General features: G+C 36.1%; 2 protein-coding genes across 2 annotated transcripts; both read right to left on the reverse strand.

Annotated features, from left to right (window-relative positions):
- Positions 1–29,052: 29,052 nt before the first annotated feature.
- LOC114259452 (protein ULTRAPETALA 1) lies at positions 29,053–35,890 on the reverse strand. Its single transcript, XM_082879075.1, has 4 exons — positions 35,588–35,890; positions 35,149–35,426; positions 33,672–33,996; positions 29,053–29,495 (listed from the first exon to the last, which is right to left on the reverse strand). Exons 2-4 carry the CDS (start codon positions 35,366–35,368, stop codon positions 29,321–29,323), a joined length of 720 nt encoding a protein of 239 aa, XP_082735201.1. The 5' UTR covers positions 35,369–35,426; positions 35,588–35,890; the 3' UTR covers positions 29,053–29,320.
- A 25,541-nt stretch (positions 35,891–61,431) lies between these two features.
- LOC145796029 (uncharacterized) lies at positions 61,432–62,316 on the reverse strand. Its single transcript, XM_082881002.1, has one exon. It carries the CDS (start codon positions 62,314–62,316, stop codon positions 61,432–61,434), a length of 885 nt encoding a protein of 294 aa, XP_082737128.1.
- Positions 62,317–72,089: the final 9,773 nt, after the last annotated feature.

Genomic DNA, 72,089 nt, shown 5'->3' on the forward strand with positions numbered 1-72,089 from the left:
AATGTATGGATGGACACAAAACAGTTTCCCTAGATACGATAGTTAAGGCAATGATTCATAAGTCTACTTAGTCTAGATACAAATGTAGCCGATACAAAGAATGGGTTGAGTTCGAATCAATTAACGTCCCAAGCAAAGGTATAGACACATGTAAGTCCAAACATTTTCCATATTATAGTTAATCATAGTTTACTCCCGTGTCCAATCATTCTACCATAGTTCAAAAGGTCATACATAACAGTTCATATTATATTGTTGCAATACGGTATAAAGATCTAACCCAACAAATTCTGATTGTTCATAAGTCCCAACAATTTCCATGGCACGGGTGATTTGTCAAATTCATAAAATTTCAAGCACCTTACATATAATTTACATTAAGTAGTAAGTCTTTAGGACAGTCAATAACTAGAATTCATAATTCTAATAATTCAATTGGTTCAATCAACATGTCCACAATTTATATCAAGTTAAGGAGTGTATGATTCCCACACAAATTCCCACATAAACATTTGCACATAATTAAGGTAATACATGCGTCAGTCGTTTCAGTATTCCAAGCATTTTCTAGAGCTAGGGTATAAACCCTTCCTTGCCTAATCTTGCTTCCCTCAAGAGTAGAAGTTGCATTTGTTCTAGGTACAACAATAGAACTAGTCGTACTAGCATTAGGCCTATTGTTGTTCAGATGAGCTCGTGGGCAAGATTTACCCAAGTGTCCTCTCTTTCTGCATTTAAAACAGGCTCTAGATAGGTGGCGACAAATGCCCCAATGTTGTTTTCCACTTTCTTTAGTTGATGATGATGACTTTGATATTTTCAAGGCTGCTATGTTTGCTTCAGACATTAAGACTCTATCAAGAACATCTACATACTTTGACAATTTTAAAACACCAACTCGGTCAAACATGTCTAGGTCAATCCCACTTTCAAATTTTCTAGCCTTTTTGTAGTTAGTGTCTATCATGTGTGGTGCATATCGGGTTAGTTCAGTAAATTTTGCCTCATATTCAACCACAGTCATGCCACCCTGCTTAAGTTGTTCAAACTCGGATACTTTACTATCTCGGATGCATTAGGAAAAATATTTTTCAAAGAAAATTTCCTTAAATCTATCCCATGTCATACCGTTATTATCATTTCGTACTAATATCCACCATCTTCTAGCCTCTTCTTTAACTATGAATGTTGCCAACAAAACTTTATGTGTCTCAGTACATAGAAATACTTCAAATATTTTTCAGTTTCTAAAATCCAAGCCTCGGCTTTTAACGGTTCAATATCCCCCAAAAGTTCCGGTGGCTTTATCTTATTATAATTCTGCGTCAGAGTTATCATATAATTATTGACTAGTTCACGTTGTACTGGGGACGGAGAAGGAGGTACATGTATTTGCCTTTGTTGCTGTTGCCTCACAGATTCAGTTAAGACTTCAATCATTCTTTCTAGTCGATTAATTCTAATGTCAGAAGATTCAAATCCATCTACGTTTCTCATTTCTTCCATTTTTCTATATGTAAGCACAGACAATAGTAAACATAGGCAAATAGTTCTTGCAAATCACATAAGTTTCATATTCATGTTCATATAAGTTTCATGTTCAATATCGAAATTAACATGACATGTTATTTCATATAACTTCCTTGTTCTTACTCATAGTTTTTGTTTTCATTTTCTTATCAAACATGTACAGAAAAATTTACACATACTCACACATGATAATGCAACGTCCCTATTTCTTTTCTAGGACATCTTATAGCTCATATGGACTCGTGTGTGTGGTATAACTCGTGCTCTGATACCACTCTGTCATGACCTAAGCCCGCCTCTATAGGTTTAGCATCGTAACTGGCTAGTAATCCCGAGATTACCAAAGGCCTCTGAACAAATTAAACAAAATTAAGGGGCTAACGAAAGCAAATACATAAATATAATTATCCAATGAGCTGTGCTGACTTATATGAGACAGAAAACTTTAAACATTTACATTACATATATCATAACATCATCATTACGCCAACCAAATGCAGTTACAACAAAAAGGGGCTTAGCCCTGTATACAAAATAAACAAATGACATTAAGAGCTTAAAACTTGGTCAAAAAACATCTTGATCATATTGACTTTCAAGAACCTCCATGTGAGGCACGATGGTTGGTTTGAAAAAACAAAAGTCAGACAAAAGCCTTCAGGCCTGGTCCTGTACACGCTCACCCACATATATATGTATATACAAACAGTGAGCTAAAGCATAGTGAATAACATTAAGGTAAAGAGGTTAGTGAACGAATTTCGAACATTTAATAATCATAAAACAGATCATAACATAATCATTCTCATATCTGAACATAATAGTGGTACATCCAATAGAACATATCATATCGTTATCCGACTAGAGTAATCGGTTCCGGATACCGATTAAACAAATCACCACTTTGACAAGTGGCTAACGAAATCTCATAATCACATATATGTCATGGACTCGCATTAACATGCTGTCTCCCATGGCTTGGGCCGATCTATGCTTGCCATAATAGATTTCAAACATAGGACATTCATTCATGGAAACAAATATCACATTTCAGAAGTCATAATTTGTCATATAACATTTCAAACATAAATCATATGAACATATCTTTACAATAACGTTTGCAGCGGGCTTCTAGAAACGGTTGGCCAGTCTTCGAGTCTTGACCTACAAACACAAATGTACATAGCACAAAACATGTCTCATTATTACTCAATCATATGGCCATACATGGCTTAGCTTTCTTGCTTTAACTTCTTATTCATTCCATGTCACATAACTTGTTCATATTGAACCACATACTCGGATTCGACACATATTTTCTAATTCACTTACGTAAGATGTTTCTTAGCTTATTAATCCTTAATGGCTCATAAATCATGCCTAAGAATGCCCGAAAAGAGATGGGAGCGAAGATATGTACTTAAAACATCTTTTGAAAATATGCTGAAAATAAACTGTTGGCTAGAGCTAGCTTTTCGTCGCTAGAGCCAGCTGAAGGCAAAAACTAAGCTCGTTCGAGCCACCATTTAGTCGCTCGAGCCAGCTTTTGCAAAGTTCAAAATACTGGGAGCTCACAATGTTGGCTCTAGCCACCACTTGGTCGCTCGAGCCAACTGTGAATTTTCTGGGTTTTAAAATACAAAGTTTGGGCTCCAAAATTGTATTATAACTTGTAGAAGCTTGCATGGCCATTCCAAATTCATGAAAACACTTGGATAACACTTAGAAACTTCTTTAAAATCATGAATTAAAGGTCAATTTACTAAATCAAAAATCAAAACTTTCATGCATGTAAGATTTTCAACCTCTTTTTATCTCATACTCATCAAAACATGGATTTGAACTCCAAAACAATATAATTCATGAAGTAGAACTCTTGAAGTTGTTAGAAATCAATGATGCATGTGTAAATTAGCTTCCAAATCATCATGGATGATAGTATTCAAACTCAAGAATGGCAAAACATGGCAAAATCATGCATACATGTAGAGTTACTTCAAATTCATTTTTCAAAGCTCATAAAACATGAAATTCACTCCCAAAGCTTTGTGAATTATTCATGCATGTACAATTCATCTTCTAAATCCAACGTGAATGACATGAATCATGTTCAAAACGATGAAATTAAACAAAACTAAGCATGCATGTATGAATTGACTCTAAATTCATCATCTTTAGTTCAATTCTTGCACATAATCACAAATTCCTTTTGAATTGATCTAATTGATGGCTTAAACTCATAATTAAGTCTTTAATTCTCACCTCGAGTCTTGAATAAGCCAAATTCTTGTAAATCGTGGAGCTTCTCTTCTTTATCTTCAAGAATCAAGCCTTAATCTTCCAATTCTTTAGCTTTCTCTCTCTAAAAGTGAAGTCACTCTCTCTCTAGGATACAATCTCAAATTTTGCTCTAAAAAATGGTGAAGTTGAGCTCACAAATGAGTTCTAGACTCAAACAAACCACATTTATATAGATATAATTGCTTATTACAATAATTAAAACATTTGGCCAACCAAATACAACTTAATTAAGTAAACTGAATAAGTTTTTAATAAAATTTACCATATGATTCTAAAAATTTCAAATAACATATTAATGTAACTAGTTTCGATTTTGGAGGCCAATAAGGCTTTTAATTTTCAGGTCAAAACAGAATTCATGACAAATATTACTATGCGTAATAGATAGAAAGCCAAATAATATACAAAATACATAATAAACACATAATTTATTTTAACCACTTAATTAACATCCTTAATTATGGATTAGTAGTTAATTATAGATCGGGATTGTTACAGAGAGCCTTGAGGCACCCAAACTCCATAACCCATACCTTGGGGAGGAAGTTAAGTCTCTAGTATAAGCAAACAATCTAATGTCATTGGAGGTATTTTATTCTATCCAATCTAACTTAATCATACTCTAACTCAAAGAATACACGCTCTTTTCCTCTCCCTACTCTTAGAGAGAGAACTTCATCTTCTTCGATTACTAATTCTTATACCGGAGGGCTTTTCAGACCAATCCCTGCCGGGCAGCTCTTACGATTCTTTCCCTTTTGCAAATCATCAGTTCTTGGATAAACTAGTGCAGTCGCAGAGGCTCCGATCCACTTTATCTAGTACGGGAATTGGTACGCACAATTGGTGTAGTGAACATAGAGCACCATTCATTCTCTAGACTCTGCGATTGATTCTGACAATCGAAACTAAGGACACATCACTTTCTTGACTAGAAGGAAGGACTCCGCCGACAAAGAAGAGAAAGGACAAGGGACTAATGCTCTTGAAAGTGTTGGAAGAGCAAACCAAAAACAACGATTGGACACCAAATCTAGCTGAACCCTATCGTCGATGGTTTATCTCACCATTTCATGGTTAAGAAGAACTACAAGATTTGTGTCATTGAATTAATGGAGATCTTAGAACTCAAAGCGCAACTCAAGAAAATGACGTACCGACAGAGAGAAGGACTGGTTGGTGCAGAACCCTTTCATCTGCGCCAAAAGAATCCATCTTTGGAAGTACTAAAAAATGAAGGCCATGGAAATGGTTCTGAACAATGAGGTTAACTAACTCCAATGCAAAGAGAAGCAGCGGGAAGCCACACCCGTGGTTCACACCGAAAGAGAGCCAAACAACAAAAGACAAACAAGCCACCATTTAGAGGACCCCTTTCTTCATGACGAACAACATCAGGACCTTTGAACCTAATTGAACGGAAACAAAAAAAGGCAAGCAATGACGGAATTGAGAAGGCCATCATTCCAACCACCTATTTGCTAGAAAGAGCATCGAGCTCCAGACAAACTCATCTCTTCACCATTCTCACTAGACATTGAGGCCCTATAGCCTCCAACAAAGTTCTCTTCACCCTACAACGCCATTCCTGGATAACCCGGGACACATCAAATAGAGGTGATCCCTTTTACATATCATCAGCTCATCCACCTTCCGAAGAAATACGGAATAAAGAAGATCAGTAGAGGAAGGTAGCCCGAGAAATTTTTACTAGTACCTTGCTTAATGATGTCAAGCATCTCCAGTTGTCGAATCGCTGAGGGAAAGTACAGAAGCATTTTGGTCCGGTTACAGTACTCCTAGTCTAGATTCCAAATTCACTTGCTGCAAGCTCAATGTTCATCCTTAAGCTCGGCCGACGATTCAGAAGAACCACAGATCATCAAAATATTAGAAGACCTTAAAGATGTATCAGTAGAGGAAGGCAGTCCTGAGAGATACTTACGAATACCTCACTCAACACTGTTGAGCATCTCCAATTGTTGAATCACTAAGGCAAAGTGCAAAAGTATTTTCTTGGTTATCTAACAATACTCCTAGTCTATATTCAAAATTTCCTTACCACAAGCTTGACATTCATCCTCAAGCTCAATTGGTAATTCAGAGGAACCAAAGGAAGAGTTTTACTTGTATCTGGCAGCCTTAGACCACACAGCAAGTGCAGAACTGATTCCGAAAGGAAAGGAACAGAAACCAGACTATAATGGTCATACTATTAATGTCCTTGTCGAGTTCCCTCTCAAATCTATCTTTGACAGAACTGATTTCTTTGGTCAAACAGCAAAAGAAACAGTTAAGCTCGGAGGGTTTGACGTAAAGTATCAATTGAGAACAACAATCAAGGCTCAAATTTTGGTAGATTTGTTTGTAGAATTCACCCCAGTCCCAAGCACTGCACAACCGAACACCAGCTCGATACTAGTTCCACTCACTACCAAGCTTAGGGAGTAAAATGCTTCAGAAGCACGGAAGTTGTCTATTAGTGATGTATGGAAGCTCTACACTGAGGGTTCATCAAGTGATCAAAGCTCGGGGGCAGGAGTGGCCCTGATTCCTCCAAACGGGTTCATTTCAGAACAAGCATTGAAACTTGGTTGAGATCTCAATGGAGCATATTATGTGGAAAATCTGAAGTAGTCTACCATCCTAGACCATACCCAAGTGTAATGACATTCACTTCCTAGTAAATATCTTTTATTCTCCCCAGATTTTTGTTATCAGCATCCTTTGCTTTAAACCTCTTTAACTCGAGCGCTTGGTCTTAGGATTAAAACCGAATGCCAAGTGGAATGATTTGATGGAATCTAAGTTCAAGTGTTAGGGGCGTGATTCAAACTAAAGATTAATTGAACCAAGTAGAGTTACGAGTAAATCTCGAAATAAGCTTCATTGGGAATGAAAGAATTTTAGCAAAGTTAAGGATTAACTTTCAGAAATAGCTTTGGTACAATTTAATAGAAATTAGCAAGGTTACGGGTAAACTTTGGAAATTAGTTTCAGATCGACCAAACAGACTTCACAAAGTTAGCGAGTTAACTTTTGGAATTAGTTTTGGATTGCAACCAAATGGACTTAGCAAAGTTGTTGCAAAACATTTCGTGCCAAGTGGTATTGCTTGGTGAAAATTATGTTTAGCTAATAATTTTTTAAACATGGTCAATTTTTTCTTCTTCAAATAAGAAGGTATTAAAGTTGCAAATGACTTCTTTAAGTAAGCAAGTCAACCCTACTTCAAAGTGATACCCTAGTTCAGTTGAATACAACAAAGTTAGGATAAACTTGGACAATTCTTTCAATGGTGAGTTTTCAACATAAGACTTACTCAGCTCCAGGTGGGGGGCAAATAACTGTTTCTCAGTCAAAACCTGGACCTAAATAAGACATTCTTCTCTGACTCTATCACATTCAAGCATATTCATGCAACGTATCATATGATTAGATCGAGTAGATGTTTGGCCCAACAGTCTAAACAGGCTCGACTGGGGGAAAACACATTCATTATTGAGGATCTGACATCAAGACAAGTGAGACAAGTAAAACATTCTTTCTTGCCTCTTTCGAGTTCAAACACAATTGAAGTAGAGATCAAACCGAGCAGATGTTTGGCCCGACAGTCCAAACAGTGCTCAGCCAAGGGCAAATAGTATAAGCATATCAACATATGGAGCGAAGTACCAACTTTGATTGCAGAATTAAAGCAAACTATCATCCATCAAGGCAGTATGGCCTCACAAAAGGAACATTGCCTTAGATTAAAATGGCAACCCTTCACAATCCATCGAGCACCAGCAAAGCAGAAGAGCAAAGAAAAAGAAGAAAATATACTAAGTACTAAGGATTCATAGTCACTTCATTCACTTGGGATTAGGAAAAGAGCCTTCAGTAGCCTGGTCCTCAATTTCATCTAGAATAGCCTTGAATGAAGAGGTAAAAATTGTGCTAACCTCCCTAGCAGAAGCTTCAGCAGCTTCTTCATCATGAATATATTTCCCTTGGATTCTCTTTTCACTAGCATCTACCACTTTCTGGGTTGCATCTTTTTCAAAGAACTTGAAAGCAAGATTAATTGTAGAAGAGACTTTTCGTTGGGAAGGAGCAACAACTTTCTTTTTGACTCCAGCAGCTTTGGAGGGAACAAGGATGTCTCTGAACAGAAGAGACTCATTCGATACCTCGACCATTGTCAGAGCATTGAGCCATCATTTCATAAAAACTTGTCGAAAAGACCAAACACTTATTTCTTTTAAGTAGCTCCAGCTTCATCTCATCCTTGCTATAAGAACTTAAACTCAAGAGCACTATGCTCTGCTGCCATCACAACAATGATAGCCTCCACCTAGGCCACCTTTCATTCTATCCACAACTAAATCTCACTAGAACCACTCTTGCCCTTCTCGACCACAACAGTTATACCCTTGAGCCGAAAAACCTAGCGTTCTGCAGTTCTTCGGCCCTTCTTTTCATCCTCAAGGACCGAACTCAGCTTATCATTACTCATTGCTGCGTCTAGTAGAGCTCTCTCCATAGTTTCATTACAAGTTGTAGATATGTGCATCCTCTGAACACATTGCAACAACAAAGGAAATGGATAAGGCAAAGGAATCATGCAGCCCAATAGAGAAAAACATATTCAAAACTTAGAGAAATCATTATTTGAAGCATCTCCTTCATCATAGAGATATCATGAGGTTCATTATAGTCAGCCATATCCATGGGCAGTAGCAAAGCCTTAATGAGATCAAAGGCCAACTCACAAGAAGAAATGAGAGAATTAATAGTACAAATGGGACAACCTCTGTGCATTAGAGGTGGCTTCCAATGCTCAAACGATTCATCAACGAAAGGTTCTTCAACAACTTCTTGCATTTTGTCTTTTCCAATCTCTCTCCTCCTCTTACGAGGCCTTTTAGCAATTGGAAAAACATCTACTTGAATAGAACTTGAAGGAACATCTACTCTCTTTGTAACCTTCATATCCAAAAAGTTCTAGTCAGCTTGACCCCCAGTAAGTTCTTGAAAGGAAGAGGATCCAAAAGCCTACACTTCAAGATCAAGCAACACTCACCTCTTTGACATCGATCTACCCCTTGCAAAATTGGGGACAGAGGAAGTAGTTCTCTCTGTCGATCGACTTGGAGAGTGGTACCTATAAATAGTAGAAGGACTAGCAGCCTGAGCAGGAAGTGGTTCGTTATTAATATCAGACAAGTCAATAAGAGTAGTAGCAATTCTTTTTTTTTTTTTCAAAATTGTAGTTCAGTAACTAGCTTGATAAGACAGTAATTCGGGAGCAGATCGCTTCCTGTACTTCAGGATGGTCTTGATAACCTTAGGATTCTCTCGGTTTGGTCTCTTTTGGTACCGGAAAGGATTTGCAACACAGAACATACAGCTAGTATCAGTCAGACAGTGAAAGCAACAAGAAAAGCAAAGAAAGTCAAGCAAAACAAAGTTAAAAACCTGGGCAACCATCTTTTGGGGGCAATTTCTCAAATATAGCAGGGGACTCCCAATTTCCTCCTTCTTGAAAGAAATCGTCCTCATGCTTATTAGAATTAGGAAGTCCAATGACCAAATGGCAATCAGAAGACCTAATCCTAAGGTAATAAGTACTGAAATCCTTGTTATGAGACAAGGTATAGCAACCAAGGATGTCCTAAACATCCAACTCAAGACCAAGCCTCTTATTCAAAACCGACACTCCATAAACAATACACAAAAAGTTAACAAAAACCAGCATTGGGGTAAGTTGGACCTAGTGCGAGAATCGACAAAGAAGGGGGTCTATATTGAACCTACCTCTGCCCTCAACAATGGAAGCAATAGGAAACGCCATACTACTCTTCGTACCCATCCGTTTGGCATTGACCCTGGCCAAAGTCAAGGAACCGTCGTCTGAAATATCATACTCTCAACGGAATTGATATATTCTCTCTAAAGTATCAACTAAGGGACGGAACTTACCCATGACAAGTTCTAGAAGCAAGAAAAACATAGCAACACTGAGTCAAGAAGGAGAAACGGTGCAAATTACCTGAAAGAATAACTTGATAACCAATGACGAAGATAAAAAATACATAATAATGAAAAGGATATTAAATTACTTATAGTATTTGGAATGAAGAGACAAAGAGTTTCAAAGGTTTGAGGCTTTGAAGATTTAATCCAAGGAAAAAGAAGTAAGTCTATAGCAGAGGTGCTGGAGAAGAATACCAAAACCAGAAAAAAGTGGAAGCTTCAAAAAGGTTTAACTCAGACTTTGGAAAACGGCAAGAAATGAATAGATGCAATAATGAATGGATTCAAACGAGGCAACGGATGTGATGGAATGAGTTACGTCTGTCAGAACCAGAAGGCGCACTACAGCTACCCACTAACAAGCCATCACCGTGTGTCATGATAAGAGTACACACGTTGAGCTTGTGTTTGAACTAGAAACGCTACCAAGGCCGAATCGCAGCAAGAACTAAAGCGACGCGATCGTTGTAGTATTGGCAAGTAACTCCCGCGAAGGGAACCTTAGCGCGAGCGCGGGGGGGAGGGGGGGAATAAAGGGGCTAAATATAAATAAAGTGGGTCAAAGCTATTAGGCCGGTCCAACTCATCAAGCCCAAACCCAATTGGCCAAACACCAACATGGGCCAGCCATATCGAGTCTAGATTCTCATGGATTGTCCCCCAAGTCCTTAAGCAATTGGGCCAAACCAATCGAGATGAGGCCAGCTTAGAAAAGGTATTGAGATAGGCCGAACTATATGGGAGAAACCCATAAACTGAATTATATGGGCCGATCCTGTAGACCGAACCACATGGGTCGAGCCTATTAGCAGAACTGACGTAAGCCGTGTTCACACAAAGTCATCTGTATGTGTCATGTCTCGGATTTACGAGTTCTGGCCCACGTGAATAAACCAACCAATGACAAACAATAGATAACAGAACTCATGCAGATGTAAATGATGTAGTCACACAGTACATGTGTTTATCCAATTTAATACCTTTCTAGATACAACATCTAAGTCAAATGGATGTTCTAATAATTAAAACATACATAGATATTATAAATCAAATTGAAACGCCCAAAGGGTTACATCACATACAAAGGGTGTAACCCTTACAAGAATGACACGCGGCCAATAGATAACATGAATGACTCATGGCCTACAAATAAGAGAACCACCCTACACGGTTCCAACAGAACTTCGATGTCTCAGTCCATATCCTCAAAAGCAGACCTGAAAAACATTTTTAGCTACGTAGGGTGAGCATAAAGCCCAGTAGAGGATATTTCAGAAACTAAATATTCTCCACTAGTATAAATAATCATGATGCAATACATATATACAATATGCCTAAATTCTAAAAGTCCAACTAATTTCTCAATAAGAATCCCTTTTTTCCAATTTCCAAAACCTTTCGTTTATTCAAAATGTTTCCCAAGTCCTTACAACATTTGTTTAGAACAAAAGAAATCCATCTCCAAACGAATCCAGGTATCTCAATACCAATGAGCAAATACATTGCCAAGTCAATTACGAATACATTGTTAACCAACAATAATTACATTGCTAAAACTATTTCCAAACCATTCTTTTCCAAACCAAAAATCATAATAAATAAAATGGGTGAATCTCCAGAACAAATACAACCTTTCACAAAAATTTCATCATTAGGAAACCGTAAACCGCCACCCATGTAAATATAGGCTATACAAGCGCTACTATTGCCATTTCATGGATATTTTGTCCGCGAGATCGACACCCATGTAGATGCGTAGTTTTTAGGTCTTTCACCATGGAAACTCAGGCCAACTTATTTCAACGAGACAATACTTACTTCCTAGATTCAGCATTTTATTTACCTTTGTCCAAATAATACAATACATGTGATCCAAAATATGGTTTTCAAAATGAAAAAAATGCTCTTAAATATGACACAACAATTTTCAAAACCTCTTTCGAAAACACACCGTTTAAATTCCCAAAATCCATTATATGCACCATGATATGAATAATTTATAAATAGTCCAGTTTGCCTAGTCCACATGCAATTTCTAACACACGGCAATGCTATCCTCCACCGATAGTCAAAACAGTTATCTCTAATGCAATAAATAAAAGATAACAATCTGAATATATATTCCAAAACATTTCCAAAGGAGTATCCAACATTCAATATTTCTTTCCAAATCTCAAGACACCTTTCCAATCAAATCCTATTTTAATTTAGTAATCCAACAATTTTCCCAAAAGGTTAACATTTTAGGGTTTTTCTCAAATTAGGGCATTTTACCTTTAAAAACTCATATACATTTTTGTAAATAGAAAACAAGCTTTTTATAACTTAATCCATAGCTCAACAACCCTATTTGAAACAAACCCTCAATTTATAAAATAAATTTTCAAAATCCATCCAAAAACAACGAAATCTATATATTGAAAATATACCACAAATACACTACCGAACTCACATCGAGTTTAATAAATAGACCCTACTTCTTGAAGGAAGAAGAAGACAAGTTGGAAAAACCAACGATGACGAAAAGACGATCCGTTCAGATTAAATGGAAGCCCTCGTCGAGCTCTACGTTTTGGTATAAGGGACTAGGGGTCAAAGATGTGTAGAAATGGATGAAATCAAGGCTAAAAAGCTTGAAAAAACAAAAATGGCAGAAGGAGAGAGAGAAGGGAGTGAAAAGTGAAGAGGTTTGACCCAAAAAGTGACTTTTAAAGATCAAATTCTGGATAGTTTGCTCGAGCTATGCAAGTTGCGCTCAAGCGCACTATGCTCACAACACAGATTCGCAAATTTCAAATAGGCATAACTTTGTCGTCTAGACTCCATTTAGGGTCATTCTTGTGTCCAAATTGAAGCCTCGAAACTAAGCTTTCCAATGGTTATAGCCTCACATCAAGATTCAAAGTGTGGATAGAGAAATGATAAAAGAGTGAAAACTACTCGATAACAACTATTCAAATTTGGAGTTTTTGATTCAATCTTGCCCAACCACTGCGGTAACACCTCAATCAAGGCTCAAATATCAACTAAGAAGGTTCTCAATCAAGAAAATCAAAGAGTCAAATGTAATTCCATTATAACAGAAAGTACAGAGTGCTATAACCTCCCCACCTTAGGAAATTTCGTCCCCAAAATTGAAGAAACGCCAACACCCAAAAGTCACTCAATAATAATGGAGAATAATACCACACCAACCCACGCTCAGGTCCATTTTGGGATTAGTTCCCGGATCTCAGTCCAACAGTTCGGTCCTAAAGACCCCTGAATGACAAAACACCACGGAACAAGCACGAATGCCTCTTCGACCCACATAACTCGTAGTGGTTTATGAGACAAGAAACAACAACAACGATAACTCTCAAACTCAACAGCGTCAGCCACGTTCTAATCACCTACAACACCCAAAATACCATCGAGTGCTCAAACACTCAGACACAGAGAACAAGAAAATTCCTCACATACAAAGCTCCCAATCAACTCTCTCATAACTCGAGACATAAATAAAACACAACCAACCAGCAACTTGTAAAATAAGCATACAACATGCAATTAGCAATTCAGGCTAGATCAAAACAAGATTTTCCAATACAAGGTACAAGATGCCCCACTCAAGATAAAAAAAATTCCCTATTTTCCCATTTGTTTCAAAACACTTTGCTTTCCTGAATAGTGCTCAAACAGCACCGTCACAATTTAGATACGTATTCAACTGTCCACAATAAAACTCAGAGATTTCTAAACTATTTTTTCAAAAACCAACAACACAATAACATAGAAGAAGAAATTTCACAATCACCAATCACATAATAGCACAAAAGAGCCTATAAGACCAAGGTTCCCAACCGTAATCCCAAACCGATTACCATAAACTCAAAATAACCTTCTAACTGTCCATATGGGACTTACGTGCCACACAATAACACTTTTCAACACACCACCCTCAATTCTGACCTATTTTTGAAGTGACTATATGTCAACCAGCCCCAAATACGAACCAACTATCTAACAGTCCTATCCCGCACCGGTCTCCAAACACCGACTTACCACATAACTCTTTCTATCTCAACACTATACCAACATGTTATCTAACCAAACCAACTCCGAGATGGAGTTTCTCACACAATCTTACATTCTCATTGAATCACACTGGATCTTGCAAGTTAATCCATGCTACCTCAAATCTTCGCCCATCACCTGTACTTATGCCTACATGGCAACACTTCCTCGCACCACACTTGAGTTCGAGCTAAACACTTAAAGATTAAAATACGCACTCACCCCAAAAACTGATAAGGTCAATAACAAACTCGCACACTTTACTACCTACCTTACTATACCACCAGAAGTTCCACTCTCAAACCAAAACCGCAACAAAAAATCACCCCAACACTAGGGATCCTACATGAGTTTTATAAATAGCTCCTCTTACAACAAAAGTAATTTAGCTTAAGCACATATTTAACCACACAACAATACACTAAGCACAATACTACCATACCAAGGCATTCTCTTGGAATAGTCCCATGACCAATCCCCTTCTACACACCTCCTAACAGTATACTTCTACAAACCGCAGATCTAAAACAAAAGAGAATCTATAATTAAAAGCAATCACCGTGAGATAAAACTAACTCCCTCAGTAAACTAGAAATACTTGCCCCATAAAGAAACTCAAGTCACCCTCATACCAGCCACTCTTAACTAATTCAAACACCAACACTATTAACTCCCAAGGACCTGATTAAGGAATTCTTAAAGATGTTCTAAGGACACCGATTCATCTAACCCACTTCTTGGTATGAACAAGAACATTTTACCCTACATTGATATATAAGACTCAAGCTTTATTTGCCCGACTACTCTTCTTGCCTAGTACCAAAACAATAATACTCCAACACCAAACACCCCTATAATAGGTCATGTATATGTGTAGACTGCTTGAGTGACCAAAACACCGCACTCCCAGAACTTTTACAAAATAAGCTAACCACTCGAGCGCAACAAGTACCACTCGAGCACAAGAAACACCACTCAAGCTAAGAATACCAACTCCCAGAAGTTCTACAGACAGAAGACCACCGCTCGAGCACAAGAAAGACCGCTCAAGCCAAAATTGCTCGAGCGCAAGAAATACTGCTCGAGCAAAAAATGCTACCCTCCTAGCATCTCTGTAGACCTGCATAAGTACTGGGAGTTCTTAAAGACTGTGTGAGCGAGGAAAGTACCGCTCGAGCAAAGAGGCCCAAATCTAGGCAAAATTTCTATTGAAAACCAAACCCCTGACCTGTTCTAAATGCAACCACAATACTCAAACAACCCAATACAAACGAGGAATAAGACAAACAAAAATACCATTAACCATTAAAAGCAAGGAAACCCGAATCCAAATTATCAAACAGATTTGGTCTAAATCAGAATTCATTATACCTCTAACACAAACCAATAACCAACATCAACCAAACAGAACATACTGACTAGTATAATTCCACTCTCACAATACGCCAATGACTCACAATGACCCTTAAAACACTCACCTACCACAATCGACTCTACCGTGCACCCATTCTAAATCAATTTCATCAAACACAATTTATTTAGCATAACATACCATCCTTAATCAAAATAAGGCTCTCTAGCCATTACATTCCCAAGTCAAAACACAATAGTTCAAACACGTCAATACGAAGATTTTCAAATTCCACGACAACTTATAAAATAAACAACCTACCATAACATACATACATACATACATACATACATACATACATACATACATACATAAACAAAGTCATAATATTTCAATGGTCCACACCGTACCGATTACAAAACAAAATGACTATATAATTATTACAACCATTAACCCTCTGGTCACAAAACAAGATAACCAAAACGAATTACCCAAAATAGTTATTCCTCTGCCTACACCACCATCACATCCCTAACTAGACTGTTGAGATGGGTTATTCTTAACCCCTGGAACACTTCCAAAACTATGATGCCAAGGGCAAGAACTATAGATGTGACCCAGCTAGCCACACTTGTAACAAACACGCATCTCCCTACTCTGAGGATAAAAGTTCGACCCTCCAACGGTCCTCGAAGTGTAGCCTACTCAATTTTGGTATTGGTATCGTCCCTGTCCAGATGGATAAGGCTGAACCTGACTAGATTGTACATTACCCAAAGAAGTTCCCGGTTGTGTACAAAAAAAGCCTAATATTACTCGATTGGTTGCATGCATGACAAATAGATGGCCCTGAAAATGTGACTGGTTTGAAGCCTGAACTGGTAAAGATCCCAATAACTGCTCCCCTTGTGAGCTCTCAATCGCCCTAAGTCCCGATTGGCTAGATGATCCTGTTAGTACAACTATTAATCGAGGTAACAACCTTGCCTTTCTCGTTTGGCTCTTACTAGGCCTACCACAACCCCAAACTGTAGGAGTTGTCAAAGTGGTCTCATTCCCACTCCGTCCCATGGCTAATACTGCGGCCTCCACGTGAGCCGCCGCTTCCACAAGCGTACAATTGTTCCTATGCCAAGACCGAGCAATCTTTCCCTGAACATCAACACATAACTTACTGTAGACACCCTATTTTGACCGCCCTTAAAACTTGGGCGCCTCACGTTGAACACTCGATGATGAATTATTACGTTGTACAATCGTTCAATTTCTTCAGCAAAAGGCTTCGATTTTGAGTTTCAGAACCTAAAACCTTGCACCTCCTTTGGATCAAAACCTATTTTTTTCTAGCTTGACCACTCAGAGGCCTGCTGGCCAAAAAGTGGCTGGCAAGCCAATTTTTATTGGCTGGCCATTCCTATCCATGGCTAGCCGGCTATGTTCAGCACCAGGCCGATATTTTGCAGCCAGCTGTCCCCCTCATGTGCATGCCTTGCACCAGTTAGCTCAATACATATATTTCTAATAGGGGGACCTTTTTTTATATAAATACTTGACCACCCCTCATGGTTTTAGGTTAGAAAAAATTGGCAAGTGCTCAAAACTTACCAAACACTCTCCTTCTCTATCTTGTAATATACATACATTATACATACACTTCCTAAACCAAAATCTTGAGGCTTCTTGCTGAGATTATTGAGCTAAAATTTTAACTCTTGAGGGTGATCACTTTGTGATTTGTGAACCAAAGAATATCCTCTCCTTAAGAAGTATACCTTTTGCCATCTTCCCCCTTATTTACACTGCTTTTTTCCTCTCATTTTCTTGTTGCTTATACTTTGTTTTGGACTGATTTTAAGTGTTGAAACTTGTGATTAAAAAGTTACCAAAGGGGGAGGGTTAACCACCCTTTCTTGAACCTTATCCCATAGCTTATATCCTTGTTTTTTCACTTATTTCTTTGCTTTTAGCTACTGTTTTTCAAAGTTTTCAGAGGCTAAAATATGTGATTTTAAGGTCCAAAAAGAGGAGGGGTTAGCCACCATTCCTTAGGCTTGCTTACTAGCTTTGTTCTCTTCTATCTTTGTTTACTTTTTCTAGCTTTTCAAGATGATTTTCAGCACTATTTTGTGTTATTTTGAGGCTGTTTAGTGTGTTTATTTAGCTTATGCTTTGAATATTATACTTGTGGTGTTGTAATTCCTCATAGATTTGGTGGTTTAGGCCATAGACACCAATTTATTTGAGTTGATAACTTTCTTTACATAATTTCTATGTAAATATTCATATTTGTCATGATCACCTTTGCATTATCATCTTTGTAACCTCCCTCATTTCTTTGTCTTCTTTGATTAAGAGTTGTCTCAAACACTAAGTTATTGTTTCAAGCTTGAGAAAGAGACTTTCCATACTTAATGGTTTAATCTGTTTGGAGGTTCATTACCAAGGCATTATATCTCTCTCATGTTAAGCACGACTTTTTGTTTGACACATCTCTTTATCATTTTTTGCACTTAGTGGACATAGTTATCATTTTTAGACAAAATGAAGAAAAGATAAGAAAATGGCATGGTAATGTAAAAAGGATAATAACATTGAGTTGGGTTCAATCAGACGTTATATTGAACCTATTACGTCTCAAATCATTACATACTCTTAGTGATGTTCAATGATTCAAGAAACAATGTCCACCCCTTTCCTTGAGGTAACTCCATGATAGGGAAGAGGTGTTGGTTGTTTTTCATTTCCATTTGTTGAGCTTTTGTCCTATCGGTTCATAGATCATCACGCAACATACTTACGACGATTGATGATTTGTGAATCGAATCTACTCCTTCCTTGATCATCTTCATGTTAAGAAGAGGGCAGAAAGGATAAACATCTCCTGGAAACACTCTATTTTTGCTCTGCTTCAATTCTATGGCAACAAGGCAGAACCCAAAAATAGTGGCCAGCCGGCCACCTTTCTGTCCGGCTGACCAACCACCTTATTGTCCAGGCAGTGGTATTTTTCTTGTAGAACAGAGCAGAAGTTGAGGCAAAAACAGAATAATTTTCTAATTGCAAAACAAAACAGATTCTAGTAACAAAACAGAGAGGTTTCTAGAAGGATGTTCTCGGTTGTGCACTCGTGGCTCCTCGCTTCCCGTTTCATTAATTTAGTGCTTCAATATTAATGTGTTGTAATTAATTAGTTAGCATAATTCGGATTTGTAATAATTAGTTAATTTAGCTTATTCATTTATTCGGTGTTGTAATATTTAAAAAAATAGGATATTTATTCGAACCCTCTTGTATGAGGGCACACTTGTAATATTGTGTACATCTTCCAACCCCCATTCTTTCTCCCTTTTATTCACTTGCTTACGATGGTTGCATATAGTATCATATTTTGGTTTCATATCATTACCATGTGCAAATATCCATTTTTGAATGCATTAAGTTCGGTTCATCACTCTAACATTGTTGTCATTTCTTACTTCCTTGAATACGTGCGCTATCGCATGCTTTAAGTTAAGCCATATGTCATGTTAATAAACCGAACCTAATAGTTGCATTTTGTATGTGTTGCATTAGTCACTTGCATATTAGAGTATGCATTTTTCTAACTATTTCTTCTATTTTGGCTTGCCTCGGTTGAGTACTAGGTGAGCATTTTTGCTTTAGCATATTGCATGTATGTTAGTGTTGCCATATCAAGCATATTACCATAAGGCTAAGTGCTTATTTGATATACCTCTTGAATGTCTGTGGAAGAAGGCTAGTTCGTTTGAATTGGGATGATTTGATTAATGCATATATGAGCTGACTTTTTCAAGTAGTACATATTCAAAACTCTTCTCAAAACAAAGCATGAAATCAAAGCATTCCAAAGTGGGTGACTTAGTCTATACTTGTGTGCCTCACATAGTAAGTTAGCATTAATAATCAAAACAAGAGCATATAACGTACATAAAAATCACATCATGATTAGTAGAAACTGATCTTTGATCGGGTGAGTGAGGTATTCAATTCATGATATAAGTTTAACTCAGACTTGTGTTTTTCCAATTTAATACCTTCGTAGATACAACATCTAAGTCAAATAGATATTCTAATAATTAAAACATACAAAGCTGTTATAAATCAAATTGAAACACCCAAAGGCTTACATACCCTTACAAGAATGGCACACGGCCAATATATAACATAAATGACCCATGGCCTACAAATAATGGAACTACCCTACACGGTTCTAACACAACTCCGATGTCTCGATCCACATCCTCATAAGCACACCTGAAAAACATTTTCAATCACATAGGGTGAGCATAAAGCCCAGTAGAGGATATTTCAGAAACTAAATATGCTCCACTAGTATAAATGATCATGATGCAATACATATATACAATATATCTAAATGCATTTTTTTAAAAGTCCAACTAATTTCTCAATAAGAATCCATTCATTCCAATTTTCAAAACCTTTCGTTTATTCAAAACGTTTCCCGAGTTTTTACAACATTTGTTTAAAACAAAAGAAATCCATCTCCAAACGAATCCAGGTATCTCAATACCAATGAGCAAATACATTGCCAAGTCAATTACAAATACATTGTTAAACAACAGCAATTACATTGCTAAAACCGTTTCCAAACCAAAAATTATAATAAATAAAATGGGTAAATCTCTAGAACAAATACAACCTTTCAAGGAAATTTCGTTTGTGGGAAACCGTAAATCGGTGCCCATGTAAACGTAGGCTATACAAGCATTACTATTGTCATTTAACGGATATTCTAATCGCGGGATTGGCACCCATGTATATGCACGGTTTTTAGGTCTTTCACTATGGACACTCAGGCTAACTTATTTTAACGAGAAAATACTTACTTCCCAGATTCAACATTTTATTTACCCTTTTCCAAGTAACACAATACATGTGATCCAAAATATGGTTTTCAAAATGAAACAAATGCTCTTAAAACATGACACAAGAGTTTTCAAAACCTCTTTCCAAAACACACTGCTTAAATTCCCAAAATCCATTATATGCACCATGATATGAGTGATTTATAAACAGTTCGGTTTGCCTAGTCCACATGCAATTTCTAACACACGGTAATGTTATCCACCACTGATAGTCAAATCAGTTATCTCTAATGCAATAAATAAAAAGTAACAATCTGAATATATATTCCAAAACATTTCCAAAGGAGTATCCAACATTTAATATTTCTTTCCAAATCTCAAGACACCTTTCCGATCAAATCCTCTTTTAATTTAGTAATCCAACAATTTTCCCAAAAGGTTAACATTTTAGGGTTTTTCTCAAATTAGGGCATTTACCTTTAAAAACTCATTCATTTTTGTAAATAGAAAACAAACTTTTTATAACTTAATTCATAGCTCAACAACCCTATTTGGAACAAACCCTCAATTTATAAAATAAATTTTCAAAATCCATCCAAAAACAACGAAATCTATATATTGAAAATATACCACAAATACACTACCGAACTCACATTGAGTTTAATAAATAGACCCTACCTCCTGAAGCAAGAAGAAGACAAGTTGGAAAAATCACCAGCGACAAAAAGACGATCTGTTCATATTAAATGGAAGCCCTCGTCGAGCTCTACGTTTTGCTATAACGGACAAAGGGTCAAAGATGTATAGAAATAGATGAAATCAAGGCTAAAAAGCTTGAAAAAACAAAAATGGCGGAAGGAGAGTGAGAAGGGAGTGAAAAGTGAAGAGGTTTGACCCAAAAAGTAACTTTTAAAGATCAGATTCTAGGCAGTTCGCTCGAGCTGTGCAAGTTGCCTCGAGTGCACTATGCTCATAACACAGATTCCCAAATTTCAAACAGGTATAACTCTGTCGTCTAGACTCCATGTAGGGTCATTCTTTTGTCCAAATTGAAGCCTCGAAAGTAAGCTTTCCAATGGTAATAGCCTCACATCAAGATTCAAAGTGTGGAGAGAGAAAATGATAAACGAGTGAAAACTACTCAATAATAACTATTCAAATTTGGAGTTTTTTGATTCAATCCCAACCACTATGGTAACACCTCAATCAAGGCTCAAATTTCCACTAAGAAGGTTCTCAATGAAGAAAATCAAAAATTCAAATATAATTCCATTATAATAGGAAGTACAGAGTGCCATAGCATGGGTCAACTCATCTCAAACAAACAACTTCGCAAGACGGCCAAACAAGGTTGGCCAAGGAACCGAGCATACTAGGTTGATTCCTTCTGTGGCAGGCGTCTAAGTTGTGAGCACGCATGTGGAAGCACTACCTCAGCTGGTCCCCCTCCGAGAATTAAGGAAACGGTTAAAAGAAGGAATGTGCAATGACGTATATATAGTTCAGGTGGGCATGTGCAAGCATGGATGACTAGCTCAGTGGTCCCCCACCTGAGCTACATTAAAGAGAGCTTTGAGGCACCCAAACTCCATCACCCACACCTTAGGGAGCAAGTTAAGTTTATAAAAGCAAACACTTATCTTATTGAAAATATTTTATTCCATCCAATCTAACTCAATCTTACTCCAACTCAAGGAACACACGCTCTTTTCCTCGCCCTACACTTAGAGAGAGAACTCCATCTTCTCCAATTATTGATTCTTACACTGAAGTGATTTTTCGGCCAACCCCAGCTGGGCAACTTTCATGGTTCTTTTCCTTTTGCAGATTCTCGATTTCTAGATAGTCCAGTGTGAAAAATCTAGAAATCCCATAGATATTGATTTGTGATTATGTATCAATTTAAATCAGTAAATAGCAATCTCAATCAAACAATCAAAGACAAATCAACACAACGATTTTATGTGAAAAAATCACAATTTGAGTGCCTCCAATTGTGATAAAAAAAAAAAAAAAAACTACAGGCAAAAGCTACAAAACAATCCACTAAGAAGACATAAAGGAATTACACAAGTGTACTCTCAATTACCTAGCGAATCCACGCCCGAATTGAACCGACCCCTATGTGCCTCTTCCAGCACCGTCTTCACCTCAGAATTGTGTTGCCCAACGTTGAATCCACAATGCCGATGTCAAATCACGACGATGAGCCACTACAGAATCCACCAAAGCTTCATACCCAAATTCCTTAGAATTCATCGAAGAATAACTCTCTCTTTTGTATTGAATAAATAAAACAAACAAGCCCTTCGATATAATTCGCTCAATTCATGATTAATCTCTCACAACTATCAAAGGAAACAAGCAAAGAAGCCCCAGATGAAAATCCTAATACTCAAGAAGAAGATCTGGAAGCCGTAATCCTAAAATATGACTGAATCATATATTTATAGAAAACAAATCCGCGATCTCCACTCGAGCGCAGGAATGGCCGCTCGAGCGGAAAAAAACAACTCCCAATACTTTGGCAAACTAGTGAAACTTCTGAAAGGTCGCGATCTCCGCTCGAGCGCAAGAATGGCCGCTCGAGCGGACAAACAATTTCGACTGCAATTTTTCTTTTTGCTTCGGGGGCGCTACCCAGGACCCGCCAAGGGGCGCTGCCCCCTGGACCCCCGCGAGCTGATCAGGTAACTCGATCCCCGACATAGTTAGCGAAGTGGCAAATATAATAAGATTAAGATCACAAACTCCTCTGCCTATGCACAATTCGGGTTAGATTCGCATCTAAAACTCATAGCCTCACTAAAAGATCGAATACAATTACACCTAAAATGAATTTTATCAAATAAGATTGCTAAAAATAAAAACCTAACATAGTGCAGTCATGAAGGACCCAATCCATTTCATCTAATACAGGAATCGGTACGCATAAGTCGTGCCACGACTCTCTAATAGGCATGTTAGCTGTATTGCTGCTGATTGAAGTTAACGTCCAGCATGTTAAAAAAAAAGGGGGGACAGTTGTTCACAACTTTAGACAGCTGGTCCATGAGGAGAAAAAGAGTAAAAGAGCAGAGAGGGAGGGAGAGAGAGAGAGGGATCCGGACTTCAGTTGATGTTCATTCACAGCTTGCGATAAATCATTAATGGAATGCCCATAGGACTACAGCTATATACATCTTCTTCATTTATGGTTTGTGTTTATTATGGGTAGGTTAGGTTCTCTCAATCAGACCCAATTCAGCTTTTAGACCACTGGGTAATATTCAACTGCACACAGTACCCCTTTCGCAACTTTACCTTTTTAGTAATATTTTAATTTTTTTATAAGATAAAAAAATTAATGCCTTTGAAATATTTTTTTTTAATTAATATAATTGTGAGAAAAAAATTAATTGATATGTACAATATGATATTGAAATATAAATTCATAATTATAAGGAAGCAACTTTACGCCTGTACATATTTGTACTCTCACCAATTCAACTTTTCGTTAAAATCATAGTGACCAATTTTTACACAGTAAACTTTAATAAAGATCAGATGCAGCACTATGATTGTGTTTGGATTGGCATTTGAGGAGAAAAAGAAAATAAAATACAAATTAAAATTTTCTCACTTTAAACAAAAACTGAAAAAAATGGAAGTTAGGACATCCAAATTTATGATTCCTCCCAATACAAATCTGGAAGTCCCTAAACCTTGACTTCCATTTGCTTGTGAGCTAAGATTTTAAACAAACTATAATTGGACCCATTTATGATCAGATTTCAAACTCGAACTTTAATTTCCCGAACTGCTTAATTAACACCCCAACTGTGCACTTCTAAAAAAAACACACACACACCCCAACTGTGTATCTGTACTTCCAAAATTTGGAATGATAGGCCTTTCTTCAAACTTTTCCTACACATATTTATGTTAACGGAAATTTAAGAAGTACAAATAGAAACATGACTCGTAAAATTGAACGTATATAATTAAGATACATAGGTGGCCAGTCGGCTATATGTGGGGCTCACAAAAGTGGGACTAATAATAATTGACCATATAGGTCAACTTTGTCTTTATTTTTATTTATTTATTTATTTATTTTTTTGAAAGCTCATTCTATGAGTTAATTTAATAATTAATAATAGACTTTTATCGATAAAAGAATTACATATAGCATTATTTTATTTTATTTTTTTACAATTTACCATTTATTTCTTTATTTTCTATAACAAAGGACATAGGATTACAGGTTTGCTCATTCATTTATTAGTGTTTGGTGGATTGGTATTTGTGTTGGTACTAGGTTGTATATCCAACAATTGAATCCCCATGTTTCGGTATCTTCTATTTATTTTATTATTATTTTTCCAATATATATATGTTAAAAGAAAATCAATTTTCCACTTTGACCTCATTTGATATCTTGGATTATGAACAGTATCAATTAAGATGTCTCACAGTCAATTGCATCCCACTCGACCTATAATATTTATAATTTTACTTCTTTTTTATGATAATGAAAGTGGTTAAGATGATTTAATGCATATATATACTAACTTTATATTGTTTTATCATTGCATTTAGTACTAGGGACATCAAGTTTTATCAAAATTTTAGAATTTTACTTTGGGTTTGGGTTTCAAAGGTCCCGTTTGGTGTAATTGTTAAAATAACTTATAGATTATAACTTAACAGATTATAAATTATGACTTTAATCAGAAATTGTTAATCTGTTTGGTATAACTGTTGAATTATAGATTTAAGTTGCTGAGTAGTGTTTGTTAAATAAGCTGTGAAATAGCTTTTTTAATTAAGTTTTATTTTTTATTATTTACTACTTGTCTACATTTCTCATAAAAAATAATAATAATAATCAATAGTCCATTTGGATCTTTTTCTATTTTTAAAAAAAAATATAAAATAAAAAAAATTAGGAGTATAACCATAAATTAACAGCAGAACTTGATAATCAGAAGCAAGGGGTGAGCAGCTTGTCAGAATCACTTTTTTGAGTTAAAATAAGCTGTTAGAATCAGAAACTGTTTGAAATAAGTTTAACCAAACAGTCCAAAATAACTTTTTCAAAGCTAAAAACTATAAGTTAGCTTTGAAAAGCTGAAACAAACACTTCCAAAATGGCATGCCTCTCCCTAAGTAATTATGTGTGCATGAGTCGGTTTGTTTTGGATTAGCATTAAAGTTAAAATCAAATTAATCGTAATTGATTTTAGAATTTTGAATCAATGACCGAATCGATCATTGCACTCTCCATTATACACTCTGAAGAAAAACAAAAAAATTTGTTTCAAATTTTTAAACCGTATAATCAAACCAAACTAACTCAATGTATCTCAGATTAAAGCTACAATTCCATTATACTAAAAAGGAAAATAAGTAGATTAATCAATAATAAAGGATGAAAATAATGGAGTGGTAAGAAATCCCTCAATCTCAAAAAGTATGCATTAAGGATAAATAACAAAATATAATTAAAATATAACAAAAATATCCCAAATAAATTTTACTGGTCTCCTCCCTTACCACCTCACACCACCACCACCATTGCTAGCCACTGGTCACCTCTAGCCATTATCTCTAGCGGTCGATCGTCTTCAACTGTTGTTTTCCTACCGTTGATTACCGATAACTTTTTAATAAATACTTTCTGATGTAAATCTTCAATAACCATTTTTCAATGACAACTACTACCAATTCCACAACACGACCAATTAGCCAAAAACAAAAACAAAAAAACAAAATTTACTGTTTGGCTGACAACAAAATTTTACTGTATGAATTTAACATTTAAATAATTAATTTTCACCATCATATAAATATCCACCAAACATGCTATGATTTTACCACCAAACTTATAGTAAATTTTCACCATCATTGCCGACCACACTTACTATGATTTTACTATTATAGTAGAAATATTAAACAAAAACTTTATCAAAACGTTGAATAAATAATATTATCAACGAAAAATTTTATTCTATGTCGATGGTAAAAAATAAATAAAATTTCATTATAGAAAGAATGGATAATTGTGCTAGTTTTCTTTTCACAAATCTGAGGTCGTGAATCTCCAATCTAAGGTCGTGAATCTCAAATCTAAGATTAGAGTAAAATTTTATTGTTTTCTATAAAAGGAGAAGACAACTCTAGTGGCCTTCTTCTCATAGATTTGAGGTTGTCAAGTCTTAGATTTGAATTTGTCAATCTCAAATTTGAGTTCATTATTAGTAGATCTAAGACGATGACAGATGGTGTAACTAATGAGTAGTGGCAATGGACAGTGGACATGGTGGAGACACAGTGAACGATGACAATAGGCAACAGAGATGGTAGAGATGGTGAAGACTTCAATTGTTCGAGAGAGATATGAATGGAGAGCGAGAGAGAGGATATGAATGAAAATGTCCAAATTGCCCCATTCACAATAGAGAATATAAAATGAAATTAACACTACAAACTTTTGACTTGAACTTCCCAGAAGATACAAATTATGTGAAGGACTTTTTACCCAAATTGTTTGAAGACTCTTTGTTATCCAAAAAATTTCGGCAAGACTTTAATAGAAAGATTATAAGTTTATTTCTTTTTGTGCTAGAGTCATGAAAGCAAAATATTTTCCTAATGTTAATGTGCTTTACAAAAAAAATTATTAATTGAGTCAAGAGTATCACGTGATCATATTCCTTATCAATCACAATTTATCATATTTTTTATATTTCTTAATTATTCAACATAAATTTATGAGTTCACCACCTCACCAATCACGATATTAAGATACCATGTGACGGTACCCCGACTTCTCTGCTTCATGCTTTACCTGAGAAAAAGGGGCATCATGGGCTGATGGGACATCAGTGAAGCTATTATACGTTTTTCAAATAAATAAAGAAAGAAAAAATCACGGAAGAAAGACTTCTAGACCCCAATAGAGCCAAGGCTTCGGAAGCCAACCTAAAGTATTTGAACAGGGGGCTTATATGGCCTATAGGGTCTAAATCTAGCCTCTCAGTATGGGAGGATCGTTGGGTGAGTCTATTTATGCTGTGTATGATTGGAAAATTTAGAGAAAGATTTGAAAAGAAAAATAAAAAAGATAGGTAAATTATGAATAAAACATGTCTAGTTTCACACACCTTTTTTCTTTTCTTTTCTAAATCTCTCCTCAAATTCCCCAATCAAACACAGCATTAAGGTCGTTTGATTTTCATTTTGGGCTAAAAAATAAATAAATAAATAAATAAAATAAAATAAAAAGAGTTAAAAAATTACAAAAGGATGAAAATCACAAAAAGACAAATATATATATATATATATATATAATTTCAAAACCAAAATGCCAAACAAGAATACTAAACGACTAAAAAAGTCTGAAGTTAAAAAAGTCAAAAAAATTAAAAAGTCAATTAAAAAAATCATTACCAAACAAGCACTTAAACTTTTTTTGTTTTTTGTTTTGAACGAGCCATTTAAGCTTTACTTGATTCACCTGTGTAAGTTTAGATCTACCTCTCTGGTCTTTCGGCTTAGCCTACTAATGTTTATTCGCTGCTCTAATCATATAATATTTTCCTTTTTATCACTCTGGTGTATGTGGAAAGCTAGGTTATCTTTATTTGAGAACGAATAAAATATCACTCAATGGACGAAATTTCATACAAACAAGTAATACAACACTGCAGGAACTAGAAGTCTTTTTTTTTTTTTTTTAGAACCACTCTTAAAGCATTGGGTGTTCTCCATGTTGCAAATTCTTGTATACCAGACACTCACATGTGCTGAATGCAGATGGTATGAGCAGCTTGTGGGGTTTCAAGTTCCTTTATTCATATCAAATGGACTGCCCTACCCAATGGTTTTGTGAAATTAAATGTTGATTTTGCAGCTCCTTGGTTAGTAGGGTTTGGTGGTATTTTCCATCGTCGTAATGAGATAGATAGGTAGTTGTATATTCGCTTTTTTGTTAAAAAAATTGTTTAACAACAATTGGCTACATCAGTAAAATGTGGGCAGTTCGTGAGGGCCTTTTATGTGCCAAGGCTAGAGGGATACTTCGACTTATGAAAAAACCTACTCCATTATGGTTTTTCCATGTATTTCGTAGGAAGGAAGTTCGTCATCACAAGCTGGAGAAGCTTTTTTCTGGACAGCCTAGCTCTAGCACAAGGGTTTGAAGCTTCACAGCTTCATTTTATATACCGAGAAGTCAATTTTGTTGCAGATGCCTAGGCTAAATTTGTAATTCAGCACATACCATTGGCTATAGACATAAATACGAGTCTAATGTTTTTGAGGCCTTTTTTGTAATTGGATGTGTTGGGTGCTTCTCGGTGAACAAGCCGTGTCTAATCCTAAACTTAGTACTAAGGTGGTGTTGTTAATATAATTTTCTTTCCTTTGAGTTCAATATATATATTAACAATCTAGAAGAGATAAGCAGCCCTGAATGTCTCCTCCTCCAATCCCATCAAAGGTTTGTCCACCCTTCCAAGCCAGATATCAAACATAAGCTTAAAGATGAACCAAAATGAAGCAAGACTTCACCCACTATAGAAGATTGGATTTGGTACTAACACTAGCATTCCCAGTTTTTCCAAGCCAAGTTTATAAACTCACAATGGCCTTAGATTGGCACATCACAGGGCTGAAATTTAAGGCTCCGACACTGTTCAAACTGATTGTATGAAAACAACTCAACCGACTGATTGGACTCTTGCATCAACAAGGGTCCAAGTTTTTTGGCAAGTTGCTTATAGCAAATTCAAGTTCACTATCCTATCATTTGTATGGTTTCTAGTCTGGTGCATCAACAAGGGTCCAAGTTTAGGTTAAGCTCTTCAAAATAAAACAAACTTCAATGTTGGTGGGCATTTTTCCAAAAAATAACAATACAAAAATATTTATTAAAAAAAAAAAAAAAACACAACAACAACAACAGCAGAGGAATAGCTCATTCTATAAAACACTGCATATTTTAACAAAGAGAATAATAAATTACTGAATTTTGCTAGTTGTAGACTAGTCAACTGTGATTCAGGGGGTGAAAATTCAAGTCTAATTTGAGAAAGAAAGAGAGCTTGACTGAAGCTTTCCGTAAATGTTGGATGGGGCTTAAATTAAATTAAAGAAACAATGGGAATAAAGAACCCACCCAAAATAAAAATGACAATTTCGGGGCTAAGACGCACCAGTGTGAAGACTATACTCAAGTTTTTGCATTCCTAGTGAAGTCAATGCAAGTTTGGCAGCTGCAGTCTGAAAAGCGACATACTTCACATCCAAAACACACACAAGAGGTGCAGCCTTTGCATGTCGGACAACGGAGGCAGCCCCTATAAACCCTGCGACTTGCCCTTTCTTCATCATTATCACAATTTATTCTGTGGCAAAAATAAGCAGTTAGTCACATGAATCCATAATTTCAATTTTGAACGTGTACATAAAATGGTAGCTCAAGCACAGTAATATATTTAAGAAACTAACATAAATTAGACAAGTTTTTTTCAATTTAACCTTCCCCACAGTGTTTCACAGTTCCAGTTAAGCTAGCACAGCAAACTATGAAGCACTGATAGTTCTAGAGTTGTATCTGAATCATAACCATATCAGATAGCAAAAGATACTCGCAGATATCCAATGCATAATAGACATATCAGATATTTAATGTCAATGTTGAGAAATATCAGATATTTTTTCAAACACTCATAGGTAAACTATCCAAACTATTATGAAATTGAAAATGCAATAATTTTAGCATAGTATTATAAAAAAAAATGTTAGAATAAAAACAAGAAAAATTTTTCAATGTTATATTTCTTTCCAAAGAAGAAAATAATGAATTAAAGTAGTATCTTATGAAAATAACTTTTTTTTTAAAATTGACAAACCACACGGTATGTCAGACACGTATTTTGGCATGTCCCAAGTGTGCCTGACATGAGTGCAGCAAATAAAATGGAAAGTTTGTGCTTCATAGTAAGTGAAATCTCTCAAATTTCAAAATAAACACCAAAAGGCATACATGCAGTGAATAAATTGTCAAGGACAATTATTACCATTTTAGGTTAGACTATAGAATTTGGTGGCTTGATCTATGAAATGAGATAAAAGATACTGTTAACGAATGCATCCATGTTGTCACTTTCCCTAGATGTCAAAAAGTTGTGATTTTCTGTAATTTCATATACTGATATAAATAGAAATCCACAATTATTCTTACAAGAATAGAGAAACATCTATGCACATGCAACATAACCTGACATTTCAGAGTTTTTCAGCCATCTCCTTGGGGCAGTGTTATTTCTAGCACCAATTAGTGATGTCAACATTCTTCATATGCCACATTGTCATTATATTAAATGAAAGATTTTAGCATGATTGAATTGCTCTAAAAAATAAATAAATAACTAAAAAATAAAAGAAGAAGAAGAAGACGACGACGAAGAAAGACGTGATCTTTCTAGTGTTTGTTACATTGGTGACACTACTGGCTCCAACATCCTCCAACAGATTGTCATGTTATCCATTGCCAAATTGGGCTGCAAACAAACCATGAACAACTAGAACTCGGCTTGTCTGCTAAATGAACAAGCTCGAACCAAATTTTTAGGTTCATTAGGTGATCAAGTTGAGCTCAAGTAGAACAAAGCCCAGCTCAAATAGGCCAGCGAACACAAGAATATATAAATTTATTTTGATTAAATTTTACATTTACATACTTTTATTAATTTATTTTATTTTATTTTATTTTTTGTTTATGTTTGGTATTTTGTATAAATTTACATATTTGATTGATAAACCTTATAATAATATAAGCAACATTCTTTTATATTTTCCTCATAATCTTACCTTCTTCTTCTTTTTTACTTTTAATGTTAATGTTAATTAGGTTTAATTTTTTCTATTCCATGCACAAGCTCGACCAAATGATACCTTCCACAACCATGATGAGAGGAATATCGGTGTCTGATGAAACTTAGGCAGTTATCAAACTCGTATAAGTTCATATTTCAATGTTTTACCAGCCAATCCAACCTTCCTTTTTTTAATCTCTAAAATCTTTGGATCATGGCAGGCACGTGAACAACCTTCACGTATTTAAAAAGATAAGGCATCATCTATTATTATCTATCTGTACTTATGTTAATACAATCAAGGGTGCTTAAACTTTGCCTCCTAAAGTATTGGTCATTGCTCTTTATATTTTCCCGATTGAGCCATTAAACTATTGTTTTTCCCAATGTGAACTAATTGATGACTATCATCCAATTAGCTGACAAAAAATACCACGTGCTACTTATCTCACTCTAACCAAGCAGTCCATTGAATTAAGGAAAAGAAAATAACAAAGTTACATTTTACCCTTTATGTATTCTAACTAAGAGCGTTGGGTGGATAGCATATGTAAACAAAATTGTGTACTTTATGGGGGTAAGGAAGAGAGATTGAAAGATAAGAAAACACCATAAGGATTACTTATTCCAATAAAAAAGAAAATAATGAATTATAACTACTATAATTATATTGTAATTATGACCAAGCCAGGTTATACTAAAATATATGATTTATTAAAATTGTTGGAATCATTACAATGAATTCAAGGAATCAAACTCAGAGATACTGGAAAGAATTTTCCCTTGCATGTGAGAAAGGCACTAAGAAGGAAATAGAATAGAACTAGGCATAACGGATTGATAAAAGAACCATTTCCCCCAAACTTTAAAGCAACCTCTTCTTCACCATAGCTACGTACAACTATATTGGCATTATAGACAAATACAATTCCATGATAAGTGATCTTTCTGGAGGCTCCAACAAATGTAAGTATCTAAAATACTAAGACCATTCAAAGAATAAGAAATTTAATGATTGCCTAAAATTCCTGCAAGCTCAACAGAGGTGGCAAATTGAAGAGGCCAAATTTATTCACTGACTGAAGCATATAAAAGATGTAAGGAGGTATTCTTTTTTATCAGCAGTAACTGAGGTCTTCTTAGACAATCAGGCATCTTATCAACAACATAAGATGCCGCAATGGTCAGAGCTGTGTACAGCATCAAAAATTAAAGGCATGTCAGGTTGGTGTACTAGAATCATCAAAAGAAGCTAAACAAGTTTTCTATTTTAATGACAAGCTAGCCTAACATAAGAAAATCATCTCCATTCACCATACCTACATCTTAATGTATGAGGACCAGAGTTTTAAAAGGCTTTCTTGAGGCTCGCCGCGATGCTCGCCTCGCCTTGAGGCTAAGGTAAAATGCATTAAGACTTTGATTTTTAGGCATTACTCTCCAAAGGCTTGCGCATCATAGTTTGAGACATGCGCCTTAAGCGCGCTTTTTACGCTTTTTGTGCATAAGCATGTGAGGAGTATGCACATGCATAAGTTGTCCTGGGCATTTGTTAAACTTAGTCTATTAGATTGTTTAAACATAAAAAATTAAAAAGAATCCATTTTTACAACTATATTCTACAGGAAAAATTAAGTAAATGATCAATCAAGAAAAACACAGTTAATGGTCAAGTGAGAAGCTCAATTACTGAAGTTAAGAATATCGATTTCTCTTTCAGTAAAGGAAAACTTCCTTCTATGCAGTAAAATGTTCAATGCATTAAAACGAAAAGTATTTACATATTTATATTTAATTTTGTTTTTATTTTTTTAACTATTTAAAAATATTTAATTTATTCAGTAAATATTAAAATTTGAAATCTGAAATGCTTACGCCTCAACGCCTTGAGGCTTACGCCTCGCCACATGAGAGGTAAAACGCCTTAAAGTACGCATTCGCCTTTAAAAACTTTGATGAGGACAAGTTCATCATCAATGAAATAACCACATAAATTTTACCTTTATGCTCAACAAATAAACTTGGACATATAGTCCTGTCCTGTAAACTGATGATGGCTGTTCCTTTAAAAAAAGAAGGAAAAAACAAAAAACAAAACAAAACAAAAAGAAGACTAGAAGGTCCCACATTCACAACACCAGCCGAACTGAACATGCTAAATCCTCAACAATTGATTTGGCATAAAAGAAAGGCTACAAGCAACAGGAATTGCTTACTTAACATGCTGAATGCATGAGAAGTGAATAAATCAACTCACTAAAGTTATCTTGTGGGTGTGAATATGGGAAAGAACATAAGATGAAGAAACAAATTATTCTGCAAGATAACAGTTCAGCGGTAGCCACACGAGATTACGAAATAGCGAGTAACGATGCTTTCAGCAATCTAACTGAGGCCAGCCCACATCAAATTTATATCAGGGACATATTTATAGCAATAAAAGAAGATAAATTATGGACAAATGTTGCCTTATATTAATAACAAAAGTTTTTATGCTCCAAACTGATACCAATAAATATAGACAGTTAACAGCCATAGTAAAATGTGCACAAAGTTAACTTTTGTAGGGTGGAAAAGGCCTTCGATGATGCAAGATAGAAAAATAAATAAAAATAACAATAATAAAAATAAAAATAAAAATTACCGTGCACCCCTAAGAGTACTCAAGCAACAATTCATTTAGTCGAGTACAAGGGAACATACTTGTCATATGGGATATCAGCACATTTCCAATTCACATCTGCCAAGGCATCATGATATATCCGGCATTCCTCTTTGGTGCGGAGATGGAACCTGCGGTCTTTGTTACACCTAGTGCAGCAAACAAACTCATCACGATGACAAACTCGGCCATTGTGTGATCTATGGGACCTATTGGAACCTTTTGATGCTTGATTGTAATATTTAAGCAGCAGTGTCTTGTACAAAGGAACCTTCTCCCCATTAACAATGACCCAGACATTATTCTTCCACTTCCTAGCTGTTTCTCTACCAGAATGCTTCTCAAATGCAGCGGGGGTCAACTTATCTAGTAATGAACGAAAAATCATAAACAAATTAGTAAAGCGAAGAAAACATATTCATTAAATAAGAGAAAAATAGCACATAACAAAACTAACAGTCCAACAGAAAAACAACGAATTTGAAATCCCCATGTAGTTCTATGCTTCTATTGTTCAAAAACAATAAGTGTCCAATACTAAATGCTAATTTCTCACAAATGCTTAAAAAGAAATAACCTGCCTAACAAGGCCAATGATACAATAAGAACAACTGGGCAGCAGACATCTTTATCAGTTAAAAGAAAATGTTGGATGAATAGGCATTGAAGACTTGAAGTCATGCTTGCAGTTGTGACAACTTAAAAGATAACTGAGAGCAAGGAAACTACTTGGCCTACTAATCTGTTACAACTGCTCCTCCTAAAAGGAGAATAGACCCAGCCTTCAGAGTGGTTCAGCCTTCTGCCTAGCATACAAATTTGTAATTGCAATCTTGTAGTTTCAGTAAAACTTCATTCCTCAGCCCAATTCTACACATTAATACAACATTAATTCTTCTTGTGCTTGTAGAAGAAAAAGAAAATTGGGCTATTTCAATTAGGTGCAATTTTGGCTTGAGGACCCATTGTAAAGCACCACAGCAGAAAGATATTAGTCATACAAAGAAGCAATGAAGCCCTTCCATGATCACTCTCTTGTCCCTATTGTCATAAAAAGCACAACAGCAATGATGTACCATAGCAAACAAGAATATTTCATAGTCAAAATCAATGTAGAAAAACAACCATGCTATATGATAAACCAAATACTAAATCAAACATTAAATTTGAAACCCAAAAACAATTGCATCTACAACACCCACATTGAAAAGAGTAACCCAATCACAGAAGACCATGTTTCTGCGCCATTTTGTAGAATGAGATCAAAGAAAAGTGGTTCACACAGACAAATCAACATACACTTGAAGTGTACAAAAGAAAAAAGGAAGTAAATTTCAAAATGCGATTCAAACCCATGAATAAGAAGCAACAAAGAATCACATTTCATCGTAAAAGAACACAAGACAACACAGAGTGACACTCATCAACTTGAAAACCAGTGTAGCAGAGAATATATAAACTCGCAATATCATATGCATATTGTTCGAACCCATTTTCCGAATAGGGTAGGGAAGAGACCTTCCTGACAACCAGGGGTACATTCACAACTGATTTCGAGATCACCAGTGATAAAAACCCTAAGCGTCCCAACAGCATCACCGTACCGATGGCTCGTACACCCACACGTGACTTCCACAAAATCGTCTCTTCGATTGAACCCACTCATCTCTTTCACTTCCTCTTCACTGAACATCGTAGAAACAGTCGCACCGTTTTCTCTCTCCACAACATTCTCCATATCCAGTGTGTGTGTGTGTGTGTGTGTCTCTCTCTCTCTCGGTCTCAAACCCTGTTATCTTTATACCCAAAAAACACAGAAAATAGAAAGAAAATCAGATACGCAAAATGCGTATGCTGAGAGTCAAGTGATATGTATATATATATATATATATAGATATAGGTATATAGGTACAAATGCAAAGAGAAAAAGAGAGAGAGAGAGAGAGAGAGGAAGGACCCAGAAAACCAGAAAGAGAGGGAAATCTCAACAAGCACGCATCTCCAAGAGTGAGTGCGAGAGATCTGGTGGAGAAAAGAAAACGTTGAAAAAGGAGTTAGAGAGAGAGAGAAAGAGGTGTGTTTCGGTGATGCTATTTGTTGAGTGAATGAGCTGGCGAAGGGGCGCAAACTGCTGTTGTTTTGTGAAGGAAAATTGAAGGGTTAAAGAAAGGTCTCTCTCTCTCTCTCACTCTCTCTCAAAGGGGGTTAGAGAGATAGTAGGCTGCTACTTGCATGACATGAGATGGAAAAATGGAAAAATGGAAAACCGAATGTGACATGTGTATGAGGAAAATTATTCAGGTAAGGGATATTAATTTTTTTTACTAATGTTGTGTTTGGTTAGAGAATTAAGGATGAATTTGAAGAGATAAAGGAAAAAATTAGGTGAAATATGAATAAAATATATTTACATTTTCTTTAGTTCCACACACATTTTCTCTTTCATTTTTTAAATCTCTCTCTAAATCCCACAACTAAACACAACTTAAATGAATGATCAAATGTTTTATATGAGTGTGAATTTCGTACTTATGTAAAATATTTGATTATTCATTTGTTAAAAAATTTGAGACTTATAATATTTTTCAAAATTATTTGGTACTCATGGTCATCATATATGTTTACATTCTTTATTAATTATTACATATCATGTTTTTTTATTATTTCTCAATTATTCAAGATAAAATCATGAGCTTCATATTCTTCACAAATTAGAACATCCTTGAGGTACCACGTAATTGTACCCCTAAAATCACCATAAGAAAAAAAAATAAAAACAAAAAAACACTATTAACTCAGAATTTAACATTAGATTAAAAATTAGTGGTTTAGACTTTGATTCTAAGTATAAAATGAATCTAAATTATTATTGACGATTTTAGTAAATTTATTGATAAAAATTTTGAATTTGTAATATATAGAAAAATGTTTCATCACCCCCAAATTATATCTTTAATAAAGTGACAAACAACAATAACTGTTCTGCTCAAAAAAACAACAATAACTGTGGAAGGAAAAAATATGAGTCCAAGCCCAACTCGTGTGTCCAAAAAATTATAAAAGCCCAAAAATATCTTGGGCCTGAAGAGATATCAACTTAAGTGATCAGATGCAGGGGCGTGAGGACAGCTAGGGGACATTTATCCTTCTAGAATAAAGATCTTTGGGACAAAGAGCACCATTAGATCAGACCTAATACGATGAGTGAGGATGTATGCCAAGAGGCGCAAAAATATAGGCTAGGCCTTGTAAAAGGGAAGGTCGTCCGATCCATTCCATCTCATAGTCAGGGTGAAAAGCAAGTTGGCCACCAACACTGACACCATCTCAGCCATCCAACGGGATAGATCCAACAATCAATATCAAAGATAAGTTGGCAATTAGCTTAACTGGCCTTTGATGAAGGAAGAACCCTTCGATCAAAAGAAAAATGGATGATCAAGATGTAGACCAAGCAATTATAAAAAGAAAACTAGGTAAAGCAACAATGATAAACTGACGTAACCCAAAAAACCCATTAAATATAGTTGATACTTATTTCTTATGATGGTCGATCAATGTACTGACTTAATTGTTGGAAGGTCTTCCCGACTTACCCAAGTTGGAGGTGATCACTGACATTTGATTTCTCTTTGTAGAGATCAAGATAGGAATACATCATCTCGTTTTTCATATGAAGATAATTTTATTTTCCATAACAACCAATCAACTATCTTCAATATGTAGGATCACGTAGGAGTGAGTCACGTCAATAAGGGTGAATTGGGGGTACAAAATTAGAGGAATGTAACACCACTCATATATATATGACTTAGAAAAAATAAGATAAATTATGTCATTTACTTCTGTGTTATAAAAAACATTACAATCTAATATGATTGAAGTTATAAAGGATAAAAGATAGTTTTATCCTTAAAATATATGTTTTTTTTTTGTCATTTTAGCAACTTAAGTTATAATTTGGGCAAATTACACCGTTGGTCCCTATATTTCATCCCTTGTGTCATTTTAATCCCTACACTTTCAATTGGCTCAATTTTGACACTTAATTTTATATTTTGTTTCAATTAATAATATTGTTAGTGTTTTTTAAGGAAAATTATTACTAAATTGATTGAGATTAACTAACTACGTTTATAATTTGAGAAATTTTCATTTTTACCTCTATACTTTGCCTCGATGATCAATTACACCCCCAGACTTTGAAAAATTTCAATTTTACTCCTAAAATTTTTGAAATTGTATCAATTTATCCCATATCGTTACATTTAAATGGAAAAAGTTTTTTAAAAAAAAATTACATTTTGATTCCAATTTTCAAAAGAAAGATGCAAACTCATATTCTTCACCGAAACTCATCATCTTCTCTCTACACTTCTACAACTCCGCAGGCCATCACCTCCGGTGGCTAGCGCTCCTCTTCCCTCCGCCCCTGCAAACCAATCTTCTTCCTCAAGAAATCTATGAAAATAGGTTCCTAGAACAAAACCATAGAGAACCCACAATTCCAAACACCATTAGAAGACCACAAGCAACTTGTTCCCATTCTTCAAATCCACCATCTCTTCAAACCTTCTCCAAATCCAAACCCCAAAACCCTTCTTCTTCTTCAACCTCTCTCATCTTTCTCTGTTCCAGTTCCTTACACTCACTTTCACACACACACATACACGCATACATATATATATACTAGCGGTTGGGCACACACGATGTGTGTGCAAATTAAATAAATAGGAATAAAAGAAAATAATAATGAAATTAATATTATAATGTGTACTTAGCTTAAGTGGTATGAGTCCTCATACTTAAACCCATGGTCATGGGTTCAAGCCTTACCCATCTCTTTGTTTAACTTTTTTAAAAAAAATAAAAAACACTGCCACATGGCATGAGGAGAATAAAGCAAGCTTCAGGACACCATATTATGTTCGGTTGGGCACACACGATGTGTGTGTAAATTAAATAAATAGGAATAAAAGAAAATAATAATGAAATTAATAATATAATATGTACTTAGCTTAAGTGGTATGAGTCATCATACTTAAACCCATGGTCATGGTTCAAGCCTTGCCCATCTCTTTGTTTAAATTTTTTTAAAAAAATAAAAAACACTGCCACATGGCATGAGGAGAGTAAAGCAAACTTCAGGACACCATATTATGTGTTCACTTTATAATAGTATAGATAGATAGATAGATAGATAGATAGATATATATATATATATATATAGAGAGAGAGAGAGAGAGAGAGAGAGAGAGAGAGAAGATAAAAGAAGAATATATGGAGGAAAAGGATCACCTAAACATGTTTGTGAAGCTCCACCAAACCCAAAAGTTCCAACAACAACAACCTCTCCATTATCTCCACTTCAACCCTTCCTACTACCACCACTTCCAACTCAGCCGAGAATCCCAAACCTCTGACGAAACCAACAACCCCACCACCGCCTCCAAAAAAAGAACCCAACAGCGATAGCGCCACCATCGAAGTCCACTACTACCCTAGAGGCCACCCTCCCGACTCCAAAAATAAACCCAAACCACCCCACATTCTCACCCGTGACCCTGAACCCTCCATGACCGCTTACATTCTCAAAATCCCCCTCGGCGTAGATGTGATTGAGTAGTATGCAGAGAGAAGAGAGAAAGATGGCATTCCAATTGGGTTCATTCAGGAAGAGTTTGTTAAGAAAAGACAGAGAGATTGTTATCCAAAGGATGGTAATCCAAGCTAGATGGGCTTCCAAGCTACGAGGAAGAAGACAATGATGATGTGAGTTCTGGGTTTTGTTTGAGTCGGCGAGTTTGAACCAAATTTTTAGAGTAGTGGAAGAAATTGAAGAGGTTTCTGTGAAGGCTTGGGATGTGGGTCGATCCGACCCATGAAAGATCATATTCTCTATAAAGATGGGTCTGGCTATGATGCTCATATCTCTGTTGATTTTCATGAAGGAACAATAATCAAAAAACTAAGCAGATACTCTGTATGGGCAATCCTCACTATTGTTGTTGTGTTGAATCAACGTAGGTATGGTTACTTTCTCTATTTCAATACTGTTTCTGGATAGTGGATTGAAAAAGAAAATAAATGATTATCTTTTCTTATTATCCAAGCACAGTATTAGTATTGGTGGTAGAAGGATTTGGGAGACAGCGGAGGGCGGCAGAGGGATTTGGGTAATTTACGAAATGATGAGAGAGAGGAAAAGCGGGCGAGTTTGCATTTTTTTTTTTGAAATTTGAGGTCAAAATGTAATTTTTTTTAAACAATAGGAAGTAAATTGATACGATTTCAAAAACTTTAGGGGTAAAATTAAAATTATTCAAAATCCGGGGATGTAATTGATCATCAAGACAAAGTATAAAGGTGAAAATGAAATTTTCTATTATAATTTTGCTCTTAAAAATATGGCACGGGACACTTATTATGTGCGTATTTTCCATTAAAAAAATGTTAAGAGTTGTAATCAATTGGACTAAATTGAGACAAAATCATAAATTCATGGTCAAAATCCAGTCAATTAAAAGAACAAGGACTAAAATGACATAATGGGTAAAATACAGGGACTATCGTTGTAATTTGCCCTTTTAATTTTGCCAATTTGAGTCAATTTAATCCTGCCTCTAACATCCATTTACATTGATTATAAGAAAAATATTTTATCCAAGGACAAAAGACAATTTTGGTCTCTAACATATACAGTTCTTGTCATTTTAGTTCCTCAAGTTTTAAATTTTGTCACTTTGGTCCTCAAAGTTTTCAATTTGAGTTAGGATCCAATTGACTCAAATTGACAATTTTGAAGGCCAAAATGACAAAATTTAAAATTTGAGGGATTAAAATGACAAGAAACGCATTGTCGGACAAAGTTCCACCCTTTTTCTTAAAACCAATTAATGATAAGAAGGGCTTCAATTATGTCTTTTATAGCATTTGACATCGGGCCTCACATGCCTATTTTTAAAAGCAATCACAAGAAGCAACATTGTGTACCAACAATCCCTTCCTCACGATGGTGCTCTTGCAACTCGAACCCATGACAACTTGGCTCTGATACCATTTGTCAGACCGAGTTCTACTTTGAGAACCAAAACTGTCTTTTATCCATATTCTTGTTATTAATGTAGATTAGGAATATAATCGGTTCGGTATAGTCAGTATTTAGAAAAAAAATTACAAACCGATAATGTCAATTTTATTATTTTAAGTATCGATACAGACTGTTTTTCCTATCAAATCGCACTGAACCGCACCAATTGAAATGGTTTGGTTTCATGCGATTTAATCAGTTTATGATTTTTTAAATTTAAGCCATTTTTTTAGTGTAGTCATTCATTTATACAAAAACATTGAATTTATTATAAAACTAAAAAAAATAAAGAATAAATAGCTACAATGGAAAAGGAAATAAAGGACCACGCATGTAATACACAATTTTTCCGTATATTCATTATCATGCAAACTTACCTATTTATAGATGATAAAATCTTCACTATTCACCACTATTCATCACACCATTTGGTTTACCACATGGTATACCACATATGGTAAAACTTTTTCCTATTTCCACTTTGGCCAAAAACTCATTAGAATTCCAATTGCATCTATTTTAATGTTATCCAAATATTTCACAATACTTCCCATTGGATAACCATATACTAAGAATATGCCTCGCTAAAACCTTACCAAGGAAACCTAGTGGGAAAAAACCTTTGGTGAAGGAAAAAGAGTATAATATTTTGTATGTGATTTGTTTGGATTGCCTCATTAAAACCTTGCTAAGGAAAACCCAGTGGGAAAAAACCTTAGACGAAGGAAAAAGAGTACAATCTACAATGTTATTAAAATTGATGACTCTCCCTCAATGTTGCATAATAGGTCTTTATGTCGACACATCTCAATATTATGCACCAGCTTCTTGAATGTTGTAATCGGTAACGCTTTAGTAAATAGATTTGCCAGATTATCACTTGAGCATATCTGTTAAACATCAATATCATAATTCTTCTCGAACTCATGTGTGTAAAAGAATTTTGGTGAAATGTGTTTAGTCCTATCACCTTTGATATAGCCTCGTTTGATTTGTGTAATACGCGTAGCGTTATCTTCATAAAATATAGTTGGACTATCTTTTGTGGAAGACAATCCACATCGTTCTTGAATATGATGAATCATGGATCTAAGTCAAATACATTCTCCACTTGCTTCATGAATTATAAGTATCTCTGAGTGATTTGAAAAAGTAGCAATCAATATTTGTTTTATTGATCACCAAATATAGCAATATGCCCATAGGTAGAAACATATCTTGTTTGTGATTTGGCTTTATGTGGATCAAAAAAATATCCAGCATCTGCATATCCGATTAACTGTGGCTTAGATTTATTTGAATAAAATAAGACCCATATCTGTTGTTCTATGAAGATAACGTAATATTTGTTTTTACTTTATTCCAATGCCTTCAAGTTGGTGTAGAACTATATCTTTCTAATAAATTGACAATGAATGCAATATCAGGCCTAGTACAATTTGCAAAATACATGAGAGCACCAATTGCACTAAAATATGGTACTTCAGGATCAATGAGTTCTTCATTATCTTCTCGAGGCCGAAAAAGATCCTTTTTTTTACATCAAGAGATCGAACAACCATATAAGGACTCAATGGATGAGCTTTCTCCATATAAAAGTTCTTCAAGACTTTTCTATATACGTCGATTGATGTACAAAAATCCCATTTGGCAAATGTTTGATCTGTAGGCCGAGACAAAATTTTATTTTGCCAAGATCTTTCATTTCAAATTCTTTCTTTAACTATTCTGTAGTTTTTGTAAGCTATTTTGGAGTCCATACAAGATTCAAATTATCAACATATACTGCAACAATTGCAAATCCGGATTCTGATTTCTTAATAAAAATGCATGGACAAATCGGATCATTCATATATCCTTCTTTCAACAGATATACACTGAGCCGATTATGTAACGCCCAAAAATTTGAGGATATCATAATAAGGTTTAAAACTTAAAATCAACTTTTCTTAATTAAAAACTTCTAATCATTGTTGTCACCAAGTTTGCCATCATCCATTAATTAACAAAACAGAAATTAAAAGTTCTTAAATTACAACTCCAAATCAAACTTAAAACTTGGTCTTAGTGTATTCATGATAGAAAACACATATATAAAAAAATATCAAATAAATAAAAAAAATAACTAGAGAAAACTAGATAACTCAGGAAAGGGATTCATGGGACTTGGGCACACTTCAAGCTAACCAAGGCTGAATGTCACATTCCAAGACCTCGGGGTTTCCTTCGGCTTCTTCAGTACCTGGCATAAAATGCCAGGGCAATGGGAATGCCAATAAGCGATGAGCTCGATAAGATACTACAACCCGAAAATACCCACCTTTATAATAATACTCACAAATAATGAATACTGTGTAGTTATAGAGTAACTAGCAGTGTTTAATAAAATAAGCATAACATGAATGCTAGTAATTGAATTGATAACAATAGATAATAGGAATAATGGCAAGCGGAAGCAGTAATTCATCAGAAGGAAATTGCCAAACTTTTCTTTTGAATTCTCATAGGTTTAGTTTATCAGGTAAGTCTAAGTAACTCCCTGTGGAGCACCATTTCTACTCAACCGCTAAGCAATATCCACGGGCAATTCTGACTCGCCCTTGGTCAAATATTCAAATGTTACTTGTTGTAACTACCAATGATGCCCACACACTAGGGTTACGTACCCGAGTTGTGACATTATAGTCGTCCCCAAGGAAATGGTTTATGTTGTGACGCATGCACCACCAACTTTATATAACCTATATCGATAAGAGCTAAAATACCTTCTCGTGCCATGTTAGTATTCGTAACTATAACAACCCCGACCCATGATTAATGTTAATCCATGCTTAATTATGCCTGATAAGAAATTAAAATAAAGTTTTGCATCATATGTTGCCTTATTTGTGTTTATATCTGTTTAGAGTAGAAAAATCTGTTCATGTTTTTGTTTCGGTTTGCAAATTGAAGGCCTTATTGGCATCCAATTCAAAAGTTGACTTGATTTATGTGTTAATTAGAATTTTTAGAATTTTATGGTAAGTTCAATTAAAATTTCATTCAGAATGAAATAATTAGACTAATTAATGCTCATTTGATTAGTGGTAAGCCTAATTTATTAGTCCACTAACCAAGCCTATATAAGGCTTCTATATGTATCTCAACTCACCTTTCTTCATCATTTTGTTGATACCAACCGTAAGAGAGAGAAAATGGGAGATTAAAGCCAACTTTGAAGAGAATTGAAGTCAAGTTAGCAACTACTAGAGGAATTGAAGGAATTGGTAAGATTAAGCAAGAGATCACTAGAATTTAAGGAATTGTAGACCCTAGGTAAGGAATCAACCCTTAAGCTTTATGTTAGACTTACTTAAGTAAAGAACTAAGAGAATTAAGTGAATCAATGCATGAATTAAGCTAATGAACTAGAAGAGAAGAGCAAATCATGCATACATGTTCATTTGATCATAATTGAAGCTATTTTCAAAGAGAATTCTCATATGCATGTTAATATCTAGCTTTTGTTCAAGGAATTCAACATGTTTTAGACATAAACATCTCATTTGATCATGATTCGGAAACTTGGAGCTCAATCATTTCATGCATGCCATATTCATGTTATGTTTTTCACATTCCAAGCTTGATTTTGTACAATTGCTTGTTATTGGGTCTTGATTTTGAGTAATGATTCTTACTTCATGATGTTTTGCAAGTTTACAAGAGTTTCCTTAAGTTTTTGGCCCAAGAGACCATAATCTACAGCTTTGGGGTTGAGTTTGAAGCTTGGAAGCAATTCTGGGAATTCCAAAATTTTGCTTCCATGCTCGAGCGACAAATCTTGCGCTCGAGCAACCACCTTTATTTTTGCACTTCCGTTCAAGTGACCAAAAGTTCGCTCGAGCGTAAAATGCATGCTCTCAGAAGTTTGCGTATTTTGTAGACCGCTCGAGCAACAAAAGTTACGCTCAAGCGAGGGCATGAGTTTTACGCTCGAGCGAGCGTCGAGTGAGCATCGAGCGAAAAAATCAACCAACCAGCACTTTTGCAAAGTTTACAAATTGCTCGAGCAAAGGAATGTACGCTCGAGCGACCACTCGCATTTTGCATGTCTGCTCGAGCGAAGGAAGTTGCGCTCGAGCAGAACCTTTGTTTTCAGCATTTTTGACCAAGTGCTTTTAAATGCATTTTTGCATCCTCATTGCATCCTAGGCATTCCTAGGCCAAGATTTAAACATAATAATGAGGGTAAAATGTAGAAACACACTAAGACAGGACGCAATGAGTTAAGTATATTCCAAGCGTGTGTTTCAAGTATGTATTTGTTATGTGTTAATGTAGGTCACGTGCCATAGACCGTTTAATTAGTCTGCTCTGTCTGTCTGTACCTGGAGCCATTTGTGAGTAATAACTTAGTAAAGTTATCTTCAATTTTATTTATTTTCTGTATAATGAAATAAGATATGTTTTTTTGAAATGTTATGTTCTGTACAATGAATGATTGTCCGATTTCTGACATGTATTCGTTGCATCCTTAGCCTCATGCGATATCTATTAGCTGTTACCCAGTATCAGAGGTTCCATTATGGAACTTAATATGTCTGCAATAAGTTACCCGTACCGGAGGCTCCATCATGGAGCTCAACATATCTGTTATCTATTACCCAAATCTGGAAGTTCCTTTATGGAACTGGTTACTCATAACCACCATATGTTCTGCATCTATTCTGTTAGCGCTAATGGATATACCACGTATGATTAAACATGAACTCTAATTTCTATATATGATTTGAACAAGATTATGAATATGGATTTGCTTCTGTTTCTAAAATAAATGTGAATCTATTTTCTGAAGCTAGTATGGGACATCATTCATTTAAATCCCTTTACTCTGTTATTATTCACTGGGCTCTCACTCACTATTTATATTATGTATGTAGGTGGCCAGGCACGTAACCAGGCTCAGAATTAAGGATCTGGCATATCAGTTCTGTCAGCCAGCCGTCGTGCCTCCGAGGAGGTTCCCTTTTTGAGATGTCCCATTTTGTAACCTTATTGGAGATACTTTTGTTTGTCTTGCTTATTTGTACTTTGTGCTAAGTCCCCATTTAGCTATACTTGTGTAAATGGACGATGTATGACTTATGTATTTGTGACGTCATAAGTATATACGTAAGTTTGTTTTGAATATTACTGTCTTATGTACGTCAACACAGCTCTATGGACTATATCTATTTTATCTATTTGCTTCCGCAGCCCCTAATTATATGTTCTTCTGTTAAGAGGCTTTTGGTAATCCAAGGATTACTGCTCAGTTACAACGCTAAACTTATAGGGGTAGTTTGGGTCGTGATAGCAACTCACTTGGGCAAGACTCTAACCCGGGCTCACCCCATCATGTTTAACTTTTAATGCATCGGTTCAAGTTCATATTTCTTTACTTCGTCAAATTCACATTTTGATACATGCGCAAATTTTAGTTTAAAAGCCACAGTGACATAAGGTTTATATAGCACGACACAACAATGTATGGCAAACAAAATAAATATTACATAAATGTCTTATGAGTCATCACAAAATTTCTTATAATTTCCCATACTTCTTATTTTCAGCACTGAATTATTGGACTAAAAATAATGAAACACATACCAAACGAAGTTCAATTATTACAATATTTTAACTAGTGCTAGTTCATTGAGTTAGGAAAATATTTCGAGAGAATTTCAAGGCTAAAAACGATTTTAAAATAGATAAATAAAATTTGGAAGAAAACTGGTTTTCTAGGCAGTGAACTACATCAACTTCCAGCCTAGGCAATCTGTGTTTAAAAAAAAAAAATTGGGAGGGGAGGGGGCCTCAAACCATGTCAAAAAGAGGTAAGGTGAGAATTTTTTGCTATATATTTGAGTTGAGAATACATTTACAGAAGAGCTTGAAGACTAAAAACTAATGGAAGATAGTCAAATAATTTTGCTAAGAAAGTAGAATCTATTGCATTTTAGTAAAACTGCAATTTCTCCTCTTAAACTTATCCATTTTCTATGAAATTGGTAGCAAATGAAAAATAACTCATATATCTAACTATCCCAAGTGGTTTTGCATAAAAGTAAATTCTGTAGTGCTGAGTTGCATGCAGTAGTTGAGAAGAACAATTTATTCCAAGTATAAAGTACTCTCCATTGACTTTGTAAAAATCTGACTATGGAAGGAATATGTTTCGGAGGTCTCAATAACTTCAAACTTTCAAAACAAGCTTTGTAGAATTTATTTAAGTATCTCTAATCGCATGAGAAATTTTAATAGTGCTGGAAAACAATTCTCTGAATAAGAATATAATAGCTTAAAATAATTCTAACATGCTTCTACATTCTTGTAATCTAATAATAATACATTCTCAGTGTTAAATGATATATCTAAAGATGAGTATAGTTGAAGTATCCTTATCTCAAGAGTTTTCAAAAATTTTGCTTAGTGTTGAGACTTCACTTCCTCTCTTCCTCTCATCATTTTCTTTATTTCTTCCCTTTCTCTCCCTCTCTGTCTCTCATCTTTAACCGTGTTTGTGTAGGAAAAAAGGGGCTAAAATAGTGTTCTATTTGTAGGAGTTTGGAGGCAACATATTTATTGACTTGGGAAACATTATCTATAAGGCATGCTTGATTCCTAGGCCTTGGGTGTGTAAGTGGGTTTGTATGCATGCCTTAGCATGCCTCTGCAGCCTCCTTGGGAAAGAGGGTGGCCAAAATCCTTTGCCAAAAATCTAATTTCATTTTTTTTTTTTTTTTTTTGTGTACAAAATAAAATCAATGTATACATAAACTATTTACTAGATGTCACTACAACAAAAAAGGGTTTTTACGACACCAAATGCACATTGTGGATACAATCCTACGACGCGTAAGGTAAAGTTGTATTACGGCTAACATAATGTAGCTTGACTTTCTTCGCTCGCCCCCTTTCGGAGAGGCTCGAATTGGTCCTACAGTTCGGACTCCTGCCACTGCTCTGAATCTAATTTCACAATGTGCAATATGAGAATGATAAACACCAAAGAGTCCAAATTCGACAAATCGTTTTAGAAAATCGATTTTGAATCAAAAGCGCCAAAAATGGACTGTTTTGCCAGATTACAGAGTCGCCACCTAAATATTTTATTTTGAAAAAATTTAGGAAACCTTGACTTGTGCCAAAGGCCACGTGGTCGTCATCACCAAAGTTGCCTCAGCTCGGGAACTTGGGTACGAGAGGGGAAGGTCCTGAAATGAGCACCCCCGCTCGCCCGATCAAAGGATCGGCCTCTACTAAGCATGATATGTTGTTTGATAAACACATGTGTTTTTATTCCGTTTATTTAGCTAACTTACCATGTGACGCACACACAATCAAATATAGACTAAGTCGCAAGACTTGGAACAAAACAACTCATGTTTGTTTTCGAAAATGGTTTGAAATTACCACTCGCAAGTGGGTTAAAGTGCGGATTTGCCACCCTATAATGGGCTTAAAACATAACGATTTGCCACTTCGCAAAGTGGGCTTAAAACTCACATTTATCGAATTATCCCAATTCAAGCAACTAAGCCTTCACCCACAGGCATTAAAGCAGTTAAGCAGTTAAGCACATTGCCTCATGGCAAGCATGCGAAACATGGCAACATACACATCTTATGCAGTATGCTAAAGCGTAAAACTTATAGTGTACTCCAAGCCAAAACAAAAGCTAGTTAGAAATATGCATGATCCTGTAGACGTCCCCGAACGCCCCGGGAGGAACGAGCTCCCGTTCTGTTCATTTTGGGGTCACTACAGCTCAGGACTCTCAAATTTGTCACGGTTCTAAGTCTGAACCAAAGAGTCCAAATCCGGCAAATCGTTTTGAAAAAAATAATTTTTGAAAAGAAGCGCCAAACATGGACTGCTTTGCCAGATACAGAGTCGCCACCTAAATGTTTTTTAATGGGAAATTTAGGAAACCCTGACTCGGTGCCAAAGGCCACGTGTCCGTCATCACCAAAGTTGCCTCGGCTCGGGAACTTGGGTACGATTGGGGAAGGTCACTTCTTGAGCACCCCCGCTCGCCCCATCAAAGATCGGCCTCTACTAACCATGATATCTATTTTTGAAAACTTTGTATGTCCTTATTCCGGTTATTAGCCTAGGTTACTATGTGATGCACACAGCATATAAGTATAGACTGGGTCGCCCGAATTGGAACAAAACATTTCATGCTTGTTTATTTGAAAGATGGTTCGCTACTCACAAGTAGGCTTAAAACATTTGATGATTTATTCCAATTTAAGTAACCCAACCTTCACCCACAGGCATTCAGGCAGATATATCACATAAGCAAATAGCCTCATGGTAAGCATGCTATTCATGGCAGTCACTCACACGCATGCAAAGATGCTAAAGCATAAAACTCACCGAGTACTCCAAGCCAAAACAAAAACTCATTAGGAATCATGCATGAATCCTAAATATACAGAAATGCCTAATGCAACACATGCAAGAATGCAAACTATAGCAGGCTCGGCTATTCTAAACATGGCACATGGAATGCTACAGCTAACATGTATTCAACTTGGAATTGAAATACAAATGCAGTTAGTATGATGCGCCGAGCTCGGTGCATGTAAGACAGATGAATGATGCAAACAGACTGTCATACTGTATGCTAATTGAAATATGCCCTAATCTAACCATCATAAGCAGGTAAATAAAAGGGAAGAAAGACGTGGGGTTGGAAGAGATGCATCACACACACGCACACTTATTACAGTATTGCCCTCGCGCAGAGTGTCCAAATAAATATACAGTCCCGAATAAAAGAATATTACAGTCCAAATAATGTACAAATTCCTAATTAATTAATCAAATTAACTAAGAAAGCTGTAAAACTGGCGTGCAAGCCAGGGACTGCCTTGCTTCTGATGAATGATGTATGTTTGGGCTGCCTTGCGCGGAAATCCACTGGGATGCCCCAATTAGCCTCTGTTTACACCTTTTCTTGAAATGCGCGCCAAACTCCAAAAAGTTGCTGATTCTTCATTTTGCTGCAACAGAGAGCAGGAAAGGGACATGGCAATGTATTTTCACAGATATATGCATGCCTCGATCCTCGTGCCACCAATCACGCATATCGATGCATGATGGCAGAGGAGTCGAAATGTGCAACTTAATATAGAATGAATACACGTGTAAACACAACAAGAACCTAACTCCATCATGGATAATCCGGAGTGTCGGTGACTGGGGATGGAGACACGTTCCGTCACTCGGAGTACGAAACGCACCTCGTTTCCCGTGCCCGGGCTAACTCCTATCCCGAACACGATGCAATATGCATGATATGCATGAATGCAACTAAGATACAGCCTAGCATGCACAATGCTATAAAAATGAGATGTCTCGAAATGCGTGCACACGGGCACGCAAACCGAGGAAAATGACTGAATGCGATCTAAGATACAACCTAGTATGCACTATGCTGTAAAAAAGAGATGCCTCGAAATGCGTGCACACGGGCACGCAAACCGAGAAAATGACATACGCAATGCAAATGACGTGGAAATGTGATATGGGCTTACACTAACATGAGAGAGCCTCAGCCACACTCACATAAGTGGCCGATGGATGAAATGAAGTGCCTCGAAACGCGTGCACACGGGCACGCAAACCGAGGCAATGACATACGCGATGCATTATGGCTAAAATGGCATATAGAATGCAACATGGACTTATACTAACATGAGAGAGCCTCAGCCACACTCACATAAGAGGCCGATGGATGAAAATGAAGTGCCTCGAAACGCGTGCACACGGGCACGCAAATCGAGGCAATGACATATGTAATGCAATAATGGCTAAAATGGCATATAGAATGCAACATGGACTTATACTAACATGAGAGACCCTCAGCCGCACTCACATAAGAGGCCGATGGATGAAAATGAAGTGCCTCGAAACGCGTGCACACGTGCACGCAAATCGAGGCAATGGCATATGTAATGCAATAATGGCTAAAATGGCATATAGAATGCAACATGGACTTATACTAACATGAGAGAGCCTCAGCCACACTCACATAAGAGGCTGATGGATGAAAATGAAGTGCCTCGAAACGCGTGCACACGGGCACGCAAATTGAGGCAATGGCATATACAATGCAATGGCATGGAAAATGATATGCAAACATGCTAATGGGATTTCAGCACTGAAATGTGGGGGAAAACAACCCCGAAATGAGGCGAAAGTACACCCGATGCATGGAATAGTCCCGAAACATGAATTTTGGGACCCGAAATGGCCTATAGCTATACCAAACATGCACAATATGGATATGCAATGAATAGACAGTAGAAAGGCAGCCCCAAAATAAGCATTTTACCAGTACAAATCATGGCCAATCAGCAAACACAGATAGGGCAACAATGGCATGCAAAAATGGCCCTAAATATGAGGTTATGAAGCAACTCACAGCTGCTGACCGCAAACAGGTTAGGGCCCTTCAACAACATTGAAGAGGGGCCCAAAATAAGCCACTTTACAGAACTGTAAAAACCCTAAAAACCAACATAGATATGGCTAAGCTCTTATGCAAGAAAAAGGGCCAAAAGGTGGCCAAAGAGGCAAGTGGTATATGCAAAGCCCAAACTGAAAAATGCCCTTCTACAACATTGAAGAGGGACCAAAAATATGCACATTTACAGTTTATGGCAGCCCCGAAATCAGTATACAAACATGCTAGAAATGAAATGCAAAATGAGGCTCAAAAAGTGGCTATAACATGAGGTATACAAAGCATTCACCAAACGAGCAAAGACCCTTAATAAAACATGTTAATAAGGTCAAAATAAGGCCACTTTCATTTCTGATCATGGTCCAAAAATAGAAAAATGATAGGTTAGTGAAGCATGCAAGAATATTGACATACAAGGAGATATTGAAGCAAGTGCAAGATGGGGGGCTCAAAGAGGGTTGAGCCCTTCAACAAACATGTAGAATAGCTCAAAATAGGCCTAGTTTCAGTTAGGGTCGGAGCCTAAAACAGTAAGAAAGATGGCTAGAGGAATGGTGCAAAAAATGAGCTACAAAAGGGGGAAACTCTACTTACCCATGAAGACCAACACTTTTGTTGCTTCTTGGACCAGATTTGATGACTCTAAGCTGCTGGAATCCCTTCCTTTGCTTCTGGAATGGAGTGGTGATGGTAGAGCTTGGAGATGATGAAGAAAATGGAGCCAAAACTTGAAGGAAATGGAGTGATATGTATGTATATCCTCAAGCCAATTCTTGTAACCCTCTCTCTTGAGTTGGGAGGCCAGCAATATATGCAAGAGAGGGAGAGAAGAGTCTAGGCAAAAGTGGAGGGAAATGAGCCTTCTTTTCCCTCCAAAAGGGTCCCCCGGATATAGATATTTTCGGGGAAAAACCAAGGCACAGCTGGAATGTACTCAACCTGAAAAAGCAGGCCGGCCTGACATTTTGGCTGCAGGTGGCCGGCCGGCCACTTCCCCTAGCCGGCCGGCTAGGTCAAAGGGAAAAAAGTGGCCGGCCACCCCATAGGATGAAGCCCCAGAAGTTAGCTTTCCAATGGCGTAAACCTTGCATTAAAATTCCTCCTGTAGAAAAAGTTATGCCCTTTTCCGTGAAGCCGCGCAGATTCGGTCCAACCAGACTTCAACCAACCACATCTCCCCCCCCCCCGGACTTGGACTTGGGAGATTATTGAGTGAAAAATGAAGCCCCGGAAGTAATCTTTCCAATGGTGGTGGCCTTATATCTTAATTCCTCTTGTGCAAAGAGTTACGCCCGTTTCGGTGAAGCCGCGCAAATTTTTCTCCTTCCCGGATTCATGCTGAACCACTTTTGACCAAAAAGAAGTTGGCTTTTCAGAAAAATTGCTGGCCTCCCACCCTCCTACAAGCTTTATAACAGTGAAAATAAGGTCTCCACCAAAAATGGGCCCAAACCGATGCAAAATGAAGGTTCGGGGGCCAAAACGCGCAGCCCGAGGCCCCGAAAACTGGCTGTTAGGCACCGGGAGTGGTGTTCGACCACGAAGTGGGTCTCTCAGACCTCAGTGTCCCTCAAAAGGGAGTAAAAAGGAAGTATGCCAAAAATCAGAGCAAACGGAGATGGTTAAGCGGTCCCGAACTGAGGCACACGGCCAACGGTCCCGAAAAATCGGAAACCGGACTCCGAAATGGGCAAAATGGCCTGTAGCCACAAAATGTAGCCCACGGCCACTGAGAGATGGTCTACGGGACCTCTCCCTCCCCTCAGGAAAAGAAACAGAGAAAACCGAGTCTGGTTCGCAAACCGAGACAAGGCACAGAAGAGGGTTCGGAAATCCGAAGGCAGGGCTCACGGCCGCGACTCTGAGACTTCTGAACGAGCACATTATGCAACATCACCAAGCGCCCAATTGGTGACGTCTGAGTTTTAAGGTTGGTCAAAAATGGGGTGTCTACAGATCCTAACTATGCTAGATTCCAAATGCAACACATGTAATAATGCAACTAAATAGGCTCGGCTACTAAGATGGCATATGAATGCAACAATTTGATACGCATATTCAAAGAAGTATTGAAATACGATGCAGTTTGAATGATGCGTTGAGCCCGGGTGCATGCAAGACAAATGAATGATGCACGCATGCAAGCATAAGGTATGCTAATCGAAATATGACCCTAAACTAACCATCGAAAGCGGTTAAGTAAGAGGGAGAAAGACGTGGGATTGGAAGACATGCAAACACACGTATGCTTATTACAACATTGTGCCCTCGTGAAGGAGGGTCCGAATAAATAAACTAAGCTACACTAAGTTAAGCTAATTATTACAAAATAAACTAATCAACTATTCTAAGCTAATTAATTATAACACAATTGAATAACTAGCTATGCTAAGCTAATTAAAATATTGACGATGATTTAAACTAATTAATTACAACACATGCATTAATTAGCTACAACTAGTTAATAAAGCAATAAAGTGGCCTCGCGGGTGAGAAAGACATGCATGCTCGGTTGGCTCCTCCTGAAAATCCATCGATTTGCCGTCGGTTGCCTCTGTTTGCACTCGCCTTGATCTCTGAACAACGCACCAACTTCCAAACTGCTTCTGCCCTAACTCAGATACACTTTTGCACAAAAATGGACTGGTGGCCGATTGGCCACAAAAAGTGGCTGCCGGCCACCTTAACTGGCCGATCGGCTAGTATAAGTGGCCGGTCGGCCACCCCTTTTTCCAGGCTTCTGGTTTTACTGCAGCAGAGAACAATAGAGGCAAAGCAATGCATTTTTCAAGGAATGTCTGTACTACCACCCTCTTTATCATTTCTCAAGCTCGAAAGAGTGTGGCACTTGGCTCTCAAGCCACCAACCAAGCATTTTCAATGCATGATGGCCAAAGAGCCAAGCTTGTACAAGCTTAATGAATGCACAAATAAACTCAAAGGACCACCACCCTATCATGCATGATCAAGGGTGACGACGACCAGAAACGTGGCACGTTTCATCACTTTGAGTATGAAACGTCCCACATTTCTTGTGTTTGGATTAACGTACGATCCAAACACATACAATGCAACACAAATGCTTATCTTGCACAAGTGTTACTTTGCTCATTTTATTTACACATTTTACATTACCGATTAAGTCCAATGTGATTGTCCTCTAATTGGAAAGATGGCCTAAGCCACAAGAGCCTTGAGCATGAAAGAGGACTCATGCTGTTGGTTAAGAGGAACCCTCAAAAGAGAGTTAAAACCATTAGGCATGAAAACCTCAAGTTCACATTCAAGCCAACAAGGGGCTCAAGACCACTTTCAAAGAAAATTAAAAAGTGAAGAATAGAGGGAGGTTGCAGACTTTTCAGTGCTGAAATGGCATGACAAATGGCACTAAATCATGCAAGCAACACATGCAAGACATGCTAAGAGGCAAAATCATCAAAACTAGTGAAGAGCACAACACTATAAGCACGCAACACTAAGCTCAATTGACCAAACCAGCTGTGGACAGAGCTAAAATATACCAAATTAGTGGCTAAAACATGCTGAGATTGAAGCATAAAAGAGAAGAAAAACATGCTCACATGTTAGCCAACAAACAAGGCACAAAGCCCAACTCTCAAAAGCAATGTAAGAGTGAAATATGTGTGCACATGATAGAGGTTATGGTGCTAAAATTACATGCAAAATGAGGCAATAACATGTAAATAACTCAAACACTTCATGCTCAAGGCCTCAAAGCAATGGACTAGTGAAGACCGTTACACTATAGCTATGCAAACCAAGCCTCGAAGGACTTAACCGACCCAAAACAGATTTAAAGCATGTCAAAACAGTAGCTAAAATGTGCTGGAATCAAGCTAACACAAGCTAGAATAATAGGCTAACTCATTAGGCATGCTAGACTAGTAAGCATAATTGCACTACAAGTGCAAGAAGCAAGCAACAAGTGCTCCAACCAACCAAAAACGGAGTTGAGACATGCCAAAACAGGGCCTAAAACATGCTTGAAATAAGCTAACACAAGCCACAAAAACATGTTACTTTGTAATGCTAACTAGGCATGGAAGAGAGAGACAAGGAGGGAAGGCTAACCTCTCCATTTTTGGACTTCAAAACACACTTTTTACCACTGAAATAACTCTGAATTTCAGTGGTTTAAAGGCCCAAAAAGTTTGACTTTAACATGCCAAAAGATGATGCAATGGCTCATACAAATATGCAACAGAGAAGGGTAGACAACCCCTTAGCACAAAATGGCTTCAAACCAACATGTTTAGGCCTAAAAATCAGAACTTTTTGTAGTTGAAAACTAGGCTCAAAATAGCATATAAAGATGGCAAGACAAGAGTGTACAAAGAGCTTAAATGAGGTAAGTCTTATACCTTTGACGCACAACACTTAAACAATCACTTTCTAGGCTCAAATGACCTTTCAACAGCCCAAAATAAGTCCCAAGATACCTCAGCTCCAAGGTGGTCCAATTTGGTTAAGTGGTTGTATGCAAATATGTAGAGAATTCTAACTTTCAAGCATAAACAAGAGAAGAGAGAGAATTGTAGAGAGGAGGTTTTAGAGAGAGAGAGGCTCCTAAACTTTCTTCTAACCTTCAAACTATAGAGATAGGCCATCTATATGTAGAAAACAATGAGCTTTGGTCGAAATATCTAAATTAGGACAGCTGGAGCAATGTGAAAGCAGTTGGAGGGGAAATATCTGCAAAATATCTGAGTTTGGGACATTAATGGACGACCGGCCACTGTTGGTGGCTGACAACCCACATTTGTAGCCAACAGCAAAAATTTGCTTTCCAGGTCCAACTTGAAATGGGCATATCTCCTTCATCTGGACTCCTTTTCAGGTCATTCTTATACCTAAATTGAAGCCCCAGGAGTCTTATTTCCAATGGTAGCAGCCTCACATCAAAATTCCAAGTATGCTAAGAGATATCCCTTTTTTAGTGAAGATTGCTCAGTTTCGGTCCAACCGGATTCATGCCTAACTTCTCGTCAGCTAGTTTTTTTTCCCTCCTCTCCACTTTTCTTCAACTCCAAACCCCTAAATTAGGTGTTTTGAAAGATTTTTCAAATATTTCACATCTCTTTCATTCATTTTCACTTTGTCCTTGCTCGATTTACAGAAAAATACAATATTTAACGAAATGCGAGCCTTAGAGCATCGTAGAAACTTTTCTCAAAAACCATTTTGAAAGAGATGGTTTGAAGGTCTAAAATCTTTTGGTCTAAAATCTTTTGGTCAAAAGGCTTTAGTCCAAAAATTGGTGTAAGGTTGAGATTTGACGCTCTCCTTACCAAAGAAATTGAACCATCGCATAGCATAGCCTGCACCATCGAATGATCCAATCAGTAGCGCCCATGTCTTAAGGACGGTCAAAAATGGGGTGTCTACACATTACAAGCCGTAAAAAAAATTATTACCACACTTCCCACATGTAAAACTTTTTCCTGTTTTCACTTTGGCCCAAAACTCATTACAATTCCAATTGCATCTCTTTTGAAGGTTATCTAAAAATTTCACAACAGAATTAGCTATTGGCCAACTATTTCAAATATATCAAATCCATCAATTTAATAAATACTTTATAATTTCTAGATTAACAAAAATATAAAAAAAAATAATGATAAATTCTAAAGCTTTTAGTATCCTAACTTATGTTATAGGGATGATAAGGTTAATTAATATCATTATATTATTAAATTATATATAGATATATATATATTAAAAATATAATATATGTTAAAGCAGTCAGTTTTAGTTTAGTTCAGTGCATAAGGTGCTTAAATTGATATCAAATTGAAAATCGAAAAAAATCAAATAAAAAAATCATACAGACCAATTCTTGTTAAGAAAAAAAGACCAAATATGGCTTAGTTTGATCCAGTTCAATTGATTTGGTCAATTTTTTCAATTTTTCTTACTTCTCTAATGTAGAAGGACGTTAGACTTAGGACCAAATTAACTTAAATTGATAATTTTGAGAACTAAAATGAAAAAAATTAAAACTTAAGAGATTAAAATGAAAAATAATGCATACTTTAGAGACTAAATGTCTTTTATCCCAATTATAAATTAACAAAAATGTTAAAGATCTTAAATTTTTTACTAAATTTTTTACCAACACTCACATAAATCCCACACCCATAAAAGGCCCTATTTGATTCCAAGATATAAAGGGTGGGATTGGATATTATACATAACGAGTTGAATCAAATTGAATTTATACTTTAATCTCAGTTGGGGATTTATTTTAAATTATTTAACTCCATTTATTTTGGACCCAATTGATTGAATCGTGACCCGTTAGTAACCATGTAATATTGTTGTGGTTTTATTATTATTATTATTTGATTACCATAAAAGAGTTGTGAATATTTATGATGTATACCATTAAATGAGAGTTATATTTTGTGATAACAAAAATTGAAATAAATATTGAGAGAGTGATTGAAAGAGCTAATACACTCTGTGATTCAATTGTGTATTAAACATGAAGAGAAGGCTCCATTATATAGGAGAGCTAATACAACATCATTATGATACAACATTATGAAAGAAAACATATAAAAATAAAAGTAGCCGAAAGTTGAAGGCACTACCTAAAGCACTACAATAAATCATCTGATGGAGAAGCACTAACTATTAAATATATATTAATGATATAAGCATGCTTGGTATTATTATATTAACAAATAGCTTGCTTGATTTCCAATACTCCCCCTCAAGCTACGTTGTAGATATTAATCATTCCCAATTTTTCCGTCAGATCTTCGAAGTGAACGCGAGCAAGAGCTTTTGTGAGAATGTCAGCCTTTTGATAGTTTGTTGGAGTGTAGCTGACTTGAAAAACTCCTTCTTCAATCTTTTCCTTGATAAAGTGTCGATCTATCTCCACGTGTTTCGTTCGATCATGATGAACTGGATTCTTAGCTATACTGATGGCGGCTTGGTTGTCGCAGTATAAAACCATGGGATGTTCAGATGGAACCCGTAATTCTTCTAACATCCTGTTCAACCAGATTCCCTCACAGATACCTAGTGCCATAGCACGAAATTCTGCCTCAGCACTACTACGGGCTACCACTGACTGTTTCTTGCTTCGCCATGTAACCGCGTTCCCCCAAACAAACGAACAATAGCCAGAAGTTGATCTTCGATCAGTCAATGAACCTGCCCAATCTGCATCTGAAAAAATCTCAATTTTTCTATTTGTTGTTCTTTGGAAGAAGAGACCCTTTCCCGGTGTCCTTTTTAGTTACCTCAATATTCTGATCACAGCAGTCATGTGTTTTTCGGTTGGATTATTCATGAATTGACTGACCACACTTACAGAGAAGCCGATGTCTGGCCTTGTATGAGAAAGATAAATGAGTTTTCCCACAAGACGTTGATATCTCCCTTTATCACTTGGTGCACTACCGTCACTTTCTTCCAGTTTGATAGTTGTGTCCATAGGTGTGTCTGCCGGCTTGCATCCTAGCATCCCTGTTTCATTCAGTAAGTCTAGAACGTATTTACGTTGTGAGACTGCTATACCTTTCTTTGACCTAGCAATCTCCATTCCAAGAAAGTACTTAAGGTTTCCAAGATCTTTAATCTCAAATTCCTTTGTTAGGAATTTTTTAAGTAAGCCAATTTCCTCTTCATGATCACCTGTTAGAATTATGTCATCCACATAAACAATGATAATTGCCAATTTCCCTCCTAGGGAGTGCTTCACAAATAATGTATGATCGGATTGACATTGAACAAAACCGTACCCTTTCACTGCCTTAGTGAACCGTTCAAACCAGGCCCTGGGAGATTGTTTGAGACCATACAAGGATTTTTGGAGTCTGCAAACTTTGTTGAAATTTAATGGTGTCTCAAGTCCAGCAGGAATGTCCATGTAAACTTCTTCCTCTAAGTCACCATTGAGAAAGGCATTTTTCACATCAAGTTGGTGAAGTGTCCAATCGAGATTAGCTGCCAAGGATAAAAGTACACGAACAGTGTTGAGCTTGGCAACTGGAGCAAAGGTTTCTTGATAGTCAATGCCATAGGATTGGGAGAATCCTTTGGTGACCAACCGAGCTTTATAACGTTCTACATTACCATCTGCCTTGTGTTTTACTGTGAAAATCCACTTACACCCAACTGGTTTCTTACCTCTTGGAAGATCAGTAATTGCCCAAGTACCATTCTTTTCCAGGGCCCGAACTTCCTCATTGACTGCCGCCTTCCACTTCGGATACTTGAAAGCTTCCTGAATATTTTGAGGAATGGGTATCTCCGTGATGCTAGAAGTGAAGGCACGAAACGAAGGTGATAGCTTATCATAAGAAATAAAGTTCCCAATGGGATGCTGAGTACATGATCTAACTCCTTTTCTCCAAGCTATGGGCATATTAAGAATACTATTTTCTAACTCAGAATTATCAGTACTATCTGTGGGAGGAAGATTGTCACCTGGAATGTTGCTTGGATTAGAACCCGGTTCAGCCTCATGGGATTGTTGAGAAATTTCTCCTTCCTCCGTTTCCTCTTGGATGTGCTCATTATCCCGCAAGTCAACAATGAACTCAGAATTTTCGGCAGGTAAAGATTGATTCAATGACTCAGGAGGTGTGGGATTTTTGGTGGTGATGGATGGCTCACTAAATGACTCAAGGGTCCAAAATTGATATTCCTGGGTTGGAGTCTCCCCCTGAAGAACGATTTTAGGGTAGTAAGACTGGGTTTCAAAAAATGTGACATCCATGGAATTGTAGAATTTCCGTGTGACCGGAGAGTAACACTTGTACCCTTTTTGATGTGACGAATACCCAATGAAGATACACTTGAGCGACCTGGGATCAAGTTTACTTCGATACTGTTGATGGATATGAACAAAGACAGAACACCCGAAAATTTTTGGTGGGATAGTGGAGATGAGGCGAGTAGTTGGAAAGGATTTTAGGAGAAGTTGACAAGGAGTTTGGAATTGTAGTACCCTAGATGGCATCCTATTGATAAGGTAGGCTGCTGTAAGAACAGCTTCCCCCCAGAAGAATTGTGGAACATTTGTGGAAAACATTAGCGATCTAGCAACATCTAACAAATGTCTATTTTTCCGTTCAGCGATGCCATTTTGTTGTGGGGTGTCAACACAAGAACTTAAGTGAACTATCCCTTCTTTGGCTAAAAATTCTCCTAGAATGGAGTTGAAATAGTCCCGAGCATTATCAGATTTTAGAATTTGGATTTTTGACTGGAATTGTGTCTGAATCATAATTTGAAAATTTTTGAAAATTTGGCTTGTTTCAGATTTGTCTTTCATGAGGAAGACCCAGGTTAATCTAGTATGATCATCTATGAATGAGACAAACCACCTAGTACCAGTTACATTTTTTATTCTTGATGGACCCCAGATATCACTATGAATTAGTGAGAATGGACGAGACGCTTTATAGGATTGAATGGGAAAATGGGACCGTACATGCTTAGACAATTGACAGATTTCACAATCAAAAGGTTTTGGAGTTTTAAATAATGAAGGAAATAAATGCTTGAGATACATAACATTCGGATGACCTAAGCGATAGTGCCACAACATAATTGCTCTATCGTTATTTTGACACGAAACCGAAAAAGAACTACCACGAATTGCCGTTTGAGGTTGTTCTTGTGGATAGTGGCATTCCTTAAGGATGTAGAGTCCAGAGCATTCCTCAGCATTGCCAATCGTCTTCCCCGAATCCAAATCCTGAAATTCACAATGAGTGGAGAAAAAATTAGTAACACACCTCTTTTCCTTAGTGAGTTTACTAATTGACAATAAATTACAGTCCAAGTCAGGAACAAGGAGAACAGAGTTGAGAATAAGATTCCTAGACAGCACAACTGAACCTATACCAGCAACCTTTGATAGTGAACCATCTGCTATTCGGACCGTTAAATTATTTTGACATGAGCGATATGTATCAAAAATTTTTGCATCTCCCGTCATATGATCAGATGCTCCTGAGTCCACAATCCAAGATTTTTTACGTTTCTTACCAACAGTAAAGGCGTTCAAAGAATTACCTTTGTGAGCCAAGGTTCCGGATCCAATGATGTGGTTGGAAGACGAACCAGATTGTGACTGTAGTAGTTTCTGGAGCATCTTCATTTGCTCCTTGGTGAAAGGGCTTGCTTCAGGTTGTGGTGATCGTTCATTTGTACCTACATGATTACCTCGTCATTCTTTCTCAAGAGGCTGACGTGGCTTCCAATCTGCTGGCTTTCCATGAATCTTCCAGCAAGTTTCTCTCGAGTGACCCGGCTTTCTACAATGATCACACCAAGGCCTACCTCCTTTATTTTTCTGACGGTTGTCAATAGGAGCGAATTGAGTCTTAAGAGCCGAGCTTTCTGCCATATTCAGTTGTTGATGGGATCCCATCATGAGTTTTTTCCGGCTTTCTTCGCGACGGACTTCAGAGAATGCCTCTCTAAGGCTAGGTAGCGGTTTTACTCCCATAATTCTTCCTCTGATTTCATCAAGATTTGTGTTTAATCCTAACAAGAATGTAAACACACGCTTCCCTTCGACAATCTTTTTATACAACAAACCATCAGCAACACACTGCCAGTTATGAACCTCAAACGTATCAAGTTGACGCCATAGACGAGTAAGGGTATTGAAATATTCAGTTACCGTAAGATTGTCTTGACGTAAATCGTGGAGGGAGCTTTCAAGCTGGATGATTTCAGATGTGTTTTCCTTGTCTGAAAACGTTTCTTTTGCCATGTCCCAGATCTCTTTGGCAGTATCAAATGACAGAAAATTTTCGCCAATGTCAGTGGTCATAGAGTTGACAAGCCACGACATGACCATGTTATTTTCAGCTATCCACCTTTTGTAGGTTGATGCTGTGGTTTCTGGTAGTGCTGAGGCTCCGGTGATGTAGTCGTCTTTCTCCTTTCCCCGTATAAACATTAATATGGATTGAGACCATTGCAAATAATTTTGCCCATTCAGTTTATGGGCGGTGATCGGAAGATGAGAGGTTTCCATTTGATGAGAGGATAAAGATGATGAGATGATAATATCAGAAGAAGAGGAGGATGAGTCGATAGCCATTCCAAAAGCTGGACCGTATTTAGGCATGAAATAGAAGAATAGATTTGAGTAGAAGAGAGAGACAACAAAAATATTGATGATGAGACAGGATTACACCTGCTCTGATACCATGAAATAAATATTGAGAGAGTGATTGAAAGAGCTAATACACTCTGTGATTCAATTGTGTATTAAACATGAAGAGAAGGCTCCATTATATAGGAGAGCTAATACAACATCATTATGATACAACATTATGAAAGAAAACATATAAAAATAAAAGTAGCCGAAAGTTGAAGGCACTACCTAAAGCACTACAATAAATCATCTGATGGAGAAGCACTAACTATTAAATATATATTAATGATATAAGCATGCTTGGTATTATTATATTAACAAATAGCTTGCTTGATTTCCAATAAAAATTATACCATTTTATAATTTTATGTTACAAACTTTATAATTTTGCTAAATCATAATTTTAATTGTAGATATTTATATCAATTTTGAGGACAGAACCACGTGGGGTTTGCCAGCCTACACCAGCCATGCCTTGTTTGGGTAATTGGTTTGCCTCTTGCTTAGCTTTTGTTTATATATATATATATATATATTTAATCAATTTCTCTGCTAGCACAAGGCAGAGAAATAAGGAGACTTTTGATGGCTTTTGTTTGTTTTCAGTCAAACGCCTCTCTCTCTCGGTTATCTCTCTCCCTCTGAAATTTTTTCTTTGGTTATTTTTATTATATAAAATCCTTGATTCATCAAAACTTGTTAGGTTTTAGACCCTAGTTCCACAGATCAAATTGTAGAGTGCTTCGAGGGCTCCGATGTAATCTGAACGAATCAAATTTTTGTTGCCAGAAATTTTTATTTTTGGAAGCTCTTGGATCAGGGTAGAGATTTTTCCTACACTTCTTTATGCACTTTTACTTGATTATATGGAGTTTAGAATTGAATATAATTTAATTAGAATTTTTGAAAAATTTATGATTTATTTGCTTAAAAGAGAAATTTTGAGAAAAATAAAGAGTTGATCCCTAAATTACGAAAATGTAAACTTGGAATATGTTTGTAAGGTTATGAAAGAGTAATGTTTTAAATTTGAATAAAAATGAACTTCGATTCGATTGATTTTGAAATTTTTACCGGTTTGTGACCAAAAGAGCATTTTTAAAGAAAACAAAAGAATTATGTTTAGCTTTTGGAGCTTTTGATCAAAATAGGATGTCATAGTTGAATAATCCTTGGAGAATGAGTTTGGAAAGGAAATGATGTTTTCTTGGGCATTAACAGTATTATTTCATATAATGTATCTGCTGAAATAAAACCGACATGGTTAGAAAAAGACCTTGAGAGGTTACCGGACATGATTATGATATGAAAACTAGTGTAGTTATTCATATTTGATGAGATGTAGAATAGATTGTATTTATCAAAATTTTTAGAATTTAATTGTTTAAATATCTGTTTGGAAATATCTATTTTTGGCTATCGGTAGAGGGTAGCCATGATTATTGTAGAAATGCATGAGACTTAGGTAAATTGAACCATATTCCTCATTTGTTGCATTGGACATTTTATTACATTCGTTTCATTGGAAATATATCTATTTTTGAGAAATGTTTTGGAAATGTATCTGTTTGCGAAAAGATGAGTACTTGGTGAATTTAGGTAGGGGGTGTGGAACAGCGCGGTTAGGTGTCGAGCCTTCCAATTTATTGGTAAAAATGACAATGGTAGTGCATTAGGGCCTACTTGTAGATACTCACCTAGAGATTCACAAAGCCTATATTCATGTAACATATATAGTTTAAAATGGAAATGGTTTTATCTCTGTTGTTACATCTCAGCATTGCATGCTTTATAAAAAGAGAGATAACATGTTTTATCATGAGCATGGCATGAGCATACTCCTCTTTAGTCTTGTTATGGTCCATATGTTGTGTAGTATATCTTTATTAGGCTGTGACTCACCTTATAAGGGAAACCATTTCAGGTACAGGTGATATGCCTCTGCTAAAATACTGACTTTGGAGGACTTGGAGCTGATACTTCATTTTTTTTTATTGTTATTTGTTGAATGTAAGCTTAAGACTATATTTGCGTTGAGTTGAAACTCCATTTTGTGTAATCAATAATGTTCTTGGATAAATTTGTAAACTTGTAGGGCACTTATTATTTGTTTAGCTTCCATTTCATACTTGTTATAAAATGTATGCTTGAGATTGGAACTAGGGCATTGAGATGTGAACATGTATTTGGCATTTGGGATTTAATGGAAATGGATGTATGGAATAGTTAGCTATATATGTGTTTGTCTATCAGGTGGGCTTTGTTGTATAAATAGACATACCCTGCCCAATTTTCAGGGTGTTACTTTATATCCTGTGGGGTCCATGTATCCTATGTTTGCAATTCTTTTTTAAAGAAGATATGGGATTGTATATCCCTCAAAATTGGAGGATATATAATACCACCATCCCCTCATTATATTATATTCCCTTGGTTGGGATATGATTTAAAAAGTCTAATTTACCCGCATGTCTATCTAACATAATATAATTTAATATGATATAATATAATTTTTGAATTTAATATAATATAATTATTGAATTTAATTTAATATTATTGAATATAATATAATATAATATAATATTATTTAATTTAATATAAAATTTTGAATTTAATATAATATAATTTTTGAATTTAATATAATATAATATTTTTTTATCATTATCAGGTTGACATTAATATAATATAATTTTTTTTTTGTTTGGAAAAATTATTGAATTTAATATGAATCTTTAATTTGTTCTAATAAAAAATAATATGAATTTTTAATTGTTTTATTTGCATTAGTTTTGAATTTTGAATTTGTTTATTTGCATTAGTTTCAATATGGGTATTTAAAATATATTATGAGGGCAATCTTGGAAATTATTTGTTTATATCTCACAATATATTTTGTAAAACAAATATGGACAATATATATCTAGTCTTATATATCAAGTCAACAAACATGAATTGGAGGATATATTATCCAATACATATATCTTATTCATTATATATCCTGACTAAATCTCATATCAGATTATATCTTCCATTTTATATCCAGTGAAACAAACAGGGCATTAGTGTTTAGTAAAAATTTAATAAAAAATTTTGTATTTTTAATATTGCTCATAAATCAATGTAATTCGATTCAACATAATAAATTGCCACCATATTATGTTATAATTTTTCCAATTCTATGTGGTTGATTGTGCTTATAATCCGATCATGTTGGTTCATAACTTGGGCACAATATTGCATTACGTAGTAATTTTTTCAATTTAATTTGGATGAGTTATGATTATATTAGAGATGTTTACGATTGGCAATACAAATTCGAGTGTTGGCAAGAGCAGGAAAGGTGGGGTAAAGGTGGATTAATTTTATTACTTTAAAAATAATAAAATAAAAGATAATAGTGTATATTATTGTGAGAACTTGTGATAATAGTGTATATTATTGGGGAGCGGGGCGGGAAGAACTTTCCATCCCTAGAGTTGTTTCATGTAGCTTGTTAGGGTTCTTTGTAAAAAAATTATTGTGAGAACTTGTGATAGATTGTTTGTTGGAGTTTTTATTTACTGTTTATCATGTAAAAATAATTTAACTAGGGTGAAAACATTAGTTATTGATAAATTGTAGAAGAATTGTTTCATCATCCTGTTTTCCAATTAATCAAATCAGCTAATTGAATTATTCACCCCGAGTCCGTTCAAAAAAATTAATCACCCCGAGGGTCAATCCTTACTAAATATAAAGATTGATAATTTCTCTTACATTATAAAATTATTTTTGTATTGCTTATTTCGCCTCTGTTTGGGGACATTAGTTTTAGCCAAAAAGTCTCTATAAATTATTATATCACTATCTTTATTTTTCTGTATATTTTTTCATAAAAAACAAAAAAATCATTTAAAATAATCAACTTCCAATGGAGAATGTATGGGAAAGATTATCGTACACATTCTTCATAGAGTATGCACCTTATAAGTAAAGGAAAAAAATAGTATAATTCCATACTTTTTGAGTTATAACTAAAAAAAAAAAAAAAAATCATAAAAAAACACTACATGAGGCATAATCAAAGATCTCATTAGTCATAACTAAAATAATCTTATAACTAGAGAAAAAAAAGGCATAACTAGGGATGCATATGGTACACCCCTTTTAAAGGTGTGTATAGTAGAATTTCTCAGAATTTTGTAATTCTCCTCCTATTGTTAATAATCTTTTATTAATTGTTCAAATAAAAATTATCATATTTTTTAAATATCAATTTTTAATTTACAATAAGTTATATCAAAACTATTCACCATGATCTTTTGCCATAGTAGTATGCTTTTTTCAACCCCTATAAGGTTTGTTTTGTTATTGCTTATTTGAGCTGTTTATAACTTATTTAAGGTTGGAAGTCTCTGTAAAATTGTTTGGTACAATTTCTATTTATAACTTAATAAGTTGATTATCTAAAAATTGGAAGAAAATAAGGTCTCGGTACAATTTCTATTTATAACTTAATAAGTTGATTATCTAAAAGTTGGAAGAAAATAAGGTCTCGTTTAGCAAGTGACTTTTTTAGTCAAAAAGTTAAAAAATCACTAAAAAAAATCAAAAAGTCAACAACACATATCAAAAAGTCAAAGATTCTATTTTCTCTCTATTTTTTGCATATCTTTTCATAAAAATCAAAAAATCATCCCAAACATACTAATTTTTTTTATATCATATTTTAACTAAAAAGTTAAAAATTATTAAAAAAATCTATTATCTAACACCAAACAAATCTATTGTGGAGGTTGTAAGTTTAAGCCTCATGTGGGGGCGTTAAGGGGATCCAATTTTCCTTTCACCTTAAATCTAGGCTAGAGTAATAGCAAAAAAATAAATAATAAAAATAAAACTAATTGATGTTTGACATTTGATGGTGGGCAATGGACATGGTGAAAATGAATTTGTCCACATACTTTTTTTTAGTGCGTGAACAATCTACAAAATGTAATTAGTCTAAATACATGAATTTTGTGTAATGAGCCCATTCAAAATGGTAGTTCTCACTATTTTTCAACTAATCAAAGTGTATGTATTGCTCACACATTCTTTAAAATTTGAGAAGGAATTTAGAAAAAGAAATAGAAAAGGTAAGTGAAATGTGAATAAAATATACTTATATTTCACTTAGTTTTATATATTTTTTTTTTGCATTTTCTTTTTCAAATCTTTTTCCAAATCTCTCAACCAAATACACTATAAGTGTGTGAATAAAATCGAACTCTAAACATGATGCATTATAGTCCCTCCACTCCAAATTGTTTGTTTGACACAAAAAATAAGAACTTAAAAATAATAGGGTAAATTACAAATGCAGCTCCTAAAATTTGTTTAAATTAAGAATCGTCCTCTATGATTATGAAAATTACATTATACCCCTTGAAATTTCTAATTTCATAACAACTTTAAAAATGAGAATACTATTTTTTCTATCAATTTTACTTAATGAAAATAAGCAAATAATTTATATTGAAAACAAATCAAAAGATTAAGATTTAAATTGATAAAATTAAAAATTTAAGATTTATTTTGTTACAAGGCCCTACTATGTTTTATTTTTATTATTTTTTTAAATTTTGTAATTACCCCTAATTTATTTTTGTAATTATAATATTTTAATTTATGGGTTAATGGGAAAATCCACCCCGCGGGAAGAGGACGAGGTTTTCGAAGACTACTCTATTGAAAAATTTTATTTTCACACACTTAATTATTATTAAATTAATATTTTATTAAGTGTGTGTTCTAAATTAACGAAGTGTGTGGAAATAGAATTTTCCTACTCTATTATTTTATTTGTATATTACCAACTTGTCGTATCAGGTTGTGGTGGTACCATTCTTTTTATGAACCCCTTATACTGCTCACTTTCAGCATTAAAATAGTTATCTTAGGTTTTGAAGTTGGTGTGGAACACCAAGGCCATCTAATCGGAGAGATTAAAAACAACTTTCAGATTTAATTATTTAAAACTATTATTTTATAATTTAAATTTATTCTAAACCCATCCTACACATTTAATTCCTTCCACACAGCCACTCACCCATAAATGGGTTCTAGACTTGTAGGAAATTCTCCTTACACTACAAAACTATCTCTTTTGAACTTTAAAATTTAAAATTTTTATTTTATTTTTTTACAATTTTTATAATACAATTTCAATCCTATCGCTACCATTCACTCTTATCATTACACCAAGACCTTGCAAATCCTAGTTTCTTTACTCCCACTCCATCACCACCACTTCTGCCGGCCTACCATCGTCACTGTTACTCCGCCGCCACTCCACTACCCTTCCTATCTACCTAGGCCCTCTTCGCCTTACCCCTTTCCTCCGTTATTGCTTCCATCTCCTCCCGTCACCTTATTATTCCTTCTTCTTCTTCTTCCTTCAAAATTGAAACAGATCTGATTTCTCTCTCTCTCTCTCTCTCTCTCTCTCTCTCTCTCTCTCGGGTGTTGCGATAACAATGGTAAGGGCATCGCGTGGAGTGACTAGGAACGAAGCTAAGTTACGACTGTGGAGATGTGGATGAAGTCATGATAACAATGTGATTGGGTTGTCGATGATAGATTGCAGAAGAGGTGGTTGCAGTGAGGCTACGGAGGTAGTTGTCAGTGATGATTTCAGCGGCAATGAGAGCTTTCAAGGTGGCCACAGCGGCGATAAGGGCTTGCATGGTGGTGGTCGGTGGCAGCGGTAATAAGGGCTTGCATGGTTGTGGTCGGCAGTGGTGGTTGCAAACGGCGACAGTGACTGTATAAGTTAAAGGTGAAGAAACTAGAGTGAACGAATTTAAGGTTGAATGGCAGAGATGATGGTAGCTATGATATTATAAAGATTGTGAAAAAATAAAATAAAATATTAAAATTTTATGGTTGTAAGTAAGGCTGCAAATGAATCGAACTGTTCATGAACAAACTCGGCTCGGTTCGTTAAGGGCTCGGCTCGGCTCGACTCGTTTAGTAAACGAGCCGAGATCGAGCTCGAGATCAAATATTTGGCTCGTTTAGTAAACGAGCCGAGTTCGAACTCGCATAAGTTCGGCTCGTTAAGCTCGACTCGTTTACCTTTATTTAAATTATATAATAAATACATTATTTATATATTAAATAATATATAAATATATATAAATATATTTTTTATATATTAAATAATATAAATAATATTTTTTATTTAAATATTTATATTTAAATAATATAAATAATATTAAAAAAAATTATCGAGCCAAGCCGAGTTGAGCTTGAGTTTCATTAAAATTAACGAGCCGAGCCGAGCCGAGCTCGAGCCCAGTTCCTTAGCAAGCCGAGCTCGAACTCAATAAACAAACTTGATAAGTAAACAAGCCGAGCTCGAGCTCAGCAAAGCTTGGCTCGGCTCGATTCGTTTACCGCCCTAGTTGTAAGGAGATAGTTTTGTAATGTAACTAGAATTTCCCCATACTTATTCTAAATAGAATAGGGAGAGAACGAATTTACAAATATAATTTGAATAAATTATAATAAACCTTTTTAATTATGATCAATTTACATTTTACTCTCGTAATGTTTGAAATCCAACACCTAACCCCATGAACTATACAAATAGAAAATACTTTTGACACCATTAACAAAAAATTTTAAGTTATTATTTAACTTGAGATATTTTTACCCTTATCTTCCGCTAATTCCACTGAGCATTTGGGCTGAGCAAAAAAAATTTAAACAAATGCAAATCGGTTTGATCCATACCAAAATACACTGTTCGATTTGATTCTCTCAATATATGGTTCAATCTTAGTTCTTAAAATAGATGGATCGTAGGTTCTGATTTGAAACTGAACTACGATTAGTTTCAAATGTATAATTAGAAGCAAAGCTCCAGTAGTGACACTGTTAGATATTTTGTGATATGCTTTTACTATATATATATATATATATATATGTATATAAACTATACGATGGCCAACTAATACAAATTTGTCTTACCATGAATTTCTATACCAGAGAATCCAAAGAGGAGCTACAATGTTGTTAATGATGAACTTCAAATAAAAACTCATACTTGACAGCTAGTTGATAGGTCAGTAAAAAATTACATTGTTGAAGTCAATAATATCAAACTGTGGGGATATATTTTCTGAATACCAGCACGTGGCATGGTAACGCCGACGTGTCAGCCGAAGTGCCACGTGTCGTGGTAGTTAGGCCGAGGTGATCTCGGTGTTGCCGAGGTTATCTCCGAAGATATCGAAATCCAAGATAAACAGATAAGGGACAAGAGTCCTAAGACGAAGAGGGGACTTAACCAAGATAAGGATAAAGTTCTTAGGGAATTTATCTCTATCTCTTAAAGAGTCCAAAGTAAACACTGAATTGGAAGTTCACGGAAGTCATACTTCTAGTAGGACTTGGATTGAGTATATTATAAAAGAGAGGCACCCCTGTGGGTCTAAGGTATGCAATTTATGCTTTGAGTATTACGTTTAGCACTTGATTATCTTTGAGAGATATACTGACTTGATCGTCGGAGTGCCCCCGGGTGGGAGAACCACCGCCGGGGCTTTTTCTTTCTGTTACAGGTTACCGAAGCCATCTATTCTGCCTGTGCTCTCCAGTTGGTCACTAACCGGGCAGTGTGGTCAGATTTTCACCCACACAATTTGGCGCCGTCTGTGGGAAAGAAGGAAGAATAGATGGCCAGTAACGGACAGCAGGAAAAAATTGGGGATGACGCTCCCGCCGGGAGTGGCAGACCAATTGACCTTGACATTGAAGGAGACAACCACAATACAGAGGCCCGTGACCAGGGTCACAGAGAGAACAACATCATCCCGGAAGACGATACATCAAGAAGGACAAACCAAGGAAAGTACTACAATGAAGATAACCTCCAGGTATGGAGGGACAGGTGCCTACGGAGGGATGAGGAAGTAAAAGAATTGACGAACAAGTTGGCAGACCTTCAGTCAGTCGTCAACTTCATGATGCAGAATAATGTTATGCAGCCACCATACCCACTACAAGATACGCCGATGCCAGCAACCAACACCCAGAAGGGCGGAAGAAAAACAATCCCCGAGGTCCCTCAGCATACCAGGAGCGGAAGGCATTCTCACCGACCTTCCAGGGAAGTCGGACGAGAAAAGCCAAGACAAGAAGAGTCCCGAAGGACACACCACATGAAGAATCCAGAGCCCAAAGAACATCAACATGTTCAGGGGCAAGTACTCCACTTTGACACAACCCATGGAGAAAGATCCAAACGGACCCACCACGAGGCCGAAAGCAGTATACCAAAAAGATTAAAATCCAAAGACAGCCGAGCTCCAGGGAGGAGCAAAGAAGACTTGAGGGACTACCTCAAAAGGAGGCAGCAGAATGCTGAAGCCGAGGTAAACTCCCCAATAAAACCAAAGACAGCTTTCTCGGTAGAACTAGACAAATTCGAACCATCCAAAAGATTCAGTATGCCGAGGTTTCAAATTTATGACGGTAAGTCAGACCCAAACTTTCATGTTGGGCTATACCTGAATTCAATGGCATTATATAGTGGGAACGAGCCGTTGCTCTACAAAGTATTCCCCTCATCCTTTGGGGAAATTGCATCTGATTGGTTCCATAAATTACCAAAAGGAAGCATAAAGACATGGGAAGGCCTGGCCGAGATGTTTGTGGCCAGGTTCGTGACCAACAAGCTACAACCCCTG

This window comes from Camellia sinensis, chromosome 7 (genome assembly GCF_055761805.1).
Source record: "Camellia sinensis isolate YWXY chromosome 7, ASM5576180v1, whole genome shotgun sequence".
NCBI classification, from domain to species: domain Eukaryota; kingdom Viridiplantae; phylum Streptophyta; class Magnoliopsida; order Ericales; family Theaceae; genus Camellia; species Camellia sinensis.

Excerpts from the sequence above, each read along its gene's own strand:
- LOC114259452 (XM_082879075.1), bottom strand. The coding sequence starts at position 35,368 with ATGGAGAATGTTGTGGAGAGAGAAAACGGTGCGACTGTTTCTACGATG. Across the intron at positions 33,997-35,148 it reads TACCCCTGGTTGTCAGGAAG|ATAAGTTGACCCCCGCTGCA; the intron begins GTCTCTTCCCTA and ends GTTCATTACTAG. Across the intron at positions 29,496-33,671 it reads GCTGATATCCCATATGACAA|AATAAATTGTGATAATGATG; the intron begins GTATGTTCCCTT and ends TTTTTGCCACAG.
- LOC145796029 (XM_082881002.1), bottom strand. The coding sequence starts at position 62,316 with ATGGCTATCGACTCATCCTCCTCTTCTTCTGATATTATCATCTCATCA.